Below are 72,089 nucleotides of genomic sequence, written 5' to 3' on the forward strand. Positions count from 1 at the left end.
ATAAAAGATTTATTTAGACCACTTTCGACCAGAGTCACAACTTCCAATCAATCGATAGGTAACCACCCATCTTCCATCCTTTTCATTACAACATATTAAAGACCTTCAAATGATACATGTCCCAATACCCAGTCGTGTAACAGTTACGTTCCCTAACACAAGGCCCAACCACTAACTTGGGAGCTAATGCACTTTTGACTGTTAGCGTACCATGTCAACCATGGAGCCCATATCCGTAAGTGTTTATCATGAGAAAGGGATTCCCAGCTGGACATCTCTTCCAATAAACGTATCTCTTGGACCTTGTTGATCCAATCCGTGGACTCTGGAGTTTTATCGGAAAGCCAATTAGTTGGTATCAAGAGTTTTGCCGCTGCCACTAGGGATGATAATAGAGAATGCCTCGTGAGAGAAAATTTTCCATTGGGGATATTTAGTAGGACTACAAAAGGGGTTAGTGGGGATGAGGAGGGGACGATTTCCAATATATTCTTGGAAATCATATCCCAATATGGTTTTATTAAGGGGCAAGCCCACCAGATGTGAAACAAAGTACCTATAGATCCCTTGCATCTCCAGCACTGCTCCGGACGCGAGGGGTCCATGGCATGTAATTTTGCTGGCGTATTGTACCACCTAGTCACCAACTTGTAAGCATTTTCTTGAACCCTAATACACCGAGAATAACCGTGAGAATGACAAAGGATCCTATTTACCGTATTATCATCAAATGTGGTGTTAAGATCTTTTTCCCATTGGGAAATGAACCAAGGCTTGCCAGGATCTGCCTCTTCCATTAGTTTATTATATACCCTAGATATGGATCCTTTCTTGTTCCCCTGCTTAAGTAAACACGTGTCATACCAAGTAGGATCAAGTTTACTAGGGGTGCAAGCCAGATATAAAGTGCACACTTTTAAAAACTGTGAATATTGAGTGGGTGACCATGGGATTCGAGGAAAACTCGCTATCATGCTCTCAATTGAGGGTATTGACCTTTTTTCTAGGATATCTCCCATTGCCACCGCACCCAACGCCTTCCAGAGTCCCAAATCATCTTGAAATCCCTGAATCACCAAGTACGGAATATAACAAATGGGAGTGAATGGAGATATGCATGAGGGATTCCGAAGAAGAGGTGATATTTTTGACCAGGTGTTTAAAACTCCCTGAAGAGGATTAAGACCCCTCTTACCCATATTACGATTCATTACCAATTTAGGGTCCCAAAGAGCCGCCACACCCCTAGGGCCCGATATATGTCTAGCCACTTTACAGCCGAGATTTGTATTCATAGGATTACAAACTTCAGAATGCAATCTGAGTTGGATAGCTCTGTAATATGTCGCAACATCCGGAAGGCCAAATCCTCCTCTAAATCTGGGTTTAGCGAGAAGTTTGTATGCCAGTCTGGGTCTAGAACCATTCCATACAAAAGAAGAAAAGAGTCTACGGATTTTTGCTAGAAAGGATTGAGGAAGGGATATAGGTAGAGTCTGCAGAATGTATAACATCCTAGGCAAGATGTAAGTCTTTAACAGGTTTTTTCTCCCTAACCAGGATAGAAAGGGTATTTTTATATCCGCTAATTGTTTCTTAATGCTATCAAATAATGGCAGATAATTTTGGTGGAATAGCAAGCTAGGGTCTTTAGTTACATTAACTCCTAAATATTTAACATGGGAATTAGTCCACTCAAACGGGAAGTCCTTTTCTAATTTCGTGACAGATGAAAGGGAAATATTCATACCCATTGCCGTACATTTAGAGAGATTTATCCTAAAGTTAGACAGGGAGCCATACACATCCAATTGTTTTAAAAGAGCTGGAAATGCCTGCTCAGGGTTGGTCAGAAAAAGGAGCATGTCATCCGCGAATGCAGCGACAGTGTGGGAGTCCCTGCCTATTGTAATCCCCTGAATGTCAGGATCTTGCCTTAGTGATTGTATGAACGTTTCCAAGCATAGGATGAACAACGTGGGCGAGAGCGGGCAGCCCTGACGCGTCCCGTTTGAGATCTTAAAGGGGGGTGAAAGAATACCATTCACTTGTACTTGTGCGGAGGGGTTAGAGTACAGAGACAGCACCGCCCCCACGAATTGAGGGGGGAGGCCAAACTTATGTAGTGTGGATTCCATGTAATCCCAAGATACTCTATCAAATGCCTTTTCGGCATCGGTGCTAAGAAACACAAGTCTCTTCCCTTGTTTTAAAGCAAATTGCTGAGCTTGTAGAACCCTGAAGGTGCTGTCTCTGCACTCCCTGCCCCCCACAAAGCCTGATTGTTCAGGGGATATAATCCCCGGCAGTAAGGGAGAAAGCCTATTGGCCAAGACTTTAGCCCATAGTTTCACGTCTGCATTTAGCAGAGAGATCGGCCTATAGCTAGAAGGAACCTCAACATCCTTGCCTGGCTTAGGCAAAACAACTATGTGTGCCCCTAGAGCTTGGCTAGTTATGGGGGTTCCGCCTAGAAGAGCGTTAAAGAAGTTTACTAGCTGTGGGCCTAAAACCGGGAAAAACTTTTTATAATATGCCACCGTAAAGCCGTCGGGACCTGGGCTCTTGCCTGATGGGGTTGTACTCAAAACTTTTTTCACTTCCGCTAGAGTAATAGGGGCTAGCAGTGATGTTCTGGAGGGATCGCTGAGGACAGGAATGTTCAATGTCTTTAGGAAATGTTCAATCTCCCTTTTGCGTTCTATCCTCACTTCTTCTCGTTCTTCCTCTCTAAGGTTATACAAATTATGGTAGTAATCTCTAAAGATTTTTGATATTTCCCGTGTATCGGTCGTAGCAGACCCTGCTTGTGATTTCATGCGCCTAATAAAGGCCTGGTCATCTCGTTTTTTAATGAGTGCAGACATTATTTTCCCGCCTCTATTCCCATGAGCATAATGTTTGTGTTTAACCTTTAGATAGGCCTTAGATGCTTTAATGTTTAGCAGCTCCTGTAATTCTCGTCTCGCAGCTATTAACTCCTCAAGATCCCTGAGGGCGCGTGACCGTTTATGTGAGGACTCTAAACAAGCTATGCGGGACAGAAGATCCGACAATTTCCGTGATCTCGTTTTACTGATATAGGAGCCTAGCGCGATAAGTTCCCCCCTAATTACCGCCTTATGCGCGTCCCATACTATTGCTGGTGACATATCAGGCGTGGCATTAGTAGTGAAGTACATCTGTAGTTTTTGCGAGATGGAATCTACTTGAGTTTGTGATTCCAGAAGGGTGTGATTCAGCCTCCAGGTCCACTCTCTACCACACAATTCTGGAAGTCCAATGACAAGGGAGACCGGCGCATGGTCAGAGACCGTAATATTGTGGATAGTGGAGGATTTGACCGCTGGTAAGTATTTATCCTGCACAAAGAGGTAATCCAGCCTCTGATATGACTTGTGAGGATTAGAATAGAACGTGTAGTCACGTCTGTCACCATGCGCCGACCTCCAAACATCACTAAGGTGTAGAGCTCTAAGGCGCGTTTGGACTGTTCTGATAGCACGGAATGAGACAGCTGATTTCTGGACCGAGGAGTCAAGCAAAGGGTTCAGGGTAAAATTAAGATCTCCCCCTATTACCAATAGCCCAGCAGAAAATGAACCAATCTTGTCCAGTACCTCTGTCAGCCAGTTAACTGGCTTCACATTTGGCGCATAGAGATTGCATATCGTGACAGTGACATGTCCTATCTCCCCTTTTAATAAGAGGAATCTCCCCTCCGGATCCTTCACTTCAGAGCGTAACGTAAAAGGGGTGCCTCGTTTGAAGCCTATACTGACTCCCCTAGCCGCAGAACTACTGGAAGTAGCATGATACCACATATTAAAGGAGCTATGTTCTAAATTAGGAACATGTAGATGGGAGAAGTGGGTCTCTTGGAGCATTATTATATCCGCACCAATTCTCCTGAGAACTTGGAAAACCCTACTACGTTTTCTAGGGCCATTACAACCATGAACATTGAGGGTGGAGAAACATAGAGTTAATGGAGCCATCTTAGTAAATTGACAATCTGCAAGCTAAGGTCGTGTGTCCTACCAGACAGTGTGGATGTACTAAACAAATCACTGAACCTTATAAAACAATGACTATAACTTAAAGTCGGTAACAAGTATACGTGGAATTTTGGACCGGGGGGAGGAAAAAAGATCACACATGTTGACACCATGTGCATCCCAACCAGCCCAGAACTCCACTACTAAGCCTCAGCTAATTAAATCAGTGTTAAGAGATAAACTATCCCAACCAGTAGTTTTCCTGAGAGAGGAGAAATACATTGCAAACAGTAAAATAAAGCATACTTATAGGTAACCCAGTCATACCACATGATGCGGATGTAACCCCTAATGAGAGGGTAACAAATGAGATACCAATAACCGTGCCTAGTGACTGAAGCACTAAAAAATAGGATAAGTGACATAGATGCCGTCCAAACATGGTATCAAAGCTGTAGTAGCTAGAGGGAAGAGCACTACTGTAACAGCAGAACCTTAGTCCGGAGCTCCATGGGACCATGCCTTCCTGTTCCTTCCCGATCTCTGGGGTTTCGGCTTCATCCATCCAGACGCCCGAGGGAGCAGTGGCAGGTCATCCACGGGTAGGACAGGTAGCCAGGATGGAATTTCAATCGGCGGTTGTTGTATTGCTTCCCAGACCGGAGGTAGGTCCTCAGGTGTCCGGACGGTGTAACGGCGGTTCCCCACAGTGACCGAAATCCCAAATGGAAACAGCCATCTGTATGGGTGCTTAGATGACCTTAACAGGTCAGTGAGTGGCTTCAATAGCCGCCGTTTTTGCAGTGTGGTTGCAGCTAAGTCCTGGTAGACCTGTACCTGAGCACCCTGGAGCTTCACTTCTCCCTGCTTCCTAGCCGCTTGAAGTATCAATTCCGTGTCTCTGTAACTCAGGATACCACAGATTATGTCCCTCGGATTGTCTCGGGACACTGGTTTCGGTTTAAGCGCTCTGTGCACTCTTTCCACCGTAATTTGCGTTGCCTGCTCTGGGCCCAGCAGCGCACTAAAGAGGGAGTCCATAACTTTAAATAAGTCCTCCTTGTCATCTGCTTCTGGAAGCCCCCTGAGCCTGATATTCCTCCTCCTGTTCCTGTTCTCTTGATCCTCCATTTGAAGAAGGAGTGAATTCATCGCTCTAGCGTGGGAGAGCAGGGAGTCTTTCACCGCCTCATTAAAGGAGATCATGGCATCCTGTGATTGCTCTAGCGTCTCGACCCGGTCTCCGATGTGGTGTATATCTGTTTTAATCGCCACCAGGTCTGCAGCCAAAGGGGCAAGCGCTCTCTGCAAAGCTTCTTCAAGAAATTCCCTGGTAAGTCCAGTTCTCTCTCCGCTGTGCGGTGCAGTGTCATCTCCGGAAGGCTGGGCCGAGGTATGATCCTCTGTAACAGCTCCTGTAGCCGCGCCGAGAGACTTCGGCGCCATTTTGGAGGGCCGCACCGCCGGCTGAGCAGCCGTTTTGCTTAGGAATTTATCCATCTCTGTGCTAGAGCTCGGATCCTCTTTGCGTCCCGGTGCAGTCTGCATACACTCCTTTGACTGAATCTTCATGCCTGGGTCAGGATGATGCTAAAATTGAGGCTTAGATGGGTTCTGGTGGCGAGAGCTCTGCTAACAAGCAGCCGCCATCTAGCTCGGTCAGGCCACGCCCCCCATACCTGCAGTGCTTTCTGCTTCTGTTCCTATCAGGTGTATTTCCTGCCTGTGTGCATCTCTGCCTGTGACCGCTATGCTTCTGTTCTGCATGGGGTCCAGGCATCTGCTTGTGTGCTGGTTCCCGTTTGCCTTGTCTGATCCATGTCTTGAGTTTGTTTGGGTTCCAGTCTTTCTTTCTTGCACCAGCGTGGTTCTTTTCAGGTACGGCCAAGCATACCGGGACCATACTGGAGGTGCGACCAGTGAGCCCTTGGCCAAGTTCATCCCCACCACCAGGGACTCTGTGAAGAACGGGGCTCAATGGTTCTTTGCCCTCTAGGGTTTGCCTCTAGTCTACCCATGTTCTTGGTTCAGTGGTAGTTCTACCACTATTGCCTAATCTGTTTATTCTTTACTGACACAAAGTATGCTCTGTCTTGTCCTGCCTCCAATGCCATCTCAGAGAGGGTTTTCAGCATAGCAGCGGTATTGTGACACCAAAATCGACGAAGTTGTCCTCTGCCAGTGTTAAAACATTACTTTTGTTAATGAAACATGGATCTGGAAGGATTTTCACACTCCTCTGGCTGAGCCCAATGAATAGATTTGCCATTGCCGATGGTGCCACATCATGCCACTGCCGCTGTCTGCCTATTATCATGCTCTTTACCATATGGATGCTGCTGCCATTACCCCACTATGCTGTCTGTCTGCGTGCCTTCCATCATATTCAACACGGCATGGCTACTACTGCTGCCATCATGCCACTGTGCTGTCTTCCTGCCTGGGATCATATTTTGTACCATATGGTTACTGCTGCAGATGCTATTCCCTTCTGTTGAACTACTACTCCCACTACCATTAACTCAATACAGTCACCATTTATACTGTGTGGTAAGGTGAACAGAAAAGTGTATAGTAAAGTCCTGGAAGGGGTGTATATCCCAAACAGCTTCCTCAACTGGGTGAGGTAAATATAATACAGAAGGTTAAATTGGTCTCAGCAACCTACACATTGCTAAGAACATTTTAACCTTCTGGATTTTATTTACCTCACCTAGTTGAGGAACCTGGGTGGGATATACACCCCTTACAGGACTTTACTATATACACTCTGTTCACCTTAGCACATATCCCCCCCCCCCCTCTCTATTTTTAGCCAACAGAGTATTCTGGACAAAGCATCCGTGTTCCCCTGTAATTTCCCCGGTCTGTTCAACCTTGAAATTAAAATTTTGCAGGGAGAGAAACCACCTGGGCACTCTTGAGTTTTTCACCCTCTTTTGTTTCATTCAAGTAAAAAGAGCGTGATCTGTTACCAACAGAAATTTTCTACCCAGCAGGTAATATTTAAGTGACTCCAGAGCCCATTTAATGGCTAGACACTCTCATTCCAGTATAGCATAATTTTTCTCTGCCAGGGTCAACTTCCTACTTGGGTACATCACTGGGTGCTCCTTCCCATTTATCACTTGTGACAGGACCGCTCCCAAGCCTGTCTCAGATGCATCAGTCTGAACCAGAAATCCGGGGAAATGAGCACTGGCTGTTGACAGAGAGCGGACTTTTGGCTTTGAAAGGCCTTTTCTACCTCTGGGGTCCACTTCACCATTACTGACTTAGGGCCTTTTGTTAAGTCAGCCAATGATGCTGCCATCGAGGAAAAATTCGGTAGGAACTGGCGGTAGTACCTTGTTATGCCAAGGAAGGTCCTGACTTTTTTTTTTTTGCTAAGGGCCTAGGCCAGTCTTGTATTGTAGTGTCCCACTAGGTAGGGGTGGGCACTACACAAGGGTCAATTGGTGTGCGCGTTACTCCTGCTCACAAGGGACAGAAACATTATATTTAATTGTGCATTTAATGTATTTTCTAATATGTTTTTTATATGCAATGTTCCCCTGTATGGTGCAATGGCAGGCCTAGTTGGGTGTAGTTAGACATCCCAGACACTAGAGGGAGATAGGGAGCCCCTAGTATAAATGTCCAGGCCCAGACAGGGAGTGGTTAAGTCATAGTCAGGAGTCTGTGAAGACAGAAGTGAGAAGGCACCAGCCCAGGATATGCTGAGGGCCTCCTCCTGACATGCAGCTGAGCAGTCCTGGTTTCTAGCTGCACCAAGGGGCTAGATGAAGTACAGCCTGCTTGGAGACCGAGTTCATTCCAGGGGACTAGAGGAGTTACCTCGTCAGCCTGAAGCTCCTGAGGCTAAGCTTAGCTCAGTTGAGATACCCCAGTAGCAGGACAGAACCTCCTGGGAGAAACCCACAGTCCTTCACCAGACAAGTCAGGATATTACAAGCAAAGATAAGTAACACTGATGGGCAGATGCTTTAGAAAAGCAAAGCAAGGATTTAATACGAGAGGAAGATATATAGATATACCAAGGATTTAAGCCACCATTTGGGCATCCGGGCCTTGGGATAGAAAGCCAGACAGGAGTTCTAAAAGAACAGTGTACGCTATTTCTGAGGAAAGGTACAACCTGATTCTGAGTGCATTGTGGATTTACCCTCTGAGTATCTTGCATAATCAATACCTGCCATCTTGTGGAATAAGCCTGCTTGTAAAGCTGTGATCTAAAAGACTGTGTTACCATCTGTTTGTACAAAGTTGGACTGTTAAGTAAAGCAACGTTTGGTTCACTACACCACCTGTGTACCTCACTTTTTCCAACTATCAACCGGTGTGCCACCGTCAAAGGCACTGGCGTCACGAACCTTAAAGGGACCTTGCCCCAGGCACTCAAAATACCCGTAACATCCAGGGCACCTCATCCACCATCAGGCCTGGTCCCTACATACAGAGTGTGCCCCAGAGGAACCGTGTCTACCTCTCCTTCACTGCCACATGCCTGCCCAGGGTTCTCCAATACAGTGAGCAACCCTCAATTGCCCATAAACCGTGACCTCACTTCGCTATACCCTGCAGGTCTGGCGTGTTGCATAAATTGGCGTCACAAACAGGATGCGAACATTTCTGTGCCATTGCGGATACAAAAACTGTGTGCTGTTTATTGCCTTAAAGTGACAAGCCCTAATTGCTTTATTGAAAATTGCTGGGCCAAAGTGAACTGTGATAATTGCGGTGTGAAGATTGTATTATCTGGACTGTTTTCTGCTTATTTAAGCCACCGCTTGCTGTCAGTGAATAGACAGCGATTTTGCACAAAGATGGCCGCTTAGCTTGATTGCATTTGTTTGCTGCGTCATCTTCATACTGAATTGGCGGTAAAAATTGGCGCCTTCTGCTGAAAAGTGGCTATATGTCGGTGCCACCGCCCTGTCTGGACATTTGCATGTCTGCTGAAATGGACTCCGCCTCCCTCCATACTGGAGTACCTGGGGGGCGGCCTCCCAGTGCAATGGGAGGATCTGTCTGCAATTGTTGGCGCCACCCTGTCGCTCTCCAGAGAAGGATCGAGCATGTTGGAGAGTAAAGACTGCTCTTCTGGGATGTCTGCGCCCAATCTGCTAAAAATGAACTGCACTGGTGTAGAGCAAGAGGACGCTCCACCGGCCTACTCTCCGGGACCGGAGAGACCCGCCTGCCCGCCACCGAGGACACAACCTGAGACCTACTATGGTTCATGGAGAGACTTTTTCCAGCCCTCATTCAAGTGGTCAGCGTTGATGGCAGAGGTCCGGGAGGCCGCAATAAAGAAGACAACCAAGACTAAAATATATTATGAAGAACTGGCAAAGACCGTTCACGAGTGCCACACTGACACCCAACCCCGCCTGGAAAGGAGAATGGGGTTGGTTGTGGCCTTTGACAAGGACTGAGGCTTCGGTTTCATAAAGGACTATATTACCGGCAGAGACTTATATGTTAATCGGAGGTCCGTCAAGCGGCGCTACCTCCCAGAGCATCTGCATAACCTCCGCGAGGGAGAGGAAGTCGAGTTCACCCCTGCTGAGGGCCTGCGAGGCCCCTACGCCACTGCCGTGTCCCGTCCTAAAAAGAAAACGGAGGACTGGGACCTTGATGAGGACCACCCTGGCTGCGAGCGCGAACCTGTGTGCTCTCCAGAACCGGCCCATCATGCCTTCCAAGAACGGGGCTCCTTCATTGGCCGAATGTCTTTTGGCAACCAACAGTGGTGGAGAAGAGGGTAAGCCCATGGCCCTCACCTGAGCTGCCTCGCAGGGAGAAGACTGTCCGTGAACTGCAAGATGCCGAGAGATTCCGTGTTGCCCTGAAGAACATCCGAAGAGGAAGAAAAGCGGACGCCTCACCTGAACCTGCAGCGGCTGCGCAGGACGTGCCACCCACCTTAGAAGTGCCGGCGGCGACAGCGGAGGACAGCGATCCCGACTCCGAAAGCCTGGACGACCAGATCGTGCGGCTGGAGAAGAAACTGCGTGAGCTGCGCCAGATTGCCTCCGCCAGGATCCAGACTCCACCTGACCTGAAGGAGAAAGGACTTAGGGACTCGGACGTCTCCGGGTCTGAGGTGAGAGTACCTGTCCCTTCCAGCCGGCCCTCGTTAGTATCGGCACCTGCGGTGAGGTCTTCCTACGCTGTGCAACGGCGCACAGAGCCAGTCGTCTAGGAACCCACCGGACCACTTGCAGCAGCGGTACCCAGGCCAGTGCAGCAGCCCACTATTGTCATGCCTGCACCGGTGCGGTCAGCAACCTTGATTACCCCTAGGCCTATGGGGCCTATACCTATAAGGGGTCCATTCATGCTGCAGTTGCCCCCCAATACTGTGTTGTGGGCACATCCGCCAGTTGATCCTCAGTACAGGCCCAGTCTACAAATGGAGCCAGGGAGCACCACTGAGATGCCTAGTGGATTTGACTTGCCCTGTGAATTGGCCTGCTAAGCCCTTGTTTGATTTCTTTTTGCCAAGGGACCCTAAATAAAGAGGATTTAACCCTTTCAGGACAGGAGTCCGTTGTTTTGGCCCCCTGTTGCTGCTGCCAGTTACCCACGGCTCAGTGGAGGCGACAAACCACTGAAATACCAAGCGCAGCAAGGTCATATTGTTCACAGGACCTCCTGCCTGCTGTCTCAGAGTGAAGAAGAATCCCAGTTGTGCCTATTTTGTGAATGTTGCACCTTTAACCCTTTCACCCCCTTTTTCAGGTTGATTAAGGGTATTGCAGCACTTGTTTTATATATGCCATTTAAATAATGTGGACTATTTTATGTGCTGTCACTTTTATTATGCAACTCAAATTGAAAAGAATGAGCCCGGGGGGCGGAGCCAGCGCCGGTCTGTGATGGCCGCTTGTTTCTGAGCTCCGTTCATAGCACTAGCTATCAGTAGCAATCTGCCGAAAGATGGTTAAAATCGGGAACCCCAGAGCAGGGGACAGCTCCGGTACCAGCAAAAGTCAAGTGGCGGGAGGCGAAATGGATAAATTCCTGAAGAAAGCGGCCGCCTCATATGTAGCCCGCGAATCTAAAATGGCGTCGGCTCAGCCGCAGAAGGCCAGGTCTGGGGACGAAAGCGACTATGAAGAACCGCAAGGTAGGGGAGCTCTCCCGATCACTAGAAACTACCTGAAGAACTCCCTGAGCAAAGCCCTCGAACCCCTTCTGAGTGAAGTCGCTGCCATGCGACAAGACATGCGCCACATAGGGGATAGGGTGGAATCGCTCGAAAATCATCAGGTCCAGATGCTGGATCATCAGAGGGCCACATCCGATTCCCTCCAGAAATGCGGTACCTACCTGAATCAGCTCCAGAATGCCCTGGAAGACCAAGAAAACAGGGGTCGCAGGAACAACCTGCGCATAAGGGGGATCCCTGAGTCCGTGCTCCCCGGTGATATTCCTGCTGCAATCGTCTCCCTTTGCTCCTCACTTCTGGGTCCAGAATTTGCGCTGGAGATTGTCCTGGAAAGGGCCCACAGAGCGCTGAGGCCTAAACCTAAACCAGAAGAACCCCCGAGAGACATAGTGTGCAGATTCCTCAACTTCCAGGTCAAGGCTGCTGTCCAGGACGCTGCAAGAAACAGACAAGACATCTTGTTTGAAGGGGCCCCGGTCTCAATTTACCAGGATTTAGCCCCATCAACCCTAAGGAAACACAAATTTCTTAAACCTTTGACAGAGTGGCTCCGGGCGAACAGAATCCTCTACAAATGGAAATTTCCCTTTGGCATCTCTTTTTCCCATGGAGGCCGCCGCATAAACATCTCCACCCATGCCGATTTGGAGGCTGTTTATGATTAACTGCAAATACCGCCTATGCCAATTGAGAATTGGGACTCTTTCCTGGATATAGGAGCTTTACCAGATGTTCCAGTGATTGAAGCCTTTACGGTGCAACATACCCCTAAGGCCCACAAAGTGGGGAAGAGGAACCGCCAGTTAACTCCCAAGAGACTGTCTCAAGATTAATCTTTCTGGACTGTGACTGGTTAAATTTTCACATGCAGAGATGGTAGTCTCCTTTCCCCTGGACTTCCCTGGGTCTATCCAGATAATTTGCTTCCTCTTTACAAAGGGACTTTGGCTATAATATGCCTTACTAGCTGATCTTACTGCTAGTAGACCCAGGCATAAGTCCGACTTAGTATGCTATTACCTCTGCACCATAATGAGCTCTTCCATCCTTCTACATTGTACCCCTGTCCTCCTTCCTTTTTATTAAGTTTTTCTTCCATACTGTTTTCTAACCATCCCCACTAGATTTACCTGAGGATACCCTGTTCATCTCCTTCTCTACCTAAAAGCGGTAGATTGTCTAGGCTAAAATTAGTTTAGTTCCTAATTGCAATCTTACGTGCTGAACGGAATGTTTACAGGTCTTTGACCAATTTCCCCCATGCTTTACACCAGTGGGCCGACCCACTCTCTTAGTTACTTTTTTCCTGTTTTACTTTTCTATGTTCTCACCGTTTTCCCTTTCCCTTTGTTTAGTTTAAGGTACCTGCCACACACCTTCCCTATCCTGTCAAAGGACGCACAGGATCTAGGAGCCCGGACCTCGCTCCTGGACGAGGTGGATATTCCTGAAACCGTAAGTGCCCTCTCCTGGGGGACCAGCACACATCTCATTCTTTCTTCTAGAATAACTCTTGATTATGGCTGATATTCTCATAGCTTCATACAACGTTAAGGGCTTTAACTCACCCTCTAAAAGGAGCCAAATCTTCTCAGTTCTACGTAAGGAGGGATCTGACGTGCTGCTCCTCCAGGAGACTCACTTTAGGTTTAATCATTACCCCAATATGGAATTCTCCCATTACCCTCTCTGGTTTTATTGTGGGGGAGGCTCTGCCTCGTCCGGGGGAGTGAGTATCGGTTTCAAGAGGAAGGTTCCCTTTAAATATATTGCCCACAAGCAAGATCCAGAAGGCAGATTCATTATGGTCAAGGGGAGCATTGGTGTTCAGGTCTATACATTTGTAAATCTTTATGCCCCCAACTCTAAGCAGGCTAACTGGCTTTCTTCTGTGGCTCCCTTGATTACCTCCTTTAAAGAGGGTATAGTTGTACTAGGGGGTGATCTCAATGTGGCTGTTAATCCCCAAATAGACTCATCAGCTCGTTCAACCTCCCACTCAAAACGTTCCCTAAAGTTTATTAGAAGTATCCTTTGGGACCTCCACCTAGTAGATGTCTGGCGCACACACTACCCTGATACCCATGATCACACATTTTATTCTCACGTACACAATAGTTACCACCGGATAGATTACCTTTTTATCGCTAAAGAGTATCTCCAATTATGTCAAATGACTAAGATCGGGTCTATACATATTTCCGACCACGCCCCTGTATTTCTTAAGGTATCCTCTCCCACACAGAAAGCTAGAAGTTTTAACTGGAGACTAAATGAATCTATTCTTGGTTACCCTGACTCAGTGAAGAAAATCACGTCTAAACTGGAAGAATACTTTACCATAAACTCCCTACCTGAACTATCACCACAGACCATTTGGGATGCGCACAAACCCTATATCAGGGGTGAGTTCATTAGTATTGGTTCACATTTAAAAAAGGTCAGAGAATCTAACATCAACACTCTCCTATCTAAAATAAACAAACTAGAGTCCGCCCATAAAAGGTCCCTTTCGGACAACCAACTCCAAGACTTATCTAAAGCAAGAGCAGAGTTAAAAACACTACTACATAACAACTCGGCCAAGTTTTATCTCAACTCGCAATATAAGTTCTTTGCACATGGGGACAAAGCTTCCAAATTCCTCATGAACAGAATTAAATCCAGAAGAGCTGATAACTATATTCACCACTTGTCTACCCCAAGCGGTGAAACGATATTTGCTTCCTCAAAGATTGCAAAACAGTTTAGAGATTTTTACGATACACTATACAATTTGCCTTCCCCCGCGACGCCATTTGCCCATTCTTCCCTAGTGGATGCCTTTCTAAATACTACCTCCTGCCCAACTTTGTCTGTGGATCAACAGAGTGCCCTCAAAGCTCCATTCACTCTGGAGGAGATTTCTAAGGCCATAGACCAAATGCCCCAGGGGAAAAGCCCGGGTCCAGACGGGCTACCTGCTTTTTACTATAAGACCTTCAAAAAGTTACTGATGCCACATCTATTAGCAGTGTGTAATCAATCCCTTCAAGGCACCCCTTTGTCCAGGGACATGACTTCGGCTCATATAGCCTTGATTCCGAAAGAGGGGAAGGACTCTAAGCTGTGTGCAAACTACAGGCCCATTTCGCTCTTGAATATTGACCTGAAATTGTTAGCGAAGCTTTTGGCCAATCGCCTAGCAGTCCTTCTCCCTCTTCTGGTGCATATGGATCAGGTAGGCTTCGTACGTAATAGAGAGGGTAGGGATAACACCTCTAGAGTTATTAATGCTCTCTCTTACGCCAGACACAATTCTTCTCCTCTTGTTCTACTCAGCACTGACGCTGAAAAAGCGTTTGATCGCATAAATTGGAATTACCTGAGCCATGTTCTTAAGTTCTTCGGCCTACCTGATCCATATATCAAGGCTGTATTTGCAATGTACAATCGGGCCACAGCTCGAGTTATGGTCAATGGTGATCTATCCTCTCCTTTTCGTATTCAAAACGGAACTCGTCAAGGCTGTCCCTTATCCCCCTGCTCTTTGTATTGGCTATGGAACCCTTGCTTTCTAAACATAGAGCGGATACAAAGATTGAGGGATTGACTCTTGGGGGTAGAAGTCATAAGATTGCGGCATTCGCTGATGACGTCATGATAATGACATCTAACCCTAAGATTTCACTCCCCATAATCCAGGAACATTTAAGGGCCGATAGTGCAGTCTCTAATTTCAAGATTAATGAGAATAAGTCTACCATCATTAGCACAGGGTTATCAACATCACTCAAACTCTGTTTAATGAAGGATTCCCCCTTTAACTGGTCCTCTCCTACTATTACCTACTTAGGAGTGAAACTTAGCCCTTCCATACCAGACCTGTTCAAGCTTAATTTTGTCCCTTTAAAATCGGCCCTTTTTTCAGCTCTTAACAATCTCACTAAATCGGCCCCCACCTTGTCGTGGTTTGGTAGAAAAAATATCCTTTCGGCTCTAATTATTCCACGCCTTACATATCTCCAGCAAGTCCTCCCAATCCCAGTGCCAAAATCTTACTACACTTCCTTAAAACAGAGATTCAGATCTTTTATATGGAATGGCAGGAAGGCGAGACTTTCCTACTCATTCCTGTCTCGCTCCCGTATGAGACAGAGATAAAGGGAAAAAAAGAAGAGGGGATTAGTCGCAGACTCCTTGGTGTCTAGAGAGTCTGGGATATCCAGGCAGGGCGCCAAAGGGAACGGACCGTTAGGTGGTAATATGATATATCCCGGGTCCAAAAGTGTATATTTCGGGTGAATACTTATTTCTTTCTGTATGTTATTTTTTGTATTTTTTATAAATATATATTTTTTTTTTTATAAATATTTTTTTTCGTATATTTTTTATTTTTATTATTTGATTCGGTTGTTGGGGAAGTGTAAGGCTGCCACAGGTGCAATGTCCAGATAGAATTAATCTAAAATGGACCTGGTACAAGAAGGACAACACAAAATGAAGAAAATGACCTGTATAAGGCGCCAAATCCCTTAGAGGTAGTCAGTTGTTGATTTTAGAATAGTAAAAAAAGTAAAAAGGAGGGGGGGGGTTTGAATGTTGAAAACAGGTGGTCATCCAAACTCGCTATAGAAACTCGCTATAAAAAATCCCAGATGCTTGTGTACCTCAGCAGGGTTATTAGAATGGTATAATTGAGAAAGGTATATTAAAAAGGTTTATTAAAAATTTCCCCGTTGGAACCGAAGAATTTTTTTTTAAAAAGATACTGTTTTTGCAAAAAATCTTCTATAAAATGCATTTTTCAAATGGAAATTTTCAAGTGAAAAACTATCAAGTAAAGAAACTCACTTCACCCAGGAGGGGCAGGGTGGGATAAAGCACATAACACCCACTCTGCTTCCTCCTGCGCCTGGGTCGCCTATAAGATCGTCTGGAAATAAACGGCAGTCACAGCTGGAACGTCTGGTAAATTTCCTCTTTATTAGCACAGGGTAGGATAAAGGTAACGGTAGGCTCATCCTGCTAGCCTACCGTTACCTTTATCCTACCCTGTGCTAATAAAGAGGAAATTTACCAGACGTTCCAGCTGTGACTGCCGTTTATTTCCAGACGATCTTATAGGCGACCCAGGCGCAGGAGGAAGCAGAGTGGGTGTTATGTGCTTTATCCCACCCTGCCCCTCCTGGGTGAAGTGAGTTTCTTTACTTGATAGTTTTTCACTTGAAAATTTCCATTTGAAAAATGCATTTTATAGAAGATTTTTTGCAAAAAGAGTATCTTTTTAAAAAAAAAAATTCTTCGGTTCCAACGGGGAAATTTTTAATAAACCTTTTTAATATACCTTTCTCAATTATACCATTCTAATAACCCTGCTGAGGTACACAAGCATCTGGGATTTTTTATAGCGAGTTTCTATAGCGAGTTTGGATGACCACCTGTTTTCAACATTCAAACCCCCCCCCTCCTTTTTACTTTTTTTACTATTCTAAAATCAACAACTGACTACCTCTAAGGGATTTGGCGCCTTATACAGGTCATTTTCTTCATTTTGTGTTGTCCTTCGCTCCCGTATGACAGGGGGAATTGGTCTACCTGATCCTGAATTATATGGGAAGGCTATACTTATGTCAAGAGTGATAGACTGGTTGAGGAACACGGAGAGCAAATCCTGGGTAGCTATGGAACAGGACATTATTAGAATGCCGACCCGAGCCTTCTGCCTGGGCTACCTCACTCCTCCCCAAACCAATATACAATCCTTTCCACTCATTAAAGCAACAGTTGAAACCTGGAAATGGTGGAATCTTTCTCACTGTTCTACTCCGTTCCCTTCCCCTCTCGTCACAGTTAGCGATGTCCTTGGCTCCCATGCTAACGGGCCCAGAAATTCCTTTTCCAAAATGATTAGATCCTCAAACCTGCCAATCTCCCTTCTCCTTGACCCCCAGGGCTTGGTTCCTTCCAATGAAACTGTCAAAAACCTTTTGAGTCCACAGCCACGTGATTTTACTATCATCCTGCTAGTCAAATCCTTTATTCATAAAAATAACATGAATGGTGAACTCCTCCGACCTCTCACATGGTTTGAGGCAATGATTGCCAACCCCAACATCCCTAGAAGACCTATCTCCCTGGTCTATAATAAGCTACGATCCCCACCCTTAGTTGTTAAGCCAGCTTTCATACGCTCATGGGAGGGGGAAACTGGCGTGGATATCCCTTTCCACTCTCTACCCACGATCTTTGACACCCCTCACAAATCCTCTAGGTGTGTTAGGGCCCAAGAGAATGGTTATAAAATTCTCTCACAATGGTACATTACTCCAGTTAAGACCGCTCGCTTCAGCAGACCCACTTCTGCCGAATGCTGGAGATGCCAAAAGGAGATTGGCACCTTTCTCCATATTTGGTGGACGTGTCCCCCTATAAATAAGTGGTGGGCAGAGATCTTTCAGATAAGCAATCAGATTTGTTCCTCCGACATTGCTGTCTCACTGTATGGTGCACTGCTCTCCTTTTTTGGTGACAAATCGTCTCTGCCTCCCACTTTTCTTTTTAGGCAACTCTTGTTAGCTGCCTGCCTCTTGGTTCCCCAATACTGGTTACAAACCAGTTTACCTTCGGTGGAGCAGTGGAGATTGAAGGTGGACCAAATCCACCGCTTCGAAGAAATGGCTTCCTGGGAATCTCGGACCCACCTAACTTTCTTGAGAAAATGGGCACCCTGGACTAAATATAGATTCATCCAGTACTGATAGCTTTATTTCACCCTCCCAATCCACAATATGTCTAGTTTAGCCTGCTGGCTAGATCCCGATGAGATGGTGCCTTTTCTCTTCCTCTGCTCCTATGAACACCCTAACAGATTGGAGGCTTGGGTTTGGGTCATGAGTGCCTGTTGAGTATTATTTGACGTACTCCTCTGTTAGCGGCAACAATGTTTCTGACCTGTTTATAGTGGTCCTGACTAGAGTTGAGCGAACACCTGGATGTTCGGGTTCGAGAAGTTCGGCCGAACATCCCGGAAATGTTCGGGTTCGGGATCCGAACCCGATCCGAACTTCGTCCCGAACCCGAACCCCATTGAAGTCAAAGGGGACCCGAACTTTTCGGCACTAAAAAGGCTGTAAAACAGCCCAGGAAAGAGCTAGAGGGCTGCAAAAGGCAGCAACATGTAGGTAAATCCCCTGCAAACAAATGTGGATAGGGAAATGAATTAAAATAAAAATTAAATAAATAAAAATTAACCAAAATCAATTGCAGAGAGGTTCCATAGCAGAGAATCTGGCTTCCCGTCACCCACCACTGGAACAGTCCATTCTCAGATATTTAGGCCCCGGCACCCAGGCAGAGGAGAGAGGTCCCGTAACAGAGAATCTGTCTTCATGTCAGCAGAGAATTAGTCTGCATGTCATAGCAGAGAATGAGGCTTCACGTCAGCCACCACTGCAACAGTCCATTGGCATATATTTAGGCCCAGCACCCAGGCAGAGGAGGGAGGTCCCGTAACAGAGAATCTGTCTTCATGTCAGCAGAGAATTAGTCTGCATGTCATAGCAGAGAATGAGGCTTCACGTCAGCCACCACTGCAACAGTCCATTGGCATATATTTAGGCCCAGCACACACACAGGCAGAGGAGAGAGGTCCCGTAACAGAGAATCTGGCTTCATGTCAGCAGAGAATCAGTCTGCATGTCATAGCAGAGAATGAGGCTTCACGTCAGCCACCACTGCAACAGTCCATTGGCATATATTTAGGCCCAGCACACACACAGGCAGAGGAGAGAGGTCCCGTAACAGAGGATCTGGCTTCATGTCAGCAGAGAATCAGTCTGCATGTCATAGCAGAGAATCAGGCTTCACGTCAGCCACCACTGCAACAGTCCATTGTCATAAATTTAGGCCCAGCACCCAGGCAGAGGGTGAGGTCCCGTAACAGACAATCTGGCTTCATGTCAGCAGAGAATTAGTCTGCATGTCATAGCAGAGAATGAGGCTTCACGTCAGCCACCACTGCAACAGTCCATTGGCATATATTTAGGCCCAGCACACACACAGGCAGAGGAGAGAGGTCCCGTAACAGAGAATCTGTCTTCATGTCAGCAGAGAATTAGTCTGCATGTCATAGCAGAGAATCAGGCTTCACGTCACCCACCACTGCAACAGTCCATTGGCATATATTCAGGCCCAGCACCCAGGCAGAGGAGGGAGGTCCCGTAACAGAGAATCTGTCTTCATGTCAGCAGAGAATTAGTCTGCATGTCATAGCAGAGAATGAGGCTTCACGTCAGCCACCACTGCAACAGTCCATTGGCATATATTTAGGCCCAGCACACACACAGGCAGAGGAGAGAGGTCCCGTAACAGAGAATCTGGCTTCATGTCAGCAGAGAATCAGTCTGCATGTCATAGCAGAGAATGAGGCTTCACGTCAGCCACCACTGCAACAGTCCATTGTCATAAATTTAGGCCCAGCACCCAGGCAGAGGAGAGAGGTCCCGTAACAGAGAATCTGGCTTCATGTCAGCAGAGAATCAGTCTTCATATCATAGCAGAGAATCAGGCTTCACGTCACCCACCACTGTAAGAGTCAATTTTCATAAATTTAGGCCCAGAACCCAGGCAGAGGAGAAAGGTCCCGTAACAGACAATCTGGCTTCATGTCAGCAGAGAATCAGTCTTCATATCATAGCAGAGAATCAGGCTTCACGTCACCCACCACTGTAAGAGTCAATTTTCATAAATTTAGGCCCAGAACCCAGGCAGAGGAGAAAGGTCCCGTAACAGACAATCTGGCTTCATGTCAGCAGAGAATCAGTCTTCATATCATAGCAGAGAATCAGGCTTCACGTCACCCACCACTGCAACAGTCCATTGGCATATATTTAGGCCTAGCACACAGGCAGAGCAGAGAGGTCCCGTAACAGACAATCTGGCTTCATGACAGCAGAGAATCAGTCTGCATGTCATAGCAGAGAATCAGGCTTCACGTCAGCCACCACTGCAACAGTCCATTGTCATAAATTTAGGCCCAGCACCCAGGCAGAGGAGAGAGGTCCCGTAACAGAGGATCTGGCTTCATGTCAGCAGAGAATCAGTCTGCATGTCATAGCAGAGAATGAGGCTTCACGTCAGCCACCACTGCAACAGTCCATTGTCATAAATTTAGGCCCAGCACCCAGGCAGAGGAGAGAGGTCCCGTAAAAGAGGATCTGGCTTCATGTCAGCAGAGAATCAGTCTGCATGTCATAGCAGAGAATGAGGCTTCACGTCACCCACCACTGCAACAGTCCATTGGCATATATTTAGGCCTAGCACACAGGCAGAGCAGAGAGGTCCCGTAACAGACAATCTGGCTTCATGACAGCAGAGAATCAGTCTGCATGTCATAGCAGAGAATCAGGCTTCACGTCAGCCACCACTGCAACAGTCCATTGGCATATATTTAGGCCTAGCACACAGGCAGAGGAGAGAGGTCCCGTAACAGACAATCTGGCTTCATGTCAGCAGAGAATCAGTCTGCATGTCATAGCAGAGAATGAGGCTTCACGTCAGCCACCACTGCAACAGTCCATTGTCATAAATTTAGGCCCAGCACCCAGGCAGAGGAGAGAGGTCCCGTAACAGACAATCTGGCTTCATGTCAGCAGAGAATTAGTCTGCATGTCATAGCAGAGAATCAGGCTTCATGTCAGCCACCACTGCAACAGTCCATTGGCATATATTTAGGCCTAGCACACAGGCAGAGGAGAGGTTCATTCAACTTTGGGTAGCATCGCAATATAATGGTAAAATGAAAATAAAAATAGGATTGAATGAGGAAGTGCCCTGGAGTCCAATAATATATGGTTATGGGGAGGTAGTTAATGTCTAATCTGGACAAGGGACGGACAGGTCCTGTGGGATCCATGCCTGGTTCATTTTTATGAACGTCAGCTTGTCCACATTGGCTGTAGACAGGCGGCTGCGTTTGTCTGTAATGACGCCCCCTGCCGTGCTGAATACACGTTCAGACAAAACGCTGGCTGCCGGGCAGGCCAGCACCTCCAAGGCATAAAAGGCTAGCTCTGGCCACGTGGACAATTTAGAGACCCAGAAGTTGAATGGGGCCGAACCATCAGTCAGTACGTGGAGGGGTGTGCACACGTACTGTTCCACCATGTTAGTGAAATGTTGCCTCCTGCTAACACGTTGCGTATCAGGTGGTGGTGCAGTTAGCTGTGGCGTGTTGACAAAACTTTTCCACATCTCTGCCATGCTAACCCTGCCCTCAGAGGAGCTGGCCGTGACACAGCTGCCTTGGCGACCTCTTGCTCCTCCTCTGCCTTGGCCTTGGGCTTCCACTTGTTCCCCTGTGACATTTGGGAATGCTCTCAGTAGCGCGTCTACCAACGTGCGCTTGTACTCGCGCATCTTCCTATCACGCTCCAGTGCAGGAAGTAAGGTGGGCACATTGTCTTTGTAGCGTGGATCCAGCAGGGTGGCAACCCAGTAGTCCGCACAGGTTAAAATGTGGGCAACTCTGCTGTCGTTGCGCAGGCACTGCAGCATGTAGTCGCTCATGTGTGCCAGGCTGCCCAGGGGTAAGGACAAGCTGTCCTCTGTGGGAGGCGTATCGTCATCGTCCTGCCTTTCCCCCCAGCCACGCACCAGTGATGGACCCGAGCTGCGTTGGGTGCCACCCCGCTGTGACCATGCTTCATCCTCATCCTCCTCCACCTCCTCCTCATCCTCGTCCTCCTCGTCCTCCAGTAGTGGGCCCTGGCTGGCCACATTTGTACCTGGCCTCTGCTGTTGCCAAAAACCTCCCTCTGAGTCACTTCGAAGAGACTGGCCTGAAAGTGCTAAAAATGACCCCTCTTCCTCCTCCTCCTCCTCCTGGGCCACCTCCTCTTCCATCATCGCCCTAAGTGTTTTCTCAAGGAGACATAGAAGTGGTATTGTAACGCTGATAACGGTGTCATCGCCACTGGCCATGTTGGTGGAGTACTCGAAACAGCGCAACAGGGCACACAGGTCTCGCATGGAGGCCCAGTCATTGGTGGTGAAGTGGTGCTGTTCTGTAGTGCGACTGACCCGTGCGTGCTGCAGCTGAAACTCCACTATGGCCTGCTGCTGCTCGCACAGTCTGTCCAGCATGTGCAAGGTGGAGTTCCACCTGGTGGGCACGTCGCATATGAGGCGGTGAGCGGGAAGGCCGAAGTTACGCTGTAGCGCAGACAGGCGAGCAGCAGCAGGATGTGAACGCCGGAAGCGCGAACAGACGGCCCGCACTTTATGCAGCAGCTCTGACATGTCGGGGTAGTTGTGAATGAACTTCTGCACCACCAAATTCAGCACATGCGCCAAGCAAGGGATGTGCGTCAAATTGGCTAGTCCCAGAGCTGCAACGAGATTTCGCCCATTATCACACACCACCAGGCCGGGCTTGAGGCTCACCGGCAGCAACCACTCGTCGGTCTGTTGTTCTATACCCCGCCACAACTCCTGTGCGGTGTGGGGCCTGTCCCCCAAACATATGAGTTTCAGAATGGCCTGCTGACGTTTACCCCGGGCTGTGCTGAAGTTGGTGGTGAAGGTGTGTGGCTGACTGGATGAGCAGGTGGAAGAAGAGGAGGAGGAAGCCGAGAAGGAGGAGGTGGCAACAGGAGGCAAAGAATGTTGCCCTGCGATCCTTGGCGGCGGAAGGACGTGCGCCAAACAGCTCTCCGCCTGGGGCCCAGCTGCCACTACATTTACCCAGTGTGCAGTTAGGGAGATATAGCGTCCCTGGCCGTGCTTACTGGTCCACGTATCTGTGGTTAGGTGGACCTTGCCACAGATGGCGTTGCGCAGTGCACACTTGATTTTATCGGATACTTGGTTGTGCAGGGAAGGCACGGCTCTCTTGGAGAAGTAGTGCCGGCTGGGAACAACATACTGTGGGACAGCAAGCGACATGAGCTGTTTGAAGCTGTCTGTGTCCACCAGCCTAAATGACAGCATTTCATAGGCCAGTAGTTTAGAAATGCTGGCATTCAGGGCCAGGGATCGAGGGTGGCTAGGTGGGAATTTACGCTTTCTATCAAATGTTTGTGAGATGGAGAGCTGAACGCTGGCGTGTGACATGGTTGAGACGCTTGGTGACGGAGGTGGTGGTGGTGGTGTTGGTGGTACATCCCCTGTTTGCTGGGCGGCAGGTGCCAACGTTCCTCCAGAGGCGGAGGAAGAGGCCGAGGCGGCAGCAGCAGAATAGGCCGAGGCGGCAGCAGCAGAAGAGGTAGCAGGGGGAGCCTGAGTGACTTCCTTGGTTTTAAGGTGTTTACTCCACTGCAGTTCATGCTTTGCATGCAGGTGCCTGGTCATGCAGGTTGTGCTCAGGTTCAGAACGTTAATGCCTCGCTTCAGGCTCTGATGGCACAGCGTGCAAACCACTCGGGTCTTGTCGTCAGCACATTGTTTGAAGAAGTGCCATGCCAGGGAACTCCTTGAAGCTGCCTTTGGGGTGCTCGGTCCCAGATGGCGGTGGTCAGTAGCAGGCGGAGTCTCTTGGCGGCGGGTGTTCTGCTTTTGCCCACTGCTCCCTCTTTTGCTACGCTGTTGGCTCGGTCTCACCACTGCCTCTTCCTCCGAACTGTGAAAGTCAGTGGCACGACCTTCATTCCATGTGGGGTCTAGGACCTCATCGTCCCCTGCATCGTCTTCCACCCAGTCTTGATCCCTGACCTCCTGTTCAGTCTGCACACTGCAGAAAGACGCAGCAGTTGGCACCTGTGTTTCGTCATCATCAGAGACATGCTGAGGTGGTATTCCCATGTCCTCATCATCAGGAAACATAAGTGGTTGTGCGTCAGTGCATTCTATGTCTTTCACCGCTGGGGAAGGGCTAGGTGGATGCCCTTGGGAAACCCTGCCAGCGGAGTCTTCAAACAGCATAAGAGACTGCTGCATAACTTGAGGCTGAGACAGTTTCCCTGGTATGCATGGGGGTGATGTGACAGACTGATGGGGTTGGTTTTCAGGCGCCATCTGTGCGCTTTCTGCAGAAGACTGGGTGGGAGATAATGTGAACGTGCTGGATCCACTGTCGGCCACCCAATTGACTAATGCCTGTACCTGCTCAGGCCTTACCATCCTTAGAACGGCATTGGGCCCCACCATATATCGCTGTAAATTCTGGCGGCTACTGGGACCTGAGGTAGTTGGTACACTAGGACGTGTGGATGTGGCAGAACGGCCACGTCCTCTCCCAGCACCAGAGGGTCCACTAACACCACCACGACCATGTCCACGTCCGCGTCCCTTACTAGATGTTTTTCTCATTGTTATGGTTCACCACAACAACAAATATATTATTTGGCCCAATGTATTGTATTCAAATTCAGCGGGATATGAATTTGAGGCCTAGTATTTAGGCGCTGGGTGACCGGTATGGATTTAGTGACAGAATTAGACTTGGAAATGCACAGAAGCGTGTGTGTGAAGTTATTCTGAATGACCCTATGTGCACCTTCAATATGATCTACCCTTTTAGGGATAGATTTCAAATAGCTCTGATATAGCAGAAACGACTAAATTATGAAATTGCTAAATTGGGAATTGTATTTCAACCCAGAACAAAAAATGTGCTTTGACGGACACTAAATAACTTTCCCAGCCACAACAGGACAGCGGTAACGAGAGATTTAGCGGGATATAAATTTGAGGCCTAGTATTTAGGCGCTGGGTGACAGGTATGGGTTTAGTGACAGAATTAGATTTGGAAATGCACAGTAGCGGGTGTGTGAAGTTATTCTGAATGACCCTATGTGCACCTTGAATATTATATACCCTTTTAGGGATAGATTTCAAATAGCTCTGATATAGCAGAAACCACTAAATTATGAAATTGCTAAATTGGGAATTGTATTTCAACCCAGAACAAGAAATGTGCTTGAACGGACACTAAATAACTCGCCCAGCTACAGCACTAGGGACAGATTTAGCGGGATATAAATTTGAGGCCTAGTATTTAGGCGCTGGGTGACAGGTATGGGTTTAGTGCCAGAATTAGACTTGGAAATACACAGTAGCGGGTGTGTGTGAAGTTATTCTGAATGACCCAATGTGCACCTTGAATATTATATACCCTTTTAGGGATAGATTTCAAATAGCTCTGATATAGCAGAAACCACTAAATTATGAAATTGCTAAATTGGGAATTGTATTTCAACCCAGAACAAGAAATGTGCTTGAACGGACACTAAATAACTCGCCCAGCTACAGCACTAAGGACAGATTTAGCGGGATATAAATTTGAGGCCTAGTATTTAGGCGCTGGGTGACAGGTATGGGTTTAGTGCCAGAATTAGACTTGGAAATACACAGTAGCGTGTGTGTGTGAAGTTATTCTGAATGACCCAATGTGCACCTTGAATATTATATACCCTTTTAGGGATAGATTTCAAATAGCTCTGATATAGCAGAAACCACTAAATTATGAAATTGCTAAATTGGGAATTGTATTTCAACCCAGAACAAGAAATGTGCTTGAACGGACACTAAATAACTCGCCCAGCTACAGCACTAAGGACAGATTTAGCGGGATATAAATTTGAGGCCTAGTATTTAGGCGCTGGGTGACAGGTATGGGTTTAGTGCCAGAATTAGACTTGGAAATACACAGTAGCGTGTGTGTGTGAAGTTATTCTGAATGACCCAATGTGCACCTTGAATATTATATACCCTTTTAGGGATAGATTTCAAATAGCTCTGATATAGCAGAAACCACTAAATTATGAAATTGCTAAATTGGGAATTGTATTTCAACCCAGAACAAGAAATGTGCTTGAACGGACACTAAATAACTCGCCCAGCTACAGCACTAAGGACAGATTTAGCGGGATATAAATTTGAGGCCTAGTATTTAGGCGCTGGGTGACAGGTATGGGTTTAGTGCCAGAATTAGACTTGGAAATACACAGTAGCGGGTGTGTGTGAAGTTATTCTGAATGACCCAATGTGCACCTTGAATATTATATACCCTTTTAGGGATAGATTTCAAATAGCTCTGATATAGCAGAAACCACTAAATTATGAAATTGCTAAATTGGGAATTGTATTTCAACCCAGAACAAGAAATGTGCTTGAACGGACACTAAATAACTCGCCCAGCTACAGCACTAAGGACAGATTTAGCGGGATATAAATTTGAGGCCTAGTATTTAGGCGCTGGGTGACAGGTATGGGTTTAGTGCCAGAATTAGACTTGGAAATACACAGTAGCGGGTGTGTGTGAAGTTATTCTGAATGACCCAATGTGCACCTTGAATATTATATACCCTTTTAGGGATAGATTTCAAATAGCTCTGATATAGCAGAAACCACTAAATTATGAAATTGCTAAATTGGGAATTGTATTTCAACCCAGAACAAGAAATGTGCTTGAACGGACACTAAATAACTCGCCCAGCTACAGCACTAAGGACAGATTTAGCGGGATATAAATTTGAGGCCTAGTATTTAGGCGCTGGGTGACAGGTATGGGTTTAGTGCCAGAATTAGACTTGGAAATACACAGTAGCGGGTGTGTGTGAAGTTATTCTGAATGACCCAATGTGCACCTTGAATATTATATACCCTTTTAGGGATAGATTTCAAATAGCTCTGATATAGCAGAAACCACTAAATTATGAAATTGCTAAATTGGGAATTGTATTTCAACCCAGAACAAGAAATGTGCTTGAACGGACACTAAATAACTCGCCCAGCTACAGCACTAGGGACAGATTTAGCTGGATATAAATTTGAGGCCTAGTATTTAGGCGCTGCGTGACAGGTATGGGTTTAGTGACAGAATTAGACTTGGAAATACACAGTAGCGGGTGTGTGTGAAGTTATTCTGAATGACCCAATGTGCACCTTGAATATTATATACCCTTTTAGGGATAGATTTCAAATAGCTCTGATATAGCAGAAACCACTAAATTATGAAATTGCTAAATTGGGAATTGTATTTCAACCCAGAACAAGAAATGTGCTTGAACGGACACTAAATAACTCGCCCAGCTACAGCACTAGGGACAGATTTAGCTGGATATAAATTTGAGGCCTAGTATTTAGGCGCTGGGTGACCGGTATGGATTTAGTGACAGAATTAGACTGGGATATGGCCAAAAAATAAACAGACTATTGCTGGTTAAATGCACTTGGTGTGACAGCTTCACCCTGATGTAGGCTTTAGCCAAAAAACAACCACACCATTGAGGGTTAAATGCACTTGGTGACAGGCGCAGCTTGCCCCTGATTTAGTATATGGCCAAAAAATGAACAGACTATTGCTGGTTAAATGCACTTGGTGTGACAGCTTCACCCTGATGTAGGCTTTAGCCAAAAAACAACCACACCATTGAGGGTTAAATGCACTTGGTGACAGGCGCAGCTTGCCCCTGATTTAGTATATGGCCAAAAAATGAACAGACTATTGCTGGTTAAATGCACTTGGTGTGACAGCTTCACCCTGATGTAGGCTTTAGCCAAAAAACAACCACACCATTGAGGGTTAAATGCACTTGGTGACAGGCGCAGCTTGCCCCTGATTTAGTATATGGCCAAAAAATGAACAGACTATTGCTGGTTAAATGCACTTGGTGTGACAGCTTCACCCTGATGTAGGCTTTAGCCAAAAAACAACCACACCATTGAGGGTTAAATGCACTTGGTGACAGGCGCAGCTTGCCCCTGATTTTGTATATGGCCAAAAAATGAACAGACTATTGCTGGTTAAATGCACTTGGTGTGACAGCTTCACCCTGATGTAGGCTTTAGCCAAAAAACAACCACACCATTGAGGGTTAAATGCACTTGGTCGCAGCTTGTGCTGGCGCACCACAAGACACAAAATGGCCGCCGATCACCCCAGAAAAATGTGACTGACAAACGGTCTGTGCAGCCTAAAAACAGTGAGCAATTGAGGATCAGCAGCTCAATGATCCACAGCTGCAGATCGATCAGTTAATCAAGTCCTTTGGAGGAGTTAATCTGCCTAATCTCGCCCTACTGTCGCAGCCGCAACCTCTCCCTACGCTAATCAGAGCAGAGTGACGGGCGGCGCTATGTGACTCCAGCTTAAATAGAGGCTGGGTCACATGGTGCTCTGGCCAATCACAGCCATGCCAATAGTAGGCATGGCTGTGATGGCCTCTTGGGGCAAGTAGTATGACGCTTGTTGATTGGCTGCTTTGCAGCCTTTCAAAAAGCGCCAAGAAAGCGTCACAAAAGCGCGAAGAAAGCGACGAACACCGAACCCGAACCCGGACTTTTACGAAAATGTCCGGGTTCGGGTCCGTGTCACGGACACCCCAAAATTCGGTACGAACCCGAACTATACAGTTCGAGTTCGCTCATCCCTAGTCCTGACATGTTTATAATGGTTCCAATTCTGATGTGCGATTTCTAAATTGATGGCTCTTTCCTTACTGTTGGACTACAACTCCTGATGCTCCTAACCCTCCCTGTGCTGTAAGATGTAAGATGTAAGATGTTTACTTTCTTATGTGACTGGTACCGTTTTACACCACTGTTGGTGTTATATTACACTGTATGCTTTCTTCAGAGTATAATAAAATACTTTTAAACTAAAAAAAAAAAAAGAAAAAAAAAAAAAAAGCCCAGGGATAGACTCAAATGCACATGAGCCTCTGAGATTTTGCTACTATTTTAAGGAAATGTGCCCAGAGATGGACTCCACCATATGCGAGCCTTTGTGATCCTATACCTCCAACCTTGCTGTCTTTAATACTTGCTGCTTCAGATAAGAAAGGAACCTGGGTACGGACTCATGTTTGTTCTTTCAGCCTCCAAGAATTGTTATTTAATGTTTTTACATTTTCTATGGACAATTTGCACTTGAAAGTATTATTATGGACTATCCTGGTATTTATTGTTACGCTGTGCCAGGTCAGCGCCCCTGTTCCCTTACATGATCCTAAAAGAAGAGAACGACGCCCCTTTTCACCGAACTTGCACCTTAGCCAGTGGAACTGCCTGATATATACATATAATGTATTTTTCGCAAATGTAGATGTATTTTCCTGCTTTGCATTATTTTTCTATTACAGGTGCAGTATCCAGCTGGGCAGGGCCCCTTTTATGTTGCGCCGAGGACAGGAAACGTCATAGCGTGGGGGTATGTAGTGTCCCACTAGGTAGGGGTGGGCACTACACAAGGGTCAATTGGTGTGCGCGTTACTCCTACTGACAAGGGACAGAAACGTTATATTTAATTGTGCATTTAATGTATTTTCTAATATGTTTTTTATATGCAATGTTCCCCTGTATGGTGCAATAGCAGGCCTAGTTGGGTGTAGTTAGACATCCCAGACACTAGAGGGAGATAGGGAGCCCCTAGTATAAATGTCCAGGCCCAGACAGGGAGTGGTTAGGTCATAGTCAGGAGTCTGTGAAGACAGAAGTGAGAAGGCACCAGCCCAGGATATGCTGAGGGCCTCCTCCTGACATGCAGCTGAGCAGTCCTGGTTTCTAGCTGCACCAAGGGGCTAGATGAAGTACAGCCTGCTTGGAGACCGAGTTCATTCCAGGGGACTAGAGGAGTTACCTCGTCAGCCTGAAGCTCCTGAGGCTAAGCTTAGCTCAGTTGAGATACCCCAGTAGCAGGACAGAACCTCCTGGGAGAAACCCACAGTCCTTCACCAGACAAGTCAGGATATTACAAGCAAAGATAAGTAACACTGATGGGCAGATGCTTTAGAAAAGCAAAGCAAGGATTTAATACGAGAGGAAGATATATAGATATACCAAGGATTTAAGCCACCATTTAGGCATCCGGGCCTTGGGATAGAAAGCCAGACAGGAGTTCTAGAAAGAACAGTGTACGCTATTTCTGAGGAAAGGTACAACCTGATTCTGAGTGCATTGTGGATTTACCCTCTGAGTATCTTGCATAATCAATACCTGCCATCTTGTGGAATAAGCCTGCTTGTAAAGCTGTGATCTAAAAGACTGTGTTACCATCTGTATGTACAAAGTTGGACTGTTAAGTAAAGCAACGTTTGGTTCACTACACCACCTGTGTACCTCACTTATTCCAACTATCAACCGGTGTGCCACCGTCAAAGGCACTGGCGTCATGAACCTTAAAGGGACCTTGCCCTAGGCACCCAAAATACCCGTAACATCCAGGGCACCTCATCCACCATCAGGCCTGGTCCCTACATACAGAGTGTGCCCCAGAGGAACCGTGTCTACCTCTCCTTCACTGCCACATGCCTGCCCAGGGTTCTCCAAAACAGTGAGCAACCCTCGATTGCCCATAACCGTGAACTCACTTCGCTATACCCTGCAGGTATGGCGTGTTGCAGTATCGCCTCTACTTTATTGTAAGGGGTTACACTCTCAGGTAGGGTGGCGATGACAGATTCTCGTGTAGACCACAGGGTTAAAGTCTAAACGTTGCTTTATTCTTTTATGATACTCCGGTAAAGTTGAGCGAACCCGAACTGTAAAGTTCGGGTTCGTACGGAACTTTAGGTTTTTCGGCACCCGGACCCGAACATTTACGTATAAGTTAGGGTTCGGGTTCGGTATTCGGCAATTTCTATGGCGCTTTTTGAAAGGCTGAAAAGCATCCAATCAACAAGCGTCATACTACTTGCCCCAAGAGGCCATCACAGCCATGCCTACTATTGGCATGGCTTTGATTGGCCAACTGCAGCATGTGACCTGGCCTCTATTTAAGCTGGAGTCACGTAACACCACCCGTCACTCTGCTCGGATTAGTGTAGGGATAGGCTGCAGCTGCTGTGAGGGAAAGATCAGGGAGGAATCTTTGAAGAACTGCTTCTTTACTCAGCGATCTACAGCAAATGTGTTTTGTGGGCGCAGTGTACAATTGTTTTAAGCCTGCCCTGAGCCAACTACTACTGAAAACTAACTTTTTTTCCTTCAGTTAGTCAATACATTATTGGCAGCCATTTTATGTAACAATAGTGCACCAGCACAGCATATCTGCATGTTTGCAAGTCTAGAAATACTGCTTTGAGGCACTGGGGTTAAAAAAAACTTCTCTGTTTCATATAGTGCACATCTAGGATTATTGCTGCATAAGTGAGTGTTACATTTAGGCCAGAAATACGGCTTTAATATACTGGGGCATATTGGGTGGAAAAAAACCCTGTTTCATAAAGTGCACATCTGTGATTATAGGTGCATAAGTGAGTGTTACATTTAGGCCAGAAATACGGCTTTGGCTTACTGGGGCAGACTGGTCTACAGTGGAGTAAGCACCTTCAAAACCAAGAAAGAGCTCAGGCCCCTCCTGCTCCCTCTTCTGCTGCTGCCTCGGCCTCTTCCTCCACCTATGGAGGAACGTTGGCACCTGCCGCCTAGGATGTGCCACCAACACCACCACCTCCGTCAACAAGCATCTCTACCATGTCACACGGAAGTGTTTAGATCTCCATTTCACAAACTTTGGAGAGAAAGTGTAAATTCCCACCAAGCCACCCTAATTCCCTGGCCCTTAATGCCAGCATTTCTAAACTACTGGCCTTTGAAAGGCTGTAAATCAGGCTTGCTGTCCCACAGTACGTCGTTCCAAGCCGCCACTACTTCTCCAGGAGAGCCGGGCCCTCCCTGTGCAACCAAGTATCGGATAAAAATCAAGTGTGCACTGCATAACGCCATCTGTGGCAAGGTCCAACAAACCACAGATCCGTGGACCAGTAAGCACGGCCAGGGATGCTATATCTCCATAACTGCACACTGGGTAAATGTAGTGGCGGCTGGGCCCCAGGCGGAGAGCTCTTTGGCGCACATCCTTCCGCCGACAAGGATCGCAGGGCATCATTCTTTGCCTCCTGTTGCCTCATCTTCCTACTCAGCTTCCTCCTCCTCTTCTACCACCTCCTCATCTGGTCAATGACAGACCTTCACCACCAACTTCAGCACAGCCAGCGGTAAATGTCAGCAGGCCATTCTGAAACTGATGTGTTTGGGGGACAGGCCCCACACCGTGCAGGAGTTGTGGCAGGGTATAGAACAACAGACCGACGAGTGGTTGCTGCCGGTGAGCCTCAAGCCCGGCCTGCTGGTGTGCTATAATGGGTGAAATCTTGTTGCAGCTCTGGTCCTAGCCGGTTTGACACACATCCCTTGCCTGGTGCATGTGCTGAATTTGTTGGTGCAGAAATTCATTCACAGCTACCCAGACATGTCAGAGCTGCTGCATAAAGTGCGGGCCGTCTGTGCGCACTTCTGGCGTTTGCATCCTGCCGCCGCTTGGCTGTCTGCTCTACACCGTAACTTCGGCCTCCCCGCTCACCGTCTCATATGCGACGTGCCCACCAGGTGGAACTCTACCTTGCACATGCTGGTAGAGGCCATAGTGGAGTTTCAGCTGCAGCACGCACGGGTGAGTTGCACTGCAGAACAGCACCACTTCACCACTAATGACTGGGCCTCCATGCGAGACCTGTGTGCCCTGTTGCGCTGTTTCGAATACTCCACCAACATGGCCAGTGGCGATGATGCCGTTATCAGCGTTACAATACCACTTCTATGTCTCCTTGAGAAAATACTTAGGGCGATGATGGAAGAGGATGTGGCCCAGGACGAGGAGGAGGAGGAAGAGGGGTCATTTCAGGCCAGTCTTTTAGAAGTGGGTCAGAGGGAGGTTTTTTGCAACAGCAGAGGCCAGGTACAAATTTGGCTAGCCAGGGCCCACTACTGGAGGATGAGGAGGAGGAGGAAGAGGAGGATGAGGATCAAGCATGTTCACAGCGGGGTGGCACCCAACGCAGCTCGGGCCCATCACTGGTGCATGGCTGGGGGGATACGGAGGACACAGATGATATGCCTCCCACAGAGGACAGCTTGTCCTTACCTCTGGGCAGCCTGGCACACATGAGCGACTACATCCTGCGTTGCCTGGCAAACGACAGCAGAGTTGCCCACATTTTAACGTGTGCTGACTACTGGGTGGCCACCCTGCTGGATCCCTGCTACAAAGACAATGTGCCGTCCTTAATTCCCTCACTGGAGCGTGGTCGGAAGATGCGCGACTACAGGCGCACGCTGGTAGACGCGCTCTTGAGAGCATTCTCGACTGATGCCGGGGGACAAGTCGAAGCACAAGGTGAAGGCCGGGGAGGAGGAAGAAGTCGCCAATGCAGCTGTGTCAGCGCCAGCACCAAGAAGGCAGGGTTAGCATGGCCAACATGTGGAAAAGCTTTGTCACCTCGCCGCAACAACCGGCCCCAACTGCTGATATGGAGCGTGTTAGCAGGAGGCAGCATTTGAACAACATGGTGGAACAGTACCTGTGCACACGCCTACACGCCTGACTGATGGTTCTGCCCCATTCAACTTCTGGGTCTCCAAATTGTCCACATGGCCAGAGTTTGCCTAGTATGCCTTGAAGGTGCTGGCCTGCCCTGCAGCCAGTTTACTCTCTTTTTTAACAAATCTCTTTTTATTTAAGGAAGTATATAAAGCATACAGAATGCAAATGACAATATGATGAAGTCACAATAACATCAGGTATAATTTCCATTGCATATATAAAGAGATGAAGGGAGATGGGGAGGAGGGAGGGAGGGGTAAAGAGGTATGGGAAGAAGGAATAGGAAAAAAGGGGGAGGGGTACAGTGTACGTATCACATACCACACCGGAATCAAATGTAGATAAGTTGCACGTACAAAGATAAACAGAGGATACAACTCAGCATATAGCATAATAGTATTATTACATGGCAAAATAATAAGGTTACATAATACAATGGGACATTCCATATTGATGACTAAACAATGACCTAAAGAAGTTACTCACTCACTCCTGGAATAAACTGTCGGAGACAGCAGACCAGCCACAAACCAGATGACTCATTCCCAGGTAACCCTTCTGAAGTCAGTAAATAAAAGTAATAAAAGTAATAGACACCCTGTAATAACCAACTAGATGGATATGAAATTGATGTCAACCCACCATCTGAAGAGGAATAGGACCAGGGTCAAAATTGGGAAGCTCTTACAAGGTCATAGAATCGTGGAAAGTTTTCCAAGGGCTCCACAAATTTAGGAACTTCCCATGTGTTCTGGTAGCCCAGCTGGCGAGTTCCTCCATCAGAAAAACTTGGTCGATCTTTTCGAACCAGCTTTTTAGTGAAGGGGGGGAGGTGTTAAGCCAATTAACCGGTATTAATAACCTTGCTGACTGGACATGTAGAGTAGGCAAGTCAAATTTCGAGGGCTTCCATCTCTTGGAAGGGAGCCAAAGAAGGACTGAAAGAGGGGTCGATTGCAGTGCCACAAATTTCATTAATTTTTTGTTCAACCTGTTTCCAATAATTGCGGATCACAGGGCAATTCCACATAATATGTCCTAGTGTGCCTGTCTGGGACCCGCATCTCCAACATAAATCGTTTTCTGCAAAACCCATTCTAAATAGTTTGTGAGGATCATTATACCACCTAGTGAGGGTTTTAAAAGATTGTTCTTGCACTTTTATACATCTGGAAAACCCATGAGATCTCAGGAACGTAAGGTCAATCTCCTGTGGAGATAGTGAACAATTCAAGTCATTTCCCCAAGTTCTTATAAAGGCTGGAGTGCTATTTCCTCTTTTGGGGATTAACCAATTGTACAAGAGTGACATACTATGCCTAGGTAGGGAATCGTAGGAGGACTTCTGTTCAAACCAGGATGGGGTATGTGTGGCACTAAATTTTGTGCGAAGAACCTGACACATATTGTCAAACTCAAGTCTAGCTAAGAAATCACTTTTTTTAGTATAATTGTAATCAAAAATAGAAATTTTCTCTTTCCGTTTTATATCTGACATCAAATCTAATAAAGCCACTTCCTTTAGAGTGTTCCAGAATTGTGGAATATCAGGTAAGTCTGGCTTGATGAGATATGGTATAAGACTTACGGGTAGAGTTGAGCGGACACCTGGATGTTCGGGTTCGAGAAGGTCGGCCGAACTTCCCGAAAATGTTCGGGTTCGGGATCCGAACCCGATCCGAACTTCGTCCCGAACCCCATTGAAGTCAATGGGGACCCGAACTTTTCAGCACTAAAAAGGCTGTAAAACAGCCCAGAAAAGGGATAGAGGGCTGCAAAAGGCAGCAACATGTAGGTAAATCCCCTGCAAACAAATGTGGATAGGGAAATGAATTAAAATAAAAATTAAATAAATAAAAATTAACCAAAATCAATTGGAGAGAGGTCCCATAGCAGAGAATCTGCCTTCACGTCACCCACCACTGGAACAGTCCATTCTCAGATATTTAGGCCCCGGCACCCAAGCAGAGGAGAGAGGTCCCGTAACAGAGAATCTGTCTTCATGTCAGCAGAGAATCAGTCTGCATGTCATAGCAGAGAATCAGGCTTCACGTCAGCCACCACTGCAACAGTCCATTTTCATAAATTTAGGCCAAGCATCCAGGCAGAGGGGAGAGGTTCCGTAACACAGAATCTGGCTTTATGTCAGCAGAGAATCAGTCTTCATATCATAGCAGAGAATCAGGCTTCACGTCACCCACCACTGCAACAGTCCATTTTCATAAATTTAGGCCCAGCACCCAGGCAGAGGAGAGAGGTCCCGTAACAGACAATCTGGCTTCATGTCAGCAGAGAATCAGTCTTCATATCATAGCAGAGAATCAGGCTTCACGTCAGCCACCAATGCAACAGTCCATTGTCAGATATTTAGGCCCAGCACCCAGGCAGAGGAGAGAGGTCCCATAACAGACAATCTGGCTTCATGTCAGCAGAGAATCAGTCTTCATATCATAGCAGAAAATCAGGCTTCACGTCAGCCACAAATGCAACAGTCCATTGTCAGATATTTAGGCCCAGCACCCAGGCAGAGGAGAGAGGTCCCGTAACAGACAATCTGGCTTCATGTCAGCAGAGAATTAGTCTTCATATCATAGCAGAGAATCAGGCTTCTCGTCACCCACCACTGCAAAAGTCCATTTTCATAAATTTAGGCCCAGCACTCAGGCAGAGGAGAGAGGTCCCGTAACAGACAATCTGGCTTCATATCGGCAGAGAATCAGTCTGCATGATCTAGCAGAGAATCAGGCTTCACGTCAGCCACCACTGCAACAGTCCATTGTCAGATATTTAGGTCCAGCACCCAGGCAGAGGAGAGAGGTCCCATAACAGACAATCTGGCTTCATGTCAGCAGAGAATCAGTCTTCATATCATAGCAGAGAATCAGGCTTCACGTCAGCCACCAATGCAACAGTCCATTGTCAGATATTTAGGCCCAGCACCCAGGCAGAGAAGAGAGGTCCCGTAACAGAGAATCTGGCTTCATGTCAGCAGAGAATCAGTCTTCATATCATAGCAGAGAATCAGGCTTCACGTCACCCACCACTGTAACAGTCCATTTTCATAAATTTAGGCCCAGCACCCAGGCAGAGGAGAAAGGTCCCGTAACAGACAATCTGGCTTCATGTCAGCAGAGAATCAGTCTTCATATCATAGCAGAGAATCAGGCTTCACGTCAGCCACCAATGCAACAGTCCATTGTCAGATATTTAGGCCCAGCACCCAGGCAGAGGAGAGAGGTCCCATAACAGACAATCTGGCTTCATGTCAGCAGAGAATCAGTCTTCATATCATAGCAGAGAATCAGGCTTCACGTCAGCCACAAATGCAACAGTCCATTGTCAGATATTTAGGCCCAGCACCCAGGCAGAGGAGAGAGGTCCCGTAACAGACAATCTGGCTTCATGTCAGCAGAGAATCAGTTTTCATATCATAGCAGAGAATCAGGCTTCTCGTCACCCACCACTGCAACAGTCCATTTTCATAAATTTAGGCCCAGCACTCAGGCAGAGGAGAGAGGTCCCGTAACAGACAATCTGGCATCATGTCGGCAGAGAATCAGTCTGCATGTCCTAGCAGAGAATCAGGCTTCACGTCAGCCACCACTGCAACAGTCCATTGTCAGATATTTAGGCCCAGCACCCAGGCAGAGGAGAGAGGTCCCAAAACAGACAATCTGGCTTCATGTCACCAGAGAATCAGTCTTCATATCATAGCAGAGAATCAGGCTTCACGTCACCCACCACTGTAACAGTCCATTTTCATAAATTTAGGCCCAGCACCCAGGCAGAGGAGAGAGGTCCCGTAACAGACAATCTGGCTTCATGTCAGCAGAGAATCAGTCTTCATATCATAGCAGAGAATCAGGCTTCACGTCAGCCACCACTGCAACAGTCCATTGTCAGATATTTAGGCCCAGCACCCAGGCAGAGGAGAGAGGTCCCGTAACAGACAATCTGGCTTCATGTCAGCAGAGAATCAGTCTTCATATCATAGCAGAGAATCAGGCTTCACGTCAGCCACCAATGCAACAGTCCATTGTCAGATGTTTAGGCCCAGCACCCAGACAGAGGAGAGAGGTCCCGTAACAGACAATCTGGCTTCATGTCAGCAGAGAATCAGTCTTCATGTCATAGCAGAGAATCAGGCTTCACGTCAGCCACAAATGCAACAGTCCATTGTCAGATATTTAGGCCCAGCACCCAGGCAGAGGAGAGAGGTCCCGTAACAGACAATCTGGCTTCATGTCAGCAGAGAATCAGTCTTCATATCATAGCAGAGAATCAGGCTTCACGTCACCCACTACTGTAACAGTCCATTTTCATAAATTTAGGCCCAGCACCCAGGCAGAGGAGAGAGGTCCCGTAACAGACAATCTGGCTTCATGTCAGCAGAGAATCAGTCTTCATATCATAGCAGAGAATCAGGCTTCACGTCAGCCACCACTGCAACAGTCCATTGTCAGATATTTAGGCCCAGCACCCAGGCAGAGGAGAGAGGTCCCGTAACAGACAATCTGGCTTCATGTCAGCAGAGAATCAGTCTTCATATCATAGCAGAGAATCAGGCTTCACGTCAGCCACCAATGCAACAGTCCATTGTCAGATGTTTAGGCCCAGCACCTAGACAGAGGAGAGAGGTCCCGTAACAGACAATCTGGCTTCATGTCAGCAGAGAATCAGTCTTCATGTCATAGCAGAGAATCAGGCTTCACGTCACCCACCACTGTAACAGTCCATTTTCATAAATTTAGGCTTAGCACCCAGGCAGAGGAGAGAGGCCCCGTAACAGACAATCTGGCTTCATGTCAGCAGAGAATCAGTCTTCATGTCATAGCAGAGAATCAGGCTTCACGTCACCCACCACTGTAACAGTCCATTTTCATAAATTTAGGCCCAGCACCCAGGCAGAGGAGAGAGGTCCCGTAACAGACAATCTGGCTTCATGTCAGCAGAGAATCAGTCTTCATATCATAGCAGAGAATCAGGCTTCACGTCAGCCACCAATGCAACAGTCCATTGAAAGATATTTAGGCCCAGCACCCAGGCAAAGGAGAGAGGTCCCGTAACAAACAATCTGGCTTCATGTCAGCAGAGAATCAGTCTTCATGTCATAGCAGAGAATCAGGCTTCACGTCACCCACCACTGTAACAGTCCATTTTCATAAATTTAGGCCCAGCACCCAGGCAGAGGAGAGAGGTCCCGTAACAGACAATCTGGCTTCATGTCAGCAGAGAATCAGTCTTCATATCATAGCAGAGAATCAGGCTTCACGTCACCCACCACTGCAACAGTCCATTGTCAGATATTTAGGCCCAGCACCCAGGCAGAGGAGAGAGGTCCCGTAACAGAGAATCTGGCTTCATGTCGGCAGAGATTCAGTCTGCATGTCCTAGCAGAGAATCAGGCTTCACGTCAGCCACCACTGCAACAGTCCATTGTCAGATATTTAGGCCCAGCACCCAGGCAGAGGAGAGAGGTCCCGTAACAGACAATCTGGCTTCATGTCAGCAGAGAATTAGTTTGCATGTCATAGCAGAAAATCAGGCTTCACGTCAGCCACCACTGCAACAGTCCATTGTCAGATATTTAGGCCCAGCACCCAGGCAGAGGAGAGAGGTCCCGTAACAGAGAATCTGGCTTCATGTCAGCAGAGAATTAGTCTGCATGTCATAGCAGAGAATCAGGCTTCACGTCACCCAACATTGGAACAGCCCATTGGCATATATTTAGGCCCCGGCAACCAGACAGAGGAGAGGTTCATTCAACTTTGGGTAGCCTCGCAATATAATGGTAAAATAAAAATAAAAATAGGATTGAATGAGGAAGTGCCCTGGAGTACAATAATATATGGTTAAGGGGAGGTAGTTAATGTCTAATCTGGACAAGGGACGGACAGGTCCTGTGGGATCCATGCCTGGTTCATTTTTATGAACGTCAGCTTGTCCACATTGGCTGTAGACAGGCGGCTGCGTTTGTCTGTAATGACGCCCCCTGCCGTGCTGAATACACGTTCAGACAAAACGCTGGCCGCCGGGCAGGCCAGCACCTCCAAGGCATAAAAGGCTAGCTCTGGCCACGTGGACAATTTATAGACCCAGAAGTTGAATTGGGCCGAACCATCAGTTAGTACGTGGAGGGGTGTGCACACGTACTGTTCCACCATGTTAGTGAAATTTTGCCTCCTGCTAACACGTTGCGTATCAGGTGGTGGTGCAGTTAGCTGTGGCGTGTTGACAAAACTTTTCCACATCTCTGCCATGCTAACCCTGCCCTCAGAGGAGCTGGCCGTGACACAGCTGCGTTGGCGACCTCTTGCTCCTCCTCTGCCTTGGCCTTGGGCTTCCACTTGTTCCCCTGTGACATTTGGGAATGCTCTAAGTAGCGCGTCTACCAACGTGCGCTTGTACTCGCGCATCTTCCTATCACGCTCCAGTGCAGGAAGTAAGGTGGGCACATTGTCTTTGTAGCGTGGATCCAGCAGGGTGGCAACCCAGTAGTCCGCACACGTTAAAATGTGGGCAGCTCTACTGTCGTTGCGCAGGCACTGCAGCATGTAGTCGCTCATGTGTGCCAGGCTGCCCAGGGGTAAGGACAAGCTGTCCTCTGTGGGAGGCGTATTGTCATCGTCCTGCATTTCCCCCCAGGCACGCACCAGTGATGGGCCCGAGCTGCGTTGGGTGCCACCCCGCTGTGACCATGCTTCATCCTCATCCTCCTCCACCTCCTCCTCATCCTCGTCCTCCTCGTCCTCCAGTAGTGGGCCCTGGCTGGTCACATTTGTACCTGGCCTCTGCTGTTGCAAAAAAACTCCCTCTGAGTCACTTCGAAGAGACTGGCCTGAAAGTGCTAAAAGTGACCCCTCTTCCTACTCCTCCTCCTCCTCCTGGGCCACCTCCTCTTCCATCATCGCCCTAAGTGTTTTCTCAAGGAGACATAGAAGTGGTATTGTAACGCTGATAACGGCGTCATCGCCACTGGCCATGTTGGTGGAGTACTCGAAACAGTGCAACAGGGCACACAGGTCTCGCATGGAGGCCCAGTCATTGGTGGTGAAGTGGTGATGTTCCGCAGTGCGACTGACCCGTGCGTGCTGCAGCTGAAACTCCACTATGGCCTGCTGCTGCTCGCACAGTCTGTCCTGCATGTGCAAGGTGGAGTTCCACCTGGTGGGCACGTTGCATATGAGGCGGTGAGCGGGAAGGCCGAAGTTACGCTGTAGCGCAGACAGGCGAGCAGCGGCAGGATGTGAACGCCGGAAGCGCGAACAGACGGCCCGCACTTTATGCAGCAGCTCTGACATGTCGGGGTAGTTATGAATGAACTTCTGCACCACCAAATTCAGCACATACGCCAGGCAAGGGATGTGCGTCAAATCGGCTAGTCCCAGAGCTGCAACAAGATTTCGCCCATTATCGCACACCACCAGGCCGGGCTTGAGGCTCACCGACAGCAACCACTCGTCGGTCTGTTGTTCTATACCCCGCCACAACTCCTGTGCGGTGTGGGGCCTGTCCGCCAAACATATGAGTTTCAGAATGGCCTGCTGACGTTTACCCCGGGCTGTGCTGAAGTTGGTGGTGAAGGTGTGTGGCTGACTGGATGAGCAGGTGGAAGAAGAGGAGGAGGAAGCCGAGAAGGAGGAGGTGGCAACAGAAGGCAAAGAATGTTGCCCTGCGATCCTTGGCGGCGGAAGGACGTGCGCCAAACAGCTCTCCGCCTGGGGCCCAGCTGCCACTACATTTACCCAGTGTGCAGTTAGGGAGATATAGCGTCCCTGGCCGTGCTTACTGGTCCACGTATCTGTGGTTAGGTGGACCTTGCTACAGATGGCGTTGCGCAGTGCACACTTGATTTTATCGGATACTTGGTTGTGCAGGGAAGGCACGGCTCTCTTGGAGAAGTAGTGGCGGCTGTGAACAACATACTGTGGGACAGCAAGCGACATGAGCTGTTTGAAGCTGTCTGTGTCCACCAGCCTAAATGACAGCATTTCATAGGCCAGTAGTTTAGAAATGTTGGCATTCAGGGCCAGGGATCAAGGGTGGCTAGGTGGGAATTTACGCTTTCTCTCAAATGTTTGTAAGATGGAGAGCTGAACGCTGCCGTGTGACATGGTTGAGACGCTTGGTGACGGAGGTGGTGGTGGTGTTGGTGGTACATCCCCTGTTTGCTGGGCGGCAGGTGCCAACGTTCCTCCAGAGGCGGAGGAAGAGGCCGAGGCGGCAGCAGCAGAAGAGGCCGAGGTGGCAGCAGCAGAAGAGGTAGCAGGGGGAGCCTGAGCGACTTCCTTGTTTTTAAGGTGTTTACTCCACTGCAGTTCATGCTTTGCATGCAGGTGCCTGGTCATGCAGGTTGTGCTAAGGTTCAGAACGTTAATGCCTCGCTTCAGGCTCTGATGGGACAGCGTGCAAACCACTCGGGTCTTGTCGTCAGCACATTGTTTGAAGAAGTGCCATGCCAGGGAACTCCTTGAAGCTGCCTTTGGGGTGCTCGGTCCCAGATGGCGGCGGTCAGTAGCAGGCGGAGTCTCTTGGCGGCGGGTGTTCTGCTTTTGCCCACTGCTCCCTCTTTTGCTACGCTGTTGGCTCGGTCTCACCACTGTCTCTTCCTCCGAACTGTGAAAGTCAGGGGCACGACCTTCATTCCATGTGGGGTCTAGGACCTCATCGTCCTCTGCATCGTCTTTCACCCAGTTTTGATCCCTGACCTCCTGTTCAGTCTGCAGACTGCAGAAAGACGCAGCAGTTGGCACCTGTGTTTCTTCATCATCAGAGACATGCTGAGGTGGTATTCCCATGTCCTCATCATCAGGAAACATAAGTGGTTGTGCGTCATTGCATTCTATGTCTTTCACCGCTGGGGAAGGGCTAGGTGGATGCCCTTGGGAAACCCTGCCAGCGGAGTCTTCAAACAGCATAAGAGACTGCTGCATAACTTGAGGCTGAGACAGTTTCCCTGGTATGCATGGGGGTGATGTGACAGACTGATGGGGTTGGTTTTCAGGCGCCATCTGTGCGCTTTCTGCAGAAGACTGGGTGGGAGATAATGTGAACGTGCTGGATCCACTGTCGGCCACCCAATTGACTAATGCCTGTACCTGCCCAGGCCTTACCATCCTTAGAACGGCATTGGGCCCCACCATATATCGCTGTAAATTCTGGCGGCTACTGGGACCTGAGGTAGTTGGTACACTAGGACGTGAAGATGTGGCAGAACGGCCACGTCCTCTCCCAGCACCAGAGGGTCTACTAACACCACCACGACCATGTCCACGTCCCCGTCCCTTACTAGATGTTTTCCTCATTGTTATCGTTCACCACAACAACAAAAATATTATTTGGCCCAATGTATTGTATTCAATTCAGCTGTAAATAAATTTGAGGCCTAGTATTTAGGCGCTGGGTGACAGGTATGGGTTTACTGACAGAATTAGACTTGGAAATGCACAGTAGCGTGTGTGTGAAGTTATTCTGAATGACCCTATGTGCACCTTGAATATTATATACCCTTTTAGGGATAGATTTCAAAGAGCTCTGATACAGCAGAAACCACTAAATTATGAAAATTGCTAAATTGGGAATTGGATTTCAACCCAGAACAAAAAATGTGCTTTGACGGACACTAAATAACTTGCCCAGCCACAACAGTACAGCAGTAACGACAGATTTAGCGGGATATAAATTTGAGGCCTAGTATTTAGGCGCTGGGTGACAGGTATAGATTTACTGACAGAATTAGACTTGGAAATGCACAGTAGCGTGTGTGTGAAGTTATTCTGAATGACCCTATGTGCACCTTGAATATTATATACCCTTTTAGGGATAGATTTCAAATAGCTCTGATACAGCAGAAACCACTAAATTAGGAAATTGTTAAATTGGGAATTGGATTTCAACCCAGAACAAAAAATGTGCTTTGACGGACACTAAATAACTTGCCCAGCCACAACAGTACAGCAGTAACGACAGATTTAGCGGGATATAAATTTGAGGACTAGTATTTAGGCGCTGGGTGACAGGTATAGATTTACTGACAGAATTAGACTTGGAAATGCACAGTAGCGTGTGTGTGAAGTTATTCTGAATGACCCTATGTGCACCTTGAATATTATATACCCTTTTAGGGATAGATTTCAAATAGCTCTGATACAGCAGAAACCACTAAATTAGGAAATTGTTAAATTGGGAATTGGATTTCAACCCAGAACAAAAAATGTGCTTTGACGGACACTAAATAACTTGCCCAGCCACAACAGTACAGCAGTAACGACAGATTTAGCGGGATATAAATTTGAGGACTAGTATTTAGGCGCTGGGTGACAGGTATAGATTTACTGACAGAATTAGACTTGGAAATGCACAGTAGCGTGTGTGTGAAGTTATTCTGAATGACCCTATGTGCACCTTGAATATTATATACCCTTTTAGGGATAGATTTCAAATAATTCTGATACACCAGAAACCACTAAATTAGGAAATTGCTAAATTGGGAATTGGATTTCAACCCAGAACAAAAAATGTGCTTTGACGGACACTAAATAACTTGCCCAGCCACAACAGTACAGCAGTAACGACAGATTTAGCGGGATAAAAAATTTGAGGCCTAGTATTTAGGCGCTGGGTGACAGGTATAGATTTACTGACAGAATTAGACTTGGAAATGCACAGTAGCGTGTGTGTGAAGTTATTCTGAATGACCCTATGTGCACCTTGAATATTATATACCCTTTTAGGGATAGATTTCAAATAGCTCTGATACAGCAGAAACCACTAAATTAGGAAATTGCTAAATTGGGAATTGGATTTCAACCCAGAACAAAAAATGTGCTTTGACGGACACTAAATAACTTGCCCAGCCACAACAGTACAGCAGTAACGACAGATTTAGCGGGATATAAATTTGAGGCCTAGTATTTAGGCGCTGGGTGATAGGTATAGATTTACTGACAGAATTAGACTTGGAAATGCACAGTAGCGTGTGTGTGAAGTTATTCTGAATGACCCTATGTGCACCTTGAATATTATATACCCTTTTAGGGATAGATTTCAAATAGCTCTGATACAGCAGAAACCACTAAATTAGGAAATTGCTAAATTGGGAATTGGATTTCAACCCAGAACAAAAACTGTGCTTTGACGGACACTAAATAACTTGACCAGCCACAACAGTACAGCCGTAACGACAGATTTAGCTGGATATAAATTTGAGGCCTAGTATTTAGGTGCTGGGTGACAGGTATAGGTTTACTGACAGAATAAGGCTAGTTTTACACTAGCGTTCGGTTGTCCGCTCGTAAGCTTCGTTTGAAGGGGCTCACAAGCGGACCCGAACGCTTCCGTCCAGCCCTGATGCAGTCTGAATGGATGCGGATCCACTCGGACTGCATCAGTCTGGCGGCGTTCAGCCTCCGCTCCGCTCAGTAGGCGGACACCTGAACGCTGCTTGCAGCGTTCGGGTGTCCGCCTGGCCGTGCGGAGGCGTGCGGATCCGTCCAGACTTGCAATGTAAGTCAATGGGGACGGATCCGTTTGAAGATGCCACAATATGGCTCAATCTTTAAACGGATCCGTCCCCCATTGACTTTCATTGTAAAAGTTTGGACGGATCCGCTCAGGCTAATTTCACACTTAGCCATTTTTGGCCAATATAATGCAGACGGATCCGTTCTGAACTGAGCCACCGTCTGCATTAATATGAGGGGATCCGTTCAGAATGGATCCGATCGAACGCTAGTGTGAAAGTAGCCTTAGACCGGGATATGGCCAAAAAATAACCACACTATTGATGGTTAAATGCACTTGGTGTGACAGCTTTACCCTGATGTAGGATTTAGCCAAAAAACAACCACACCATTGAGGGTTATATGCACTTGGTGGCAGCTTGTGCTCAAAATGGCCGCCGATCACCCCAGAAAAAAGTGACTGAAAAACACTCTGGGCAGCCTAAAAACAGTGAGCAATTCAATAGCAGCAGTTCAATCAGCCACAGCTGCACATCGGTCTCTGAATGAAGTCCTTTGGAGGAGTTAATCACTGCCTAATCTCGCCCTAATGTGGCAGCTGCAACCTCTCCTTATGCTGATCAGAGCAGAGTGACGGGCGGCGCTATGTGACTCCAGCTTAAATAGAGGCTGGGTCACATGGTGCTCTGGCCAATCACAGCCATGCCAATAGTAGGCATGGCTGTGACGGCCTCTTGGGGCAAGTAGTATGATGCTTGTTGATTGGCTGCTTTGCATCCTTTCAAAAAGCGCCAAGAAAGCGACGAACACCGAACCCGAACCCGGACTTTTACGAAAATGTCCGGGTTCGGGTCCGTGTCACGGACACCCCAAAATTCGGTACGAACCCGAACTATATGGTTCGGGTTCGCTCATCCCTATCAAGCGGCATTGTGGGAAAAGCTATTGAGGCGCAAATGTTGGCCAGAAGAGTATAGCGGAAATGTGGGACAAAGTATTGAAGGTTAAATGTGGTATAACTTTTTTAAGTTTAAGCATTGAATCAGAGGAAGTGGAACGCATCAATTAAAGAAGCATTGTAGAAATTTTATTCCCTGTTACTTATGCAGAGCAGGGGTTTATTCACGTCTAAAATTTTAAAATGTCAACCCGATAATGCAACAGAAAAATTACAGAAATTAATTAACTTGTCTACTTGGTAGAGCAGGGGTCTATGACAGAAAACAATTGTTTATTGTCACCCAAAAATGTAAAATAAAAATTATTAAAATGTATTAAGCTGTCAACTAGGTAAAGGAGGGATATATTACACCCAGAAATTGCTGAATTTCACCCAACAATGTAACAATTTTTTTAATTTTTTTAACCTGTCTACTAGGTATAGCAGTAGTACATCACATCCAAAAATTGGTGAATTTCACACGAAAATGTAACAGACAAATTTTATTTTATTTTTTACCTGTCTACTAGGTATAGCAGTGGTACATCACATCCAAAAATTGGTTAATCTCTCCTGAAAATGTAGACAAAGTAGTGTCTAGACAAAAAAATAAAATAAAAATTGATGTATGAGGTGAAGTTCCATATGGAGTAGGAGTTTAAGGAGGCGGTGAACGTAGCAGTGTAGGTGGAAGCGGTTGTGGAGGAGGATGTGGTAGCTAACACAGTTTTTTTGTTTTAATTTATAGATTTTTATTTTTATTTTTTATTAGGGTAAACTCCAAAAGAGTGTGAAATATCCAAAATACAAGAATGAGCAATTGTGCTGCAGTATAACAATGGCTGTTTAAGGCCCATATACATGTCTATTCTGCACAAAGTACGGACAAGTCCTGTGGGATTCATGCCTGGTTCATTTTAATGAACGTGAGCTTGTCCACATTGGCTGTGGACAGGCGGCTGTGCTGGTCTGTGATGACGCCCCCTCCTGTGCTAAACACAAGTTCAGATAATTCACTGGCTGCAGGGCAGGCCAGCACCTCCAAGGCGTAAAGGGCAAGCTCAGGCCATGTGCCCAATTTGGAGACCCAGAAGTTGAAGGGGGCAGACCCATCATTCAGTACGTGTAGGCATGTGCACACATACTGCTGCCTCCTGCTAAGGCATTCCATATCAGCTGGTGGTGCTGGTTGTTGTGTCATGCTGACAAAGCTTTTTCACATTTCGGCCATGCTAACCCTGCCTTCTGAGACGACCTCTTACTCGTTCTCTGCCTTCTCCTTGTGCTTCCACTGTGCCCCCGCTGTCAGGTGGGAATGCCACCAGCAGCGCGTCTACCATCGTGCACTTGTACTCACGCATCTTACGATCGTGCTCCAGTGATGGCATTAAGGACAGTACATTGTCTTTACAAGTTAGAATGTGGGCAACTTGGCGGTAGTTGCGGAGACACTGCAGCATGTAATTGCTCATGTGTGTCAGGCTGCCCAGAGGCAACAAAAAGCTGTCCTCTGTGGGAGGTGTATTGTCTGTGTCCTCTGTATTCCCCCATCCATGCACGAGTGTTTGTTTAACAACTGAATTTGACAGCAGTATATAAGCCTGTAATTTCACACGTGCTGATGCTGCAAGGCCTGAAAATAGTGTTTTTTGTCAAAGTGTGTTTTTAAAACCCCAGAAAATGATGGGTGTATTTCTACCTTAAATTTCACACTGACTAATCCAGATGTTGTAGTTTGCCCAAAAAAATTGTGATTTACTGTGTCCCAAAAGCTCAGATGCAGTGCTGGTGCCGCCGCCCACCTTACTAACAGAATTATAAGTTAGTTTTTTTTGGCCAATGAGCTCAGGGCAGGGTAAAACGATTGTGCACAGAAAAAACTAAGATAAAAACATCCTGCACGATATGATACAAATGTGCGGATGTCCCTGGCCATATTATTGAAGAAAACCACAGAAATAGGATAATAATGCACTTAGTAAAGTAGAGGCAAGCACTATATATGGACAAAGTCCTCACTCTGATATGATAATATCTGAGACACTTAGTCAATATATTTTGATCAAAACACATCTAAGCCCGCCTACCGAACGCCAAGGTGGTCTCAGGTCAGGCGGGTCCTACGCTAAACCTACCTAAGCCGTTGGGCTTCTAGTTTTTTCTGTGATTTTTTTTGTCTGTGTAGTATTTGCTTGAGGGAGTGGCACCTTCAAGTGTGAATGCGCACCTATTATCTTAGGAGTAGCATTCCTCTGCACTTTTGCCCCCCTCCCCTATCCAATAGAGCGCCTTAATTAGGTGGTACATATGGCTGAGCTTGCTCCTCCTCCCATTGGTTGCTTGATGCACATGGAGGTTACTAGCAGCAGCACACCATATGTGCGGCGTCTGCGCTCCTGAACATAGAAGCCCAACGGCTTAGGTAGGTTTAGCGTAAGACCCGCCTGACCTGAGACCACCTTGGTGTTCGGTAGGCGGGGTTAGATGTGTTTTGATCAAAATATATTGACTAAGTGTCTCAGATATTATCATATCAGAGTGAGGACTTTGTCCATATATAGTGCTTGCATCTACTTTACTAAGTGCATTATTATCTTATTTCTGTGGTTTTCTTCAATAATATGGCCAGGGACATCCGCACATTTGTATCATATCGTGCAGGATGTTTTTATCTTAGTTTTTTCTGTGATTTTTTTTGTCTATGTAGTATTTGCTTGAGGGAGTGGCACCTTCAAGTGTGAATGCACACCTATTATCTTGGGAGTAGCATTCCTCTGCACTTTTGCCCCCCTTCCCTATCCAATAGAGCGCCTTAATTAGGTGGTACATATGGCTGTGCTTGCTCCTCCTCCCATTGGTTGCTTGATGCACATGGAGGTTACTAGGAGCAGCACACCATATGTGCGGCGTCTGCGCTCCTGAACATAGAAGCCCAACTGCTTAGGTAGGTTTAGCGTAGGACCCGCCTGACCTGAGACCACCCTGGCGTTCGGTAGGCAGGCTTAGATGTGTTTTGATCAAAATATATTGACTAAGTTTCTCAGATATTATCATATCAGAGTGAGGACTTTGTCCATATATAGTGCTTGCATCTACTTTACTAAGTGCATTATTATCTTATTTCTGTGGTTTTCTTAAAACGATTGTGCCCTACACCCACACAACTAATTCTCTGTAGATCGCTGAGTTAGATTCTCTCCTATTCTCTCCCTGAAATCACAAGTCCAGCAGCATCCTCTCCCTACACTTGTAACAGCAGAGTGACGTGCAGCGCTATGTGACTCAAGCTTATATAGAGCATGGGTCACATGCTGCTCTGGCCAATCACAGCCATGACATTAGTAGGCGTGGTTGTGATGGCTTCTAAGGTCAGACAGTTAACCGCTTGTTAATTGGCTGCTCTGCAGCCTTTCAAAAAGCACCAAGAAAGCACCGAACACCGAACCCGAACTTTTTCTAAAATGTTTGTGTTCTGGTCCGGGATCCAAAAATCCTAAAGTTCAGAACGAACCCGAACTGTACAGTTTGGTTTCGTTCAACCCTAGTCATGATTCAAAAAGATATCCAACACTGCACATACCCACAGTGAAGACCATACCCAGAGTGAAGCATGGTGGTGGCAGCATCATGCTTTAGGGCTGTTTTTCTTCAGCTGGAACTGGCGCCTTAGTTAAGCTAGAGGCAATTATGAACAGTTCCAAATACCAGTCAATATTGGCATAAAACCTTCAGGCTTCTAGAAAGCTGTACATGAAGAGCAACTTCATCTTTCAGCATGACGACGACCCAAAGAATAAATTCAAATCAACAAAGGAATGGCTTCACCAGAAGATTATTACAAGTTTGGAATGGCCCAGCCAGAGCCCAGACCTGAATCCAATTGAAGATCTGTGGGGTGATCTGATAAGGGCTGTGCACAGGAGATGCCTTCGCAATCAGACAGATTTGGAGTGTTTTTGCAAAGAAGAGTGGGCAAATCTTACCAAGTCAAAATGTGCCATGCTGATAGACTCATACCCAAAATCATTAAGTGCTGTAAAAAAATAAATAAAAAGGTGCTTCAACAAAGTATTAGTTTAAGGGTGTGCACACTTGAGCAACCATATTATTTTACTTTTATTTTCTTCCCTTCATCTAAAAGATTTCAGTTTGTGTTTCAATTGAGTTGTACAGTTTATAGGTCACATTAAAGGTGGAAAAAGTTTGGAAATGTCTCATTTTTTGTCTCTTTTTTTACATCACAGAAACCTGACATTTTAATAGGGGTGTGTAGACTTTTTATATCCACTGTATATATATTGTATGAGCTAACTAACTAATGTACATTTCACCCTGCACTTGAACCTATCAGCTACACTGAGTATCTCCAACTAACTAACTATCTGTATTATATAACATATATTTGCTATCCAATGTAATGAGTCTGACACAGCAAAGCACAACACTGCTCTCTCTCTCTCTCTCTCACAACTGCAAAAAACAGCAGGAGATGGCGGCTGGGGAGGTTCGTATATAGTAACGGGTAGGCACCTTTCCAATTGGTTGCTAGGGATGTTGCTAAGCTCTGACAAAGATATTGCAGCCTTCTCATTGGCCCATAAGCTAAAAGCAGCGAGGGATCATGTGTGCTGGTGGAAAAATCTTGCGATTACGAATATATAGCACTATATTCTAAATATTAGCGAATTCTCGATGTGCCAATATTTGCGATAAACATTTGCAATATGAATAATCACGCTCAACACTAATATTTATTAATGATCTTATAGAAGGCTTGCACAGTAAAATATCATTTTTTGCAGATGACACTAAACTGTGTAAAGTAATTAACACTGAAGAGGACAGTATACTGCTACAGAGGGATCTGGATAGACTGTAGGCTTGGGCAGAGAAGTGGCAGATGAGGTTTAACACTGACAAATGTAAGGTTATGCACATGGGAAGGAATAATGTAAGTCACCTGTACATACTAAATGGTAGAACACTGGGTAACACTGACATGGAAAAGGATCTAGGAATTTTAGCGAACCGCAAACAAAGCTGTAGAAACCAGTGTCAGGCAGCTGCTGCCAAGGCCAATAAGATAATGAGTTGCAGCAAAAGGGATATAGATGCCCGTGATGAGAACATAGTCCTGCCCCTTTACAAATCACTAGTCAGACCACACATGGAGTACTGTGCACAGTTCTGGGAACCTGTGAACAAGGCAGACATAGCAGAGCTGGAGAGGGTTCAGAGAAGGTCAACTACAGTAATAACTGGAATGGGTAGACTACAGTACCCTGAAAGATTATCAAAATTAGGGTTATTCACTTTAGAAAGACGACTGATGGGAGATCTAAAAACTGTATAAATCTATAAATATATCAGGGGTCAGTACAGAGATCTCTCCCATCATCTATTTATCCCCAGGACTGTGACTGTCACGAGGGGACATCCTCTGCGTCTGGAGGAAAGAAGGTTTGTACACAAACATAGAAGATGATGTTCTATTACATAACGCATCATCTTCCTCTGACACTTTGGGTGAAGCTACTCCTGGATTTGGTTCAGGAGACAAACCCGATGCAGTTAGAGAGAGCCACCCCTGGATCTACTGGTAATTGGGAGTGTGTTTTTTCTGCGGAAAAAGGGGACATTTTATCAATGTATGTCCAGACATGCAATGGCAAAAGGAGAGAAAAAAGATATTTAATTCTCATTTTACTCTTGGAGGAGTGAGGAGGAGAGTCAGAAAATGTGCATTTGTCTTTTACTAGTAGTACCCGATTTTTCCTGACCGCCGAGGCAGCGCTAGAGTCCAAGACTTTGGGGATTGAGGTATTTATTGACAGTGGGACAGGGGTGAACCTGATTGATGCTCGGTTTATCCGTATGCACGGGTGGTCACCAATTGTATTAGAAAAAAACATTCCCATATTCGCTATTGATTCAGCACCTCTTGCTCAGAAGTGTTTGTCTCGAGAGGTGCAGGATATCACATTAAGATTGACCCGAAAATATAAAGGCTCTTATGCAGTTTTTAGGGATCACCAACTATTACCGAAAATGTAAATATTCAACAATAGTAAAACCCTTAACTGACATGACTAAGAAAGGGACGGATGTCTCAGTGTGGTCTGATTAGGCATTGCAAGCCTTTTCTGCGATTAAAGAATGCTTCTCTTCTGCCCCTATATTGGTGCAGCAGGATGTACAGTCCTGATCAAAAGTTTAAGACCATTGAAAAATTGCAAAAAATCATATTTAGCATGGCTGCATCTTAACAAGGTTCCAAGTAAAGTTTCAACATGCAACAAGAAGAAATGGGAGTGAGACAAAACATTTTTTGAGCATACAATTTAATGAAAACAACAAATAAACGGAAACAGGCAGTTTGTCAGCTGATCAAAAGTTTAGGACCACACCTCCCCAAAAAAACTAAACCCCCCCCAAAACAGAAATCCAACTTCCAAACATGAATTCAGTAATGAGTACCTCCGCTGTTATTGTGTATCACTTCTAAAATTTATTTCGGCATGCTTGATGCAAGCGTTTCCATGAGGTGAGTGGGAACATTTCTCCAAGTGGTGAAGACGGCCACACGAAGGCCATCTACTGTCTGGAACTGTTGTCCATTTTTGTAAACTTCCCTTGCCATCTATCCCGAAAGGTTCTCAATTGTATTTACATCAGGGGAACACGCAGGATGGGCCAAAAGAGTGATGTTATTCTCTTGGAAGAAGTCCCCTGTCCTGCGGGCGTTGTGTACTGTAGGGTTGTCCTGTTGAAAAACCCAGTCATTACCACACAGACGAGGGCCCTCAGTCATGAGGAATGCTCTCTGCAACATCTGGACATAGCTAGCGGCCGTTTGATGACCCTGCACTTCCTGAAGCTCCATTGTTTTACTGAAGGAAAAAGCACCCCAGACCATTATGACACCCCCTCCAATGTGGCACATATAAAACATCTCAGGTGGGATCTGCTTGTGATGCCAGTAACGTTGGAAACCATCAGGACCATCAAGGTTAAATCTTTTCTCATCAGAGAATACAAATTTCTTCCACCTTTGAATGTCCCATGTTTGGTGCTCTCTTGCAAAGTCTAAATGAGCAGTTCTGTGGCATTCAAGGAGACGAGGTCTTTGAAGAAATGTTTTCTTTTTGAAGCCCTTCAGTCTCAGATGCCGTCTGATGGTTATAGGGCTGCAGTCAGCTTCAGTAAGGGCCTTAATTTGGGTCGAGGATCGTCCAGTGTCTTGACGGACAGCCAATTGGATCCTCCGACTCAGTGCTCATGAAATTGTTTTGGGTCTTCCACTTGACTTTTTGTTCCATAACCCTCAGGATCATTTAGGAATTTAAGAAATTCCAAATGACTGTCTTACTGCGTCCCACCTCAGCAGCGATGGCGCTGTGAGAGACCCTGCTTATGCAGTTCAACAACCCGACCACGTTCAAAAAGGGAGAGTTTTTTTGCCTTTGCCATCACAACGTGTGACTACCTGACAGAAAATGACAATGAATCCACGTCTTTGCACAGATTTGGCCTTTTAAAGGCATGTGGTCCTAAACTTTTGATCAGCTGAAAAACAGCCTGTTTCAGTTTATTTTTTGTTTTCATTAAATTGAATGCTCAAAAAATGTTTTGTCTCACTCCCATTTCTTCTTGTTGCATGTTGAAGCTCTACTTGGAACCTTGTTAAGACCAAGCCATGCTAAATATGATTTTTTGCCTTTTTTCAAGTGGTCTTAAACTTTTGATCAGGACTGTATCACAACCTTTCATTGTGGAAGTGTACGCATCTGAGGTGGGGGTAGGAGCAATTTTATTGCAAGGCCCGTCACCTGGTAAAAAGTGACCATGTGCATTTTTCTCTCTGCTGAGAGAAATTATAATGTGGGTAACAGAGAGTTACTGGCCATTAAGTTGGCTTTTGAGGAGTGATGTCATTGGTTGGAAGGGGCAAGTCATCCGATCACAGTGTTTACTGATCACAAAAATCTGGCTTGCCTACAGTCGGCCAAATGACTGAACCCGAGACAAGCCAGATAGTCATTGTTTTTCACAAGATTCAATTTCACTGTCACCTATCATCCTGGGGTTAAGAACGTCAAGGCGGATGCCTTGTCACAAGGTTTTCCTGGAGCTTGGGATTTTGAAAATTCGAGTTCCATACTGTCTAAAGGGGTGATGATATCCGCTATTTACCCTGACCTTGAGGTGAAGGTGTTAGAGGCTCAAGGAGATGCACCGGATTTGTGTCCCTCTGGAAAACTATTTGTGCCACCGGAATTGTGTCGCAAGATGTTTAATGATCATCATTGGTTCTTACATGACACCCTGGAAGCAGATCCACTGCCAACCTCATATCTCGTAGATTCTGGTGACCGAGGTGGCGTAAGTCTGTTAAGGATTATGTGTCAGCCTGTATCACCTGTGCACGTGCTAAGGTGACACATACTCGGCCTTCCGGATCTGTACTTCCGTTACCTATCCTGTCCAGACCATGGACTCATGTATCCATAGATTTTATCACTGATCTACCAAACTCTTCAGGAAAGTCAGTTATTCTGGTGGTAGTTAATTGCTTTAGTAAAATAGTGCAAATCAAGGCAACTGGACGCACTGTAGATTTCTTGAAAACGTTTCACTCGTTCTTTCAACGAGCTTTCTCAATTCTGAGTGATTGTACAAAAAATTCTGGGAATAAATATGTAACTGAATCCGCATCTGGTAATTAGACACAGCATTGGGTCAAAGGTGTTGATTCCATTATCCTAATTGGAGTCAGTAGGTGATAAAGACTTCCCAGAAAAAGGTGTCAAGACAGCATTATACGTGGCAGACAATAGATGTCTAACCCCCCCACCTCTATTCAAGCTTGGCTTCTCCATTTTTACGTAGATTGCCTCCTTCACGCCTTGTTTGTACCAATCGCTCTCCTTATCCAAAACACGTACTTGACCGTCTTCAAAGGTGTGACCTGTTCCTTTTAGATGTAAGTACACGGCTGAATCTTGACCAGAGGTTTTGGCTCTTCTATGCTGGGCCATGTAGTTGTTGTTTTGTTTCGCCAATATACAGTTCTGAGCATTCCTCATTGCACTGGACTGCGTACACAATGTTGTTCATCTTGTGTTTAGGCGTTGGGTCTTTGGGGTGAACCAGTTGTTTCCTCAGTGTGTTGCTGGGTTTAAAGCAAACAGGAATGTGATGTTTATTAAAAATCCTTTTGAGTTTCTCAGACACCCCAGCTATATATGGGATAACCATATTCTTGCGTCTGTCATGCTTCTCGCCCTTACTGGTAGTCTTGGTGGTCTTTCTTCTCCTTCCTTCTGCTTTGACAAAGGCCCAAACTGGATACCCACAAGTTTTAAGTGCCCCTCTGAGGTGTGTGAGTTCCTTCGCCTTGGCCTCTGTGCTAGTGGGGATTTTCTCTGCCCGGTGGTGTAGAGTCTGGATGACTCCCAGTTTGTGGTCTAGAGGATGGTGGGAATCAAACAGCAGGTACTGGTCTGTGTGTGTTGGTTTTTTGATAGACCTCTATTCTCAGCTTTCTTCCCTCTTCCACTGTTATAAGACAGTCCAGAAACGCCAGTTTGTTGTTATGCATATCTTCCCGCGTGAAATTGATGTTATGATCCACTGAGTTGATGTGGTCGGTGAAAGCCTGTAATTCTTGTTTATGACTTTTAACCCAAGTGTCATCCACATATCTGAACCAATGACTCGGTGTAATTCCCTTGAAAGTAATTTCCTTTCTACTTCCTCCTTATACAGGTTCGCTACAATAGGCGAGACTGGTGATCCCATAGCACAGCCATGTTTTTGCTTGTAGAACTTGTCCTTATACTTGAAGTAGGTGGTACTCAGACAAAGGTCCAGTAGGGCACACACTTGGTCTGGGCTAAGTTCTGTTCTGCATCCTAAGGTGTTGTCTAATAGCAACTGTTTCCTGACTGTTTCAATTGCCTCTGTAGTGGGTATGCAGGTGAAGAGGGATGTAACATCATAGGAGACCATTGTTTCTTCTGTGCCCAATACCAAGTTCTGGATTTTGGTGGTGGAATCTTTAGAGTTCTGTATGTGATGTTGTGTGTTTCCAACCAAGTGCGCTAGGATTCTGGCTAAGTATTTGGCCACATTGTAGGTCACAGAGTTGATGCTGCTGACAATTTGCCTGAGAGGGGTCCTGTCCTTATGTATCTTAGGAAGTCCATAAATACATGGAGGGGCTTCCCCAGGGTAGAGGCGATGATACATGGCCCGATCAATGATTTTGTCCTTTTCTAGTTGTTGTAGTAGTTCTATAACCTTCTTCTTGTAGCCACTGGTTGGCTCTCGTCTTAGGGCCTCATATGTGTTGTTATCATCCAGGAGTGTGGTCACCTTGGCATCGTAGTCAGACATATTAAGTACAACTGTGCATCTTCCTTTATCCGCAGGCAGGATGGTGATTTTTGTGTCTTTCTTCAGGGATGTAACCGCCTACCTTTCTTCTCTAGTCAAGTTTGAAGGAGGTGGTTTGGCACTGGCCAGAGCTGCAAACACTTTAAGGCAAAGTTGTTCAGCCTCACCCTGGGGTACTTTGTTGCTGTGGATTGAGGCTTCAGTGGCTGAAATAATATCAACTATTGGTATGGTTCTTGGTGTGATTGCGAAGTTCAACCCTTTCGCAAGGACATCCATCTAAGGCTGGGTGAGAACCCGGTCTGAAAGATTCTGCACCCATTTCTCTTTGTTTTGCACTGTCCTTGTTTCCTCCTTTCGCCTCCATGTCAGTTCCTCACTGGTATGGCTGTTTGCAGTTCGGGATAACAAAATGCAGAACTTGTTCTTCTGCCTCTCCTTGCTCTTAGTGTGCTGAGCTAGCTGTGCATGTACTGTGAAATCTGCTACTTTCCTCCACATTTCAGCGGGTAGCTGCAAAATCAGGTCCTCTTCCAGGTGTCTGATAGTTTGTTTCAAGACTTCAACTGTGAAATGGGTCTGTCGTACCTGTTCATTTAGTAGTTGCTTCTGGGCTTTCTGTAGAACCATCTCAGCTCTGTGACCCTTCACCGTGGAGTCCAAACTGATGCTGCATGGTACCAGCCCCTGTTTTCGGCATCTATTGTCTGCCACGTATAATGCTGTCTTGACACCTTTTTCTGGGAAGTCTTTATCACCTACTGACTCCAATTAGGATAATGGAATCAACACCTTTGACCCAATGCTGTGTCTAATTACCAGATGTGGATTCAGTTACATATTTATTCCCAGAATTTTTTGTACAATCACTCAGAATTGAGAAAGCTTGTTGGAAGAACGAGTGAAACGTTTTCAAGAAATCTACAGTATGTCCAGTTGCCTTGATTTATTCTTTACAGATATATACCATGACCTGGATAAATGAGAACCTTCACAGACCTATTTGTATTTTGTTTGTTCTATTTCCCTGCATTTTGTATCTAGGCCTGATGGAGACTCCTGTTCATCCTTCTGGTGGAGGAATAGGTTGTCTAAAGTCCTGTCACTATATCAGGGCCGGACAGGGTGTGTTAGGGCTCTAGGTTCCTGTGTATGAAATTTCCTACCATCGAGGTCAGTTCATACTGATAGGTAGTCAGGACTTAGATTAGTGTTGTTCTAGGAGGTGACCTTCTCCTTTACCCTAGTTTCCAGGCCTAGTTCTTGTCCTCTTTCCTCCTGTGCTCGGTGTGGAGTTTCCCTCCCACACCACATCCGTGACATTATAAAGCACCAAATAACTGTCATTTTGTTTCTTTGTTGTTCTAGGAGGTGACCTTCTCCTTTAATTGAAAAACTATCTGATTGGAACGCTAAATGTTCCTATCAGGCAGTTTTTCAATTATATATCCAGGGACGTATACACACATACTATTGTTGATTATTTATAGACCTTCTCCTTTCCAGGCCTAGTTCCTGTTCCCTTTCCTCCTGTGCTCTGTGTGGAGATTCCCTCCAACACTGCATCCGTGACAGCCATTCAGCATTGAATTTATATGTTCTAAAATCCTTTTTGGTGTGTATTAGTGCCAAAAAATATATACAGTACAGACCAAAAGTTTGGACACACCTTCTCATTCAAAGAGTTTTCTTTATTTTCATTACTATGAAAATTGTAGATTCACACTGAAGGCATCAAAACTATGAATTAACACATGTGGAATTATATACATAACAAAAAAGTGTGAAACAACTGAAAATATGCCATATTGTAGGTTCTTCAAAGTAGCCACCTTTTTGCTTTGATTACTGCTTTACACACTCTTGGCATTCTCTTGATGAGCTTCAAGAGGTAGTCACCTGAAATGGTTTTCACTTCACAGATGTGCCCTGTCAGGTTTAATAAGTGGGAATTCTTGCCTTATAAATGGGGTTGGGACCATCAGTTGCGTTGTGGAGAAGTCAGGTGGATACACAGCTGATAGTCCTACTGAATAGACTGTTAGAATTTGTATTATGGCAAAAAAAAAAAGCAGCTAAGTAAATAAAAAACGAGTGGCCATCATTACTTTAAGAAATGAAGGTCAGTCAGTCCGAAAAATTGGGAAAACTTTGAAAGTGTCCCCAAGTGCAGTCACAAAAACCATCAAGCGCTACAAAGAAACTGGCTCACATGCGGACCGCCCCAGGAAAGGAAGACCAAGAGTCACCTCTGTTGCGGAGGATAAGTTCATCCGAGTCACCAGCCTCAGAAATCGCAGGTTAACAGCAGCTCAGATTAGAGACCAGGTCAATGCCACACAGAGTTCTAGCAGCAGACACATCTCTAGAACAACTGTTAAGAGGGGACTGTGTGAATCAGGCCTGCATGGTAGAATATCTGCTAGGAAACCACTGCTAAGGACAGGCAACAAGCAGAAGAGAATTGTTTGGGCTAAAGAACACAAGGAATGCACATAAGACCAGTGGAAATCTGTGCTTTGGTCTGATGAGTCCAAATTTGAGATCTTTGGTTCCAACCACCGTGTCTTTGTGCGACGCAGAAAAGGTGAACGGATGGACTCTACATGCCTGGTTCCCACCGTGAAGCATGGAGGAGGAGGTGTGATGGTGTGGGGGTGCTTTGCTGGTGACACTGTTGGGGATTTATTCAAAATTGAAGGCATACTGAACCAGCATGGCTACCACAGCATCTTGCAGCGGCATGCTATTCCATCCGGTTTGCGTTTAGTTGGACCATCATTTATTTTTCAACAGGACACTGACCCCAAACACACCTCCAGGCTGTGTAAGGGCTATTTGGCCATGAAGGAGAGTGATGGGGTGCTGGTCACCGGACCTGAACCCAATCGAGATGCTTTTGGGTGAGCTTGACCGCATTGTGAAGGCAAAAGGGCCAACAAGTGCTAAAGCACCTCTGGGAACTCCTTCAAGACTGTTGGAAGACCATTTCAGGTGACTACCTCTTGAAGCTCATCAAGAGAATGCCAAGAGTGTGCAAAGCAGTAATCAAAGCAAAAGGTGGCTACTTTGAGGGAACCTAGAATATGACATATTTTCAGTTGTTTCACACTTTTTTGTTATGTATATAATTCCACATGTGTTAATTCATAGTTTTGATGCCTTCAGTGTGAATCTACAATTTTCATAGTCATGAAAATAAAGAAAACTCTTTGAATCAGAAGGTGTGTCGAAACTTTTGGTCTGTACTGTATATTATTTGCCATTCAGTGGTGCAGTTATATGTTCTAAAGCCTTTTGTGGAGTGTATTAGCAGCAAAAATATATATATTTACCGTTCAGCGGTGCAGTTATATGTTTTAAAGCACTTTTTTGGGTGTATTAGTGGCACAAAAAAAAGTATTTGCCGTTGTGTGGTGAAGTGAGAAAATTACAGCCCTTTTTGGCGTGCATTAGTGGAAAAACAATATATAATTTTTGCCGTTCAGCTGTGCAGTTATATGTTCTAAAGCCTTCTTTGGCGTGTATTAGTGGAAACAAAAAAGGGCTTATTAGCTGCTGTGTGGTGAAATGAGAAAATTTGACTTTTTTAGGGGGCCCTCATCTGTCCTCAACATGCCTATGTCCTTTTCTGTTCCCTCAGCCAGAGAAGTATAATATTCTGTGGGCTCAGCTCCATACAGTGAGGACAAGCTACTTGAGGAGGACATCAGGCAATGTTGGCACCACGATCCCTGCTTCAAAATATGCAGCGTCACTATAAAGTGGCCTGAGGGAACCGTTGCTCCGATGTGGTGGTCCAGCCTGCCACAGCAACCGATGCATCACCCAGTGGCACGCAGCCAATTTCAGGCAGTCAAGACTCCACCACCTCAGCCTAAGGGAGCTGTCTTTCCTTCCCATCATCTGCTGGTCCTGTTGCTTCTGCTCCTTCTCCTCGTTAGTGATTCCATCAGCAATCGTTCACCGAAGCAATTGCCAAGAGACAACTCTGCACCTTTCAGAGGTGGACAGGTGGACTCTGCACCTTTCAGAGTACTGATGGCTTGTGCAGAGCTGAGGTGTAGAGTCCTAAGCCATCATTTCTTTGCCAAATAAGGCAATACCAGCCCTGTACATGTATGTAGAACAGATGGTGGGCCAGTCCTTGAGACTGTCGGCGTCTGCCAAAGTGCACAGCAGTGCCGATTTATGGAGCTGTAACTACGGTCAGGGACAATACATGTCCTTTTCCGCACCCTCTGTGAATGTAGTTCCTGCACAGCCACACAAGTAATTTGCGAATTGTCCGCCTCTGCCTCCTCATCCTCCATCGTATCATCAGCCTCCACTGCAGGGACAATTCACAGTACCCCTCCAGCATGCCACATGTGCAGGGCACGGCAGTGTCATGCTGTTCTGCACCTCGTTTGTCTGGGCGAACTGAGTAACACAGGGGAGGAATTGCTTCATTTCCATCATCAATAAATTAAATCCTGGCTTTCTCCGTGACAACTCAAAATCGGAACTATGGTGACCGACAATGGGAAGAACATGGCTGCATCAAGGAGGGATGAGCTATGTGCCCTGCATGAAACACATGTTCAATCTGGTTGTCAAGCGGTTCCTGAAGTCTTCCACCCATCTGCAAGACATCCTAAAAATGGGCAGGAAACTTTGCATGCACTTCAGCCACTCGTACACCGCAAAGCACACCCTCCTTGAGCTGCAGCGGCAGAGCGGCATCCCCCAACATAGGCTGATATGTGACGTTTCCACCCGTTGGAATTCCACCCTCCATATGTTGGACCAACTATATGAACAGAGAAAGGCCATAAACAATTTCTTGTTGATCCAATCGGACAGGGGGACTCCCCTGTGTAATTTCGATGTCAGCCAGTGGAAGCTCATGTGTGACACCTGCCGTTTGCTCAGGCCCTTTGAGGAGGCCACATTATTTGTCAGTCGCCAGGACTATGGGATGAATAATGTAATTCCACTGCTTCATGTCCTGGAACAGATGCTGGTAAATCTGTCTGGGCAGGGGACTTGAGACGTGACATCTAGATTTCATGGCCACATGAGCCCTGTGGGGGCTGAACTGGAGAAAGAGGACATTGGAGCACAAGCAATGTGTAGCGAAATGGGTGGTTTTTCTACACAGGTGAAAGGAGAGGAGGAGCAGGAGCAGCCAAAGGAGCTACAGGGTGATGAATAAGACGAGGCAGAGGACCCAGACACACCGTGGCAATATGCAGTGGAGATGGAGGCAGGAAGTCCCTCTGAGTCACTTGCACAAATGGCCCGATGCATTCTCACTTGCTTGCATAGTGACAGCCGAATTGTCACTATTCGGCAGATGGATGACTATGGCTCTCCTCCTTGTTGGACCCTCGCTACCTGTCCTAAATGGGGGCATTTTTACACCTGCTGAGAGGTAGGTCAAACTGAACTACTATAGAGACATCTTATGTAGTCAGTTGACCGCTGCCTATCTGTGCCATCCTCACAGGTATGACTGGGGGGCCCTCTGCGCTCATGTTCCTCTGCCATGGCTGCAGTGGCTGGGTGGGAGGTAGGAGCAGTTCCAGCTCCATCAGCAGCAACTTGAGTCTAGAGTCGTTGATGAGCAGCTTTCTTCACCGCCTAGTGAAGAAACTACTCACCAGCAACAGCTAGACCTGGAGCAGTACCTGAACCAGTAAGTGGTGGCTTACTTGGACAGCATATTGCCACCCCACATTGAAGATCCGCTGGACTACTGGGTAGTCAAACTGGATTTGTGGCCGCAACTGGCAGAATTTTCCCTGAAAAATCTGTCCTGCCCGGACAGTATTGTGACATCAGAGCGGGTGTTTAGTGCAGCGGGGGCCTTTTTACCCCAACAAGAACTTGTCTGTCCACTCAAATTGTAGAGAGACTGACCTTTGTCAAGATGAATCAGGCATGGATCAGCCAGGATTTTCACCCACTAATGCCTGATTCATCAGACTAGATCATCCATTGTGCCACACCAATACTTTGACAAAAGAGACCGGTTTCTTCTGCCTACCTGCCTCAGCTACTATTCTGATGCTGCCACCCGCCTGATGCCACACATCTGATGCCAAATGTTCCTTCTTTCACCCACCATCTTCAGCTGGTACTGGTATTGCCACCAACCTCCCCACTCTATCACAGGGTCAATCTGCGGTCTCCTGATGCTAATGCCACCTCCATACTATGTCAACTTTCCACTTTGCGGTCTCCTGATGCTGCTGCTGCCACCTCCACACTGTCATTGTGCAACCCTATCGCCTCCTCCTGAAGCTGCTGCTGCCACCACCTCCTGTCATGGTGGGGAGTGGGGGAAAAAACACTGTACAATGTCACCAAATACTAGTCCATAGGAAGGGAGCTGGTCACCTTCTAAAGCTTCCCTAGTCTCCTGGCTGTATGAGCCGTCTTCAATCGTAAGGGGGCAAATACCCACAAACCTAGAAGTCTAGGAATCCCTGCATTGCCCTTAACATTGTGACAGGGCAGAGAGCTCCTGCTCATCCAGCACCACGGATGAAAGGCGTCTCCAGTGGCCCAGTAGCTGACAGGGAGAAAGACAATGCAGCAACTGCACAGCAGTTAAGAACACAGTGTAACAACAGTACACATCAAACACTTACCTGCCGCAGCAAAGATGGAAAAACAACACCAAAACAACCTGGACCCCCATGCGGACACTGATGCAAGGTGGCTCCAGGCAAGGCTGCTAATATCTTTAGGTTCACCCCTCCGGGAAACCAATGGGACCCCCTTTCGGAGGTAACACACACAAAGGGAAATGTCTTGCACACATACAGGGACAAACACCAACAACATCCCAGACATGCAACCACAACAAGATGTACAACAAACCTCCAACTCAAACCCACACCATAAACACACCAGGAGGTGAAGGAAGACAAGGAGGAAGCACTCAGTATGACATCACAGATGACATTGCTAATAACCTTGATGTCAAACTTGGATGGCCCTCTGATCTCATCAATGCACAGAGCAAGAATCTCACATGCAAGGCAAATGATCTCATTCTCCAAACCAGAGTATATAAGAAGACCTGAGACCACACCCAAATTCACCAATTTGCTCCAGTCAGTGAATAAACCCCACACACACCACACAGCAGGGAGACACTATTTAAAGGGGAATTGTACACACAAGCAAAAGGCAACAGGTTGCCGCAGACAACAGCATGTGTGGCCAGCAAGTTACGGCGCAAACAGCAAAACCAGTGACACTGCAACAACATGCCAAAACAGCAACATGTTGCCACTGGCAACAGAAAGGGTGGCAACAGTGTCATGGCGTACACCATAGGCCGTGACACCTCCACACTGTCATTGTGCCACTCTGTGGCCTCCTGATGCTGCTGCTGGCACCATCACACTGTCATTGTTCCACTCTGTGGCCTCCTCCTGATGCTGCTTCTGCTGCCACCTCCACACTCTGTCATTGTGACAGAAGACATGCAACTATTCCATCTCTGTTTTGGATCCACTCCAGTTTTGTTGGGCTTTAGCAATGCTGATGGATTACTGACCAAATGCTGACCAAGTGAAGGCGGATGCTCCACAGACAGGATTCATTTTTTGTTAGTTATTGTTCTGACAGATCAGAGGAAGGGCAAATAAATCAGTGACATCAACACAAACTTACTGCTGACACCCTCTCCACTATACTATAGTGTCTAATAGAATAGGTTCTGTGGACATGTATGTGGAATCAGCTGCCGACAGTGTAAAAGGAGTGAACTTCTTCTTTACGCCAACATTGACCTGTAAGGTTGAGTTCACACTTCAGTTATTTGGTCAGTTTTTGCCCCGTAACTGCCCAATGAAGTGAAGTGTGCACTGATTCTAAGAGTGGCACTCGTCATCTGCATGTCATACTGACTCACAGTATTGTTTCACTACAACAGCATACTCCCTATGTGTTTTACTGCAAGGCACAGCGTTCTACACCACTATAAAGGCTCTCTGCAGCCAGGAAATAGATGTTTTTTTAACTCGATTCACCTCTAATAAATTCAGATTGATTCAAATTTTATAGAAACATTTGGCAAACCGACTGAAATGAATTAGAGAAATTCACTCATCTCTAGTAATAACTATTTTAGGAGGTATCACTATCTATTTTATAAGCAGAGAAATTGGAATTTTGAAAAAAAAATCTAAATTTTGGGTAAATTTGGGAATTCTTTTTATGAATAAAAATGAAATATTTTTACTCAAGTTTACCACTGTCATGAAGTACAATATGTGACGAGAAAACAAGCTCATAATGGCTTGGATAAGTAAATGCTTTTTAACGTTATCACTACATAAAGTGACAATGTCACATTTAGGTGTGGGAGGGAAACACCACAGCGAGCATGAAGGGAAAGGAGATGGACGCTTCTGTCAAAACTTTTGATATTAAAGAGAGTCCATCAGATAAGCCCAAACATAAGTATCTGAATAGGAACCTTGAAAAGAGAAGCCATGTTGGTCTGAAGTGATATTTTTCAAGAGGGTATTCTAAGTTCAAACCTTTTGGACTTAGAATCAATAACCAACTTTTAGATTTAGATGAAGGCTTTTGTTTTGAGACATTAGAGTGTTTACCCAAGTCTGTTTTGTGAGAAGGAGGTTTCCCAAGGTCTAATGAAAAGTATTTACCTGGATAAGACAATGTAGTAGAAATGTGCTGAGTTTTGATGATTCTCAGTGAATAGAAAGATACTCTAATTTTCTTTGGGGTTTTTATATTAATCAATGTATGAGTGGATTTTTATATTTATAACATCAATTTAAATATGTGTGCTTTATATATAAGAGTGTGGTCCTTATAGCTATATTTAGTTTTAAAGTTAGAATGATAGTAACTATTCCTATGTCATTCCAAAATACATGACTGGACCTAGCACAGGTTAATGATCTATTTCCCTAAGGATTTATTGAATGGAGAAATGTGGACACAGGTGATCATAAACAAAGCTTGTCTTTTCCCCAGAACAATGACTTAGGTATGGTAATGTATATCTTGATTTAATTAGGTCTGGTCAGAAAATTAAGGGATGAACTAGATGTTTGACTAAATACAAAAGTCATTGTCTATTTAAGATCTCCTCAATGTTTTGTCTAAAACATTAGTTAACATTTATCTCAAGCAAATGAATAAGAAACTATACAGGAACTAGCTATAATTGTATCTGTAAAGAATAAATCAAGGCAACTGGACGTACTGTAGATTTCTTGAAAATGTTTCACTCGTTCTTCCAATGAGCTTTCTCAATTCTGAGTGATTGTACAAGAATTCTCTGGGAATAAATATGTAACTGAATCAACATCTGGTAATTATACCCAGCATGGGGTCAGAGGTCATTATACCCAGCATGGGGTCAAAAGTGTTGATTCCATTATCCATGCTGGGTATAATGACCTCTGACCACATGCTGGGTATAATTACAATTACCAGATGTTGATTCAGTTGCATATTTATTCCCAGAGAATTCTTGTACAGTCACTCAGAATTGAGAAAGCTCGTTGGAAGAACGAGTGAAACCTTTTCAAGAAATCTACAGTTTGTCCAGTTGCCTTGATTTATTCTTTACAGATATACCATGACCTGGATAAATGAGAACCTTCACAGACATATAGCTATAATTGCCTTGTCATTTGTATGGATTACTAGTGCCATCTAGTGTTAGGGTCACATTATGGTTTAGAGTGTATTTTCCCTAGGGGAGGTTCTATTAGTAAAAAAAAATGAGGTCACTAGTTAATGATAAAACTTGACCAAGCCCTTTCTAAGATAGGCTAAAAAGATGGCATGGGCTGACAGGAAAGGATAACTGATCATCAAAAGGGAGAAGACAATCATCAGAGGGGCTTCATCTTCAGATCAGGAAGCAAACCATCATCAGATCATCTTGAAGAAACATCTTAATCCATCAGATCCAGCCCTGACCATCTTTTCATTCATTGGAGGCAGCCATCTTAGAACCATTGAAACTGATTTCTGCTAGCTGACATTTTGGTATAGTATAACCTTACCTATCTTTTATAGGATAATTAATTAATATAATGTTTATCTATATATATTCAATTAACCATACCTTGTGTATAGTATCTGTTTTGGAATAAGATTGGGGTTTACCTGCAGCATCATCCTGAAAATTAATCCAATACAGGGAGATTGAAAATATACTGGTGAAAAGACGATATTATCTCCAAGGAATTGAATTCAGTTCTAGACTGGGTTTATTCAGACATTTGTCGGCTGAGAGAAATCAAGTATCACATTCATTTAAAATATAATTGAGGGGTATCATTATAATAAGGCATAATTGTGTATATATATATATATATATATATATATATATATACTCTAAATTATTTTTTACTTTTTCGCTATTTTGCATATCATTGATTGAATTTCAATTGTCACCAATTTTATTATATATTATTTTGCCCTAAAAATTGTATTAATAAATTACATATATATTTTGCCTATAACTGGGTTTTGTCTTCAATTCAACGCAGATCACGAGCTTGTTTTAGTTTGGTATTTATGATATTAGATTAGAATCTCCTTCATTACAGATTCTAATTTATTCACATAAATAATATAGACTGTCAATCGGAGACTGCATAAATATTCTGACACCTCCTAGTAAAACCCTAATCAAAGTCCTGACTAAATACCAGTATGAACAGACCCCAGAGGTAGGCGAGTTCATACACAGGAATACCTATTGTCCTAACTTACCCTATAGGACCCTGGTACTAATGTCAGGACTGAGACAACCTGTTCCTCCAAAAGGTAGGACAAACAGGAGTCTCCCTCAAACCTTAATGCAAATGACAGGGAAATGCAACACACAAAATAACCTAAACAAAATACAAAAAGGAAAGAAAACACTTAATGTCAATGTCAGCACTAGGAACTCAGCCGAGATCCACACACCAGCTAGCCACAACTCAAACTGAAGCTATAAACTGCATAACATGGTGGGAGAAACAATAAATAGAAAAGGTTAAATGACTATAATAGCCACACCTGGGGAAAGAAGGTGTGGCAAGCACCAGAAACAATACAGATGTCATTTGATCCAAACAGAAAACATGTCAGATCAAACCATGTGTTGCCAGTCTCACCGATCTCCTGACACCATCTCTGACAGACACATGTAGATTTGCCCAAAAAATTGCCTGGTCCTTAAGGGGTTAATATTACATTTAAAAAATCATAAATAGAAATAATGGGATATTATCGAATTGCAAAAAAAGTATGATTTCAATTTTGGAAACTGTTCATCAAGCTATTCCAGAGATGGTTGTTTACATTTCTGGGGAAAAAAAAAAAAATAATCATTTAGGTTTGTTCTATTTAACCAATATATTACCCTAAAATTCAGTTTTTTGTATTTTCTTTTTTCGCTCCCAGTCTTCCCAGAGCCATAACTTTTTTATTTTTCCATTCAAATAGCCTTATAGTGGCTTGTTTTTTGTGGGACAAGTTGTACTTTCTAATGGAACCCTTTAATATTGCATATGTATTGTAGTGAGGATCTGGAAAAAAATTCCAAATGGGATGGAATTGGAAGAAAACACAATTCTGGCACAGAAAATAATACCTCCAGGTCAGTACAATTACAACGATCCCATATCTGTATATAAAAATATTTGTTTCTTTTTATCACCATATTATATAATTTTAACTATGGCTAGAATAATGTATTGTGGACCTATATCTTCACATGTTTTAAGAAATCTGCCACAGAGTCAGCTGAATGTTTTATTATTGTTTTAACACTACCTTGTTACAAGCAGCACAGCAGCAGTCTGTGGGTTTCAAACAGTGAACAGCTGTTACTTCAATGAACGTGGAAACTTCAAGACTGCTAATTGGTGTTATAGTCATGGTAAACAAGTTCTGGCAGTAATTTAATGAACAGATATTAACAGGTGTCTAAGGAAATAATTAAATGTCCCTTGTACAGTAAGTGCATTTACTTCATTGCTATCATAACATCGCTAAGTTATGTGACTTGTTTTTCTTAAAATGATCTACATTTTTATTTTCTCTAAATCCCATACAAGATAGATTGCTTGAGATTCCCTTTAGCAAATCAAGTAAAACTGTATGATTATATATATATATATATATATATATATATATGGTACATAAATGGTATGGTTCGGTGCTCCAACTTGAATTGATGCACCAAAGTCTATAAAAATATCAGTCACACAGAAATCTGAAATAATCTAAAAATGCAATTTAGGCCTCTTTCTTTTTTTTCCGTTTTGCGGGCCGTTTTTTGCGTTCCGTATACGGAACCATTCATGTCAATGGGTCCGCAAAAAAAAACTGAATGTACTCTGTATGCATTCCATTTCCGTGTTTCCGTATCCCCATTCCGTGCAAAGATAGAACATGTCCTATATTTGGCCGCAAATCACGTTCCGTGGCTCCATTAAAGTCAAGGGGTCTGCAAAAAAAACAAAAAAAAACGGAATGTATACGGAAATGCATCCGTATGTCTTCCGTATCCATTCCGTTTTTTGTGGAACCATCTATTGAAAATGTTTTGCCCAGCCCAATTTGTTCTATGTAATTACTGTATACTGTATATGCCATTTGGAATAACGGAACAGAAAAATGGAACTGAAATGGAAACACAACGGAAACAAAAAATAGAACAACGGATCTGTGAAAAACGGACCGCAAAACACTGAAATAGCCATACGGTAGTGTGAAAGAGGCCTTAATGAGACACATTTAAAACACCAGATAAATGGATAAAACACTGTTTATATTTATCTGGTGTTTTATATGTGTATCATTAAATTGCATTTTTATATTTCAGTTTTCTGTGTGACTGGCTGCTAAGTGCCAATCTATTCTATGTACAGTACAGACCAAAAGTTTGGACACACCTTCTCATTCAAAGAGTTTTCATTATTTTCATGACTATGACAATTGTAGATTCACACTGAAGGCATCAAAACTATGAATTAACACATGTGGAATTATATACATAACAAAAAGGTGTGACACAACTGAAAATATGTCATATTCTAGGTTCTTCAAAGTAGCCACCTTTTGCTTTGATTACTGCTTTGCACACTCTTGGCATTCTCTTGATGAGCTTCAAGAAGTAGTCACCTGAAATGGTCTTCCAACAGTCTTGAAGGAGTTCCCAGAGATGCTTAGCACTTGTTGGCCCTTTTGCCTTCACTATGCGGTCCAGCTCACCCCAAACCATCTCGGGTTCAGGTCCGTTGACTGTGGAGGCTAAGTCATCTGGCGCAGCACCCCATCCCTCTCCTTCATGGTCAAATAGCCCTTACACAGCCTGGTGGTGTGTTTGGGGTCATTGTCCTGTTGAAAAATAAATGATGGTCCAACTAAACGCAAACCGGATGGAAAAGCATGCCGCTGCAAGATGCTGTGGTAGCCATGCTGGTTCAGTATGCCTTCAATTTTGAATAAATCCCCAACAGTGTCACCAGCAAAGCATCCCCACACCATCACACCTCCTCCTCCATGCTTCACGGTGGGAACCAGGCATGTAGAGTCCATCCGTTCACCTTTTCTGCGTCGGACAAAGACACGGTAGTTGGAACCAAAGATCTCAAATTTGGACTCATCAGACCAAAACACAGATTTACACTGGTCTAATGTCCATTCCTTGTGTTCATTAGCCCAAACAAGTCTCTTCTGCTTGTTGCCTGTCCTTAGCAGTGGTTTCCTAGCAGATATTCTACCATGAAGGCCTAATTCACACAGTCTCCTCTTAACAGTTATTCTAGAGATGTGTCTGCTGCTAGAACTCTGTGTGGCATTGACCTGGTCTCTAATCTGAGCTGCTGTTAACCTGCGATTTCTGAGGCTGGTGTTAATTCATAGTTTTGATGCCTTCAGTGTGAATCTACAATTTTCATAGTCATGAAAATAAAGAAAACTCTTTGAATGAGAAGGTGTGTCCAAACTTTTGGTCTGTACTGTATATATTGTATATCTTTTAAAAAGCCATTTTTCCTCATTTAAAGTGTCAACCTCCATTCAAAATAAATGACAAAACATCTTTATTGAATACATAGTAAATACATATTAAAATACATAGAAACAGCAGCAATAGAAAAACAACAAAAAACCAAATGAGGACCAAGATGTAGCCACAAAGGCAGCAAGCCACAACAAATGGAACACCTTTGCAGAAAAAAACTGTAGTACTAGCAATGCCCCTTAAGCACCTAAGTAGTAGTGGTGTAAAAAAAATTCCCAAACATTGAATGCAAACATGGAAAAAATGGGCAAAGTAAAGTAGCAAAAAGTGAAAGTGGTGTTACCATATGCAGCACGCTGAGTCTGCAGACGGCGCCTCCTCCCAACGCTGTTTCGCCTCACAGGCTTCTTTTGGGGATACAGATTAAGCATACAACTCCTCCTTTTATTGCCACAATTTTAACCCATTGGAAAGCAACATGCAAGGCTGTTCATAATTGCAATCCAGTTACGTGCCAGTGGGTGTTTTATGGGTGGATACAAAACACAGCCGGAGGGAGCGCAAACGCATGCTGTCACGTGACTCGCAACATGCACGTGACTTTCCTCACATATCGGAAGAGAACATGGCCGTGTGGAGCGCACTGCCGGCGAAGCCGAACACAGATGCGCTCCAGCGTGGGGAAGACAAGCCACAAACACTTATACAGTATAAGGACTCATGCACGCAACCGTTGTGTGTTTTGCGGTCCGCAAAACATGGATTTGCAAAACATGGATGTCATCCGTCTGCGTTCTGCAATTTTGCGGAAAGGCATGGACAGCCCTTAATATAACTGCCTATTCTTGTCTGCAAAACGCAGACAAGAATAGAGCATGTTATATTTTTTGCAGACCATGGAACGGAGCAACAGATCTTTTGCGGCCCCTCTGAAGTGAATGGGTCTGCATCCGAGCCGCCAAAACTGCTGCTCGGATGCGGACCAAAACAGCGGCAGTGTGCATGAGGCCTAAGGATTAGAGTTGAGCGGACACCTGGATGTTCGGGTTTGACAGGTTTGTCCCAACTTCACAAAAAAGTTTGAGTTCGGGACCCGAACTTGACCTGAACTTGACCCCTAACCAAAACTCCATTGAAGTCAATGGGGACCCAAACTTTTGAGCACTAAAATGGCTCTAAAAATGTCATGGAAAGGGCTGAAAATGGCATCAAATGTGGTTAAGGGCATGGCAAGTGATCTGCAAACAAAAGTGGATAGGGAAATGACTTTAATCAACATGAAATACATAAAAAAAAAATTGTAATCGTGATCTAGGAGGACGATGTCCATATGGAGTAGGAAGTTGAGGAGGCGGTGGATGTGGCGGTGTAGGTGGAAGTGGAGGAGGTAGCCTACACTGCTTTTTGGATTTATATATATTTTTTTTAAATTAGGGTACACCCCAAAACATTGGGAAATATAACCTGTGATACCTCCTCCCCAGTCGTGCAAGACGCACGTTCAGACAATACACTGGATGCAGGGCAGGCCAGCACCTCCAAGGCGGAGACCCAGAAGTTGCAGGGGGCAGACCCATCAGTCAGTTCATGTAGGAGTGTGCAAACAGACTGCCCCACCATGTTGCACGTCCCCCTGATGTTCTCGATCCAATTGGATATCTGCTCTATCAACTTTCGATGTTCTTTTCTGCGCCTACCATGGTGATCACAGTTATCGGTGAACCAGGGTTCCACCCCGGAGAGGGGGCATGAGAAAGAGGGACCACATCCAAGGGAGATCAATGGATGAAATTTAATTGT

The sequence above is a fragment of the Bufo gargarizans genome, chromosome 3, assembly GCF_014858855.1.
Source record: "Bufo gargarizans isolate SCDJY-AF-19 chromosome 3, ASM1485885v1, whole genome shotgun sequence".
Classification (NCBI taxonomy): domain Eukaryota; kingdom Metazoa; phylum Chordata; class Amphibia; order Anura; family Bufonidae; genus Bufo; species Bufo gargarizans.